The sequence below is a fragment of the Odocoileus virginianus genome, chromosome 13 (genome assembly GCF_023699985.2).
Source record: "Odocoileus virginianus isolate 20LAN1187 ecotype Illinois chromosome 13, Ovbor_1.2, whole genome shotgun sequence".
Lineage (NCBI taxonomy): Eukaryota > Metazoa > Chordata > Mammalia > Artiodactyla > Cervidae > Odocoileus > Odocoileus virginianus.
In genome coordinates, this window is record NC_069686.1 from 7,867,919 (window position 1) to 7,940,007 (window position 72,089).

At 37.1% G+C, this 72,089-nt stretch overlaps 2 protein-coding genes across 5 annotated transcripts; both read right to left on the reverse strand.

Annotated features, from left to right (window-relative positions):
* Positions 1 to 1,009: 1,009 nt before the first annotated feature.
* Positions 1,010 to 39,554, reverse strand: NUP35 (nucleoporin 35). Of its 3 annotated transcripts, none has more exons than XM_020883424.2 (9): positions 39,456 to 39,554; positions 27,239 to 27,409; positions 24,931 to 25,058; positions 21,658 to 21,718; positions 8,788 to 8,929; positions 6,169 to 6,238; positions 5,284 to 5,412; positions 3,090 to 3,254; positions 1,010 to 2,102 (listed from the first exon to the last, which is right to left on the reverse strand). In XM_020883424.2, the coding sequence occupies exons 2-9, from the start codon at positions 27,396 to 27,398 to the stop codon at positions 2,025 to 2,027; spliced, it is 933 nt and encodes a 310-aa protein (XP_020739083.2). In that variant the 5' UTR covers positions 27,399 to 27,409; positions 39,456 to 39,554; the 3' UTR covers positions 1,010 to 2,024. The 3 variants fall into 3 exon arrangements, with proteins under 3 accessions (XP_020739083.2, XP_020739076.2, XP_070332010.1); XM_020883417.2 differs by lacking the exon at positions 39,456 to 39,554 and adding an exon at positions 32,798 to 32,905; XM_070475909.1 differs by lacking the exons at positions 24,931 to 25,058; positions 39,456 to 39,554 and having other exon boundaries at positions 27,239 to 27,301.
* A 7,638-nt stretch (positions 39,555 to 47,192) lies between these two features.
* DUSP19 (dual specificity phosphatase 19) lies at positions 47,193 to 64,385 on the reverse strand. 2 transcript variants are annotated; one of them, XM_070475910.1, is made up of 4 exons: positions 63,966 to 64,385; positions 58,847 to 58,893; positions 55,478 to 55,630; positions 47,193 to 50,158 (listed from the first exon to the last, which is right to left on the reverse strand). In XM_070475910.1, exons 1-4 carry the CDS (start codon positions 64,189 to 64,191, stop codon positions 49,901 to 49,903), a joined length of 684 nt encoding a protein of 227 aa, XP_070332011.1. In that variant the 5' UTR covers positions 64,192 to 64,385; the 3' UTR covers positions 47,193 to 49,900. The 2 variants fall into 2 exon arrangements, with proteins under 2 accessions (XP_070332011.1, XP_070332012.1); XM_070475911.1 differs by lacking the exon at positions 55,478 to 55,630.
* Between the last annotated feature and the right edge of the window lie 7,704 nt (positions 64,386 to 72,089).

Genomic DNA, 72,089 nt, shown 5'->3' on the forward strand with positions numbered 1-72,089 from the left:
TGTAATGAAACAGGATATAAAATACAATCCTATTTTAAAAGTTGGAAAAGATTTTTAAAGTTTCAGATAAAAAGTACTTTATAAATGTAATGATAAATAGATTTTCATCTATCCCAGTACACTCTTTAGTATCACTTCATCTCAGAGAACTAAACAAGTCTTCACAGTAGTTCACTGCAATTTAAAAAGGGTATCAAAACCTTCCACACAATGTGTTATTTTAGTTATTCTTTATATAAAGAAAGATGCAGACTACCTAGAGACATGTTCTGTGGTGAAATATTATGTCAATTAAAACTTCCTTTTCACACAAGTGCCAGCTTGAGGAGGTTTTCACTGGTCAAGGAGGATAATTTGAGTAAGACAATGTCTGCAAGCAATTGAAACAGTGAATTAAAAAAAAAAAACCAAAAAACCTTAAAGCCATAAGTACATATGATACAAAAGGATAAAAAAAGTTTGTTTTTTTAACTCAGAACAGCAGTGGAGGTTGCCAGGGCACCAAAAATTACTCTAAAAATTGATAAAGGAAACAAATTAAATATTTATCCTGGCATCCTGGCATGAATGTATTCCATGATAACCAAACAGCCCTAGTGGATGGCCCAAAGTTCTTCTATATGAAAATAATTACAGCTAATAAATGCAACATGAATGAAAGAAAAGCATCATTTTACAAACCTTAATGAAATAACTGATTCATGCAAACTTTTAAAAATGTTATATAAAAAGTTAATGGGGACCTTTCCAATGATAGTGTCTGGCTTTTGCCCAATGACCAACCTCAGGATTATTAAAAGTGGGACAACCAGAACTAAATGTCCCCTGGTTTAACATAAAGTATCCCATACTACCATGAAGTATTCTTCCTCAAAAAAATGAGATCAGAATCTAATTAACCTTCTCTAGATATAACATCTAGGATATGGGACAAATGACAGAATAAGTAAAACAAAAAAACTACTCATCAAATTCTGTCCGAGGGACACTACAGAGGCAACTCACATGGTACTTTCACAAGTCAAGGCTTACTGAACAGTGGAGAAGAGCAGGGAAACTCTGATTTAAACTTCAAGACACTCCAAAGACAAAACCAAACACACTGTGTAGATGTGGTCTCAACAGTGACTCAAACCAACTGTAAAATTGAAACAAATTTTGGAAACAATTGGAAAACGTGTTTACAGGACTAGATTTTAGAACTTAAGAAATTCTTCTTTCAGGTGAGATACTGACATTGTAATTACATATGGAAATATTCTTTCTTTGATATAACCTCAAGTATTTAAAATCACATCTCAGATATACTTTAAACAAAAGAATGAGATTAAACTAGCATGGCAAAATAGTTACACGGTTATGAAAGCTGGATTATAGGCAGATGAAGGTTCATGACATAGTTTCTCTATTTCGGCAAAGACTTCAAACTTTTTGTACTAATTAAGAAATCACTTTCAAAAACTGCTCAATACATATAATTGACAAGTTTATTATCAAGAAACTTCGGTTTTTTAAAAGACTGCATTGGCTTTACAAGACTGAAAGATGATCATCCAGGACAAATATAAACAAGGATAATTAAAATATTAAATACTATCTAAATTAAAAGACCCTAATTCAAATTGTTAATTATACTCTTTGTGTCTTGTTAGAAGCAGCTGTAGTTACCCTTCATGAATTTCACCTCACCAACTTATGAAGACTACAAAGCTTCACTATAAACTCAATTATATAATTTACAGTAATCAATGAGTTTTTGCAGTTAATCATGCACTATCACAGGAAGCCCAAAATCTTTACAGGGATTTGTTTCTTTAAAATGTATCTCAAGCATCTTTTAAAGTGCGAGCTACAAGTATGCTATATTCTTAAAGAAAAAAGCTTCCAAAGGAAGTATGAGACAGCTATACGACACTGTCAAGAGTGGTTATATAACTAACCGAAGAATCCCAGCAGCACCCTGCTAACTCTGCTTTAGTGTGGCAGTCTTCTCCTTTGTACTTGACGTCTCAGCTCTTCCTACACTACCAGCCGAACACGTATTCCATTGCTTTGGATACAAGACTTTCATCTTTTTTTGGTGTTTGTCTGTCAGAAATCACCTATCAAAAAAACACACATACATAAAATTGTATGGTTATGGTTTTAGTGTCAGAGTACATTCTAGAGTTAACAGCTAATTTTAAAGTACCAAACACTAAAATGGATTTGTAGCACTAAATGGCATATTTAAAGATTAAAACACAGGCTTAGTTAGAAGATCTATATGCTTTTAAGAATGGCAGAATTATACTCCTTCGGCAAAGCAAAGTGCATCTGCTGCCCAACTAGTAAAATGAACAAACACTAAAGCTACAGGAGACGAGGACTTTACAATGATGATTAAAAGAAAAAAAAAAACAACTAAAAGGAAAAATTAAGCCAGTTCTAGAATGATCCCCAAATTTTAAGGGGAAGTCCAACTGCTCTACTAAAGTGTCTTATTTGCTGTCTTAGGACTTGTGTCTGTAGCTGGGCAAGTTTAGAACTCCTGGCTAATTAAGCAAGAGACAATTATATACTGAATGAGAGCCATAATATTTCTAGTATTCTTCAATAAACATAATGAACTTTTCCTTTAAGCTTTTTTGAAATGGTAAGTTTTGAAACGGGAGCTGGGCAATGTTTTCTTTTGATCACCAAAACTGCTTGCTTCCAATCTAAGGTTCTTCATTTGTGATACCATCAGATTTAGTTATCAACTAATATAGTTTTAACATTTTCTCATGCCAGAGATGTCCACAAGAAACTTTTTATATATACAAACATAACTTAGAAAAAACTAAAATAATAACTCTCAAAATGTTTTTTAAAATGACGACGATTTTTTTTTGAAAATTCAAGATAAATTTCCACTGGCCAAAATTGTAATTCGTAACATAGAAAATTTAAAAACACAAAGTGTATTGATTTCATCAAGGTAATCAATTTCAATAGGAAATATTTAACGGCATTTAATGGCATACAAATCAACCCAATGAAAAAGTTAAACAAACACACTATACACTGCAGCCTTTAAAGTATGTTCTTTCATCCAATCCTTAAAATACCTGATAGTCACTAGTAGAAGCTTTGTATGCTGTAGCAAGAGGTCTCATGGTAGAAATCCGAGGAGTACTTCCAGGCTGGGTTGGTGTACCTAAGGTTTTGATCGGTGGTGTGAAGGCAAGAGATGGAGATGATAAAGCACACCTGTCACTGTTTTCCATGACGCTCTGGAGAAATAAAGAACTTCTGTTTATTAACATAAAACATCTTATCCACTATTACATCCAAAGAAAACATCATTAAAAGAAGCATACTTTATTTGATCTAATTCACCTTTCACTAATTTTAGACTTGATAAAACAATACCTGCTTCTTAGCTAGCATATGAGACCTAATGCTCAAACAGAAATCTCACTGGAATGACCTCAAATATCTACTATCAACTCTCAAGAGTAAGATTCTCCTAACAAACACAATGGAAAATCAGTAAGAAAGACAAGAGAATTTTAGGGGAAGTTGAGGTGGGTAGGGGATCAAAGTCCAATGCTATTTTATACCCAGTAACCCCAAATTTTCCTCTAGCCTCTATGATGATCTGTTACAGCACAATGTAATAATTACACAACTACTCAGCAATCTAAGATTATGATAACAGGAGCCATGTCTAATTCATGCAATAATATATATATATAAGTACCAAGCACAATGCCTGGTACGTAAAAGTTCACATATATTAAAGAATGATCATGATTTTACAAGCTACAAAGAAAAGTTTACAGTGTACTCTGTTTATTTAAACGTATATAGATATATGTCTGTATGTGTATATATGAGTCACTAAGTCACGTCCAACTCAGTGCAACTCCATGGACTGTAGCCCACACCAAGCTCCTCTGTCCATGGAATTCTCCAGGCAAGAATACAAGAGTGGGTAGCCTTTCCCTTCTCCAGGGGGATCTTCCTGACCCAGAGATCAAACCCAGATCTCTTGCACTGCAGATTCTTTACTATCTGAGCCACCAGGGAAGCCCCATATAAACATATAGTATTATTTAAATATTTTAAAACAGAAATGACTAACAAAAAGCTTCACCTTACAACAGCCAAGACATGGAAGCAACCTAAATGTCCATCGACAGAGGAATGGATAGAGATGTGGCACATATATACAATGGAGTATTACTCAGCCATTAAAAATAATGAAATAATGCCATTTGCAGCAACACAGACAGCCCTTGAGATTGTCATACTAAGTAAGGCACATAGAGAAAGATAAATATCATATGGTATCATATGGTATCCACCTATAAATGAAATTTTAAAAGATACAAATGGACCTAGATAACAGAAAGATACTCACAGACTTAAGAGAATCAACTTATGGTTGTCGGGATAAGGATAGGCAGAAGGGATAGTTACAGGGACATGAACACACTGATATCTCCAAAATGGACAATCAACATGGACGGACCTACTATATAACATAGGGAACTCTGTTCAGTATTATGTAATAATTTAAATGTGGAAAGAATTTGAAAAAGAACAAACACATGTGTATGTATAACTGAATCACTCTGCTGTATACCTGAAGCTATCACAATGTTATTAATCAACTATATTTCAACATGAAACGAACAGTCAGGAACTTCCCTGGTGGCTCAGTGGCTGCACTCTGCACTGACAGTGCACTAAGACTCAGGTTCAATCTCTGGTCAGGGAACTAGATCCCACATGCTGCAACTAAGATTTGGCACAGCCAAATAAATAAACACATTTTTTAGGAAGTTTTAAAATATATATATAAATAAATCTATTTGATACTACATTAAAAAAAAAGCTTCAGTCTTTCTAAAGAAACCCTCAGTTACCATTCATATGGAATATTTCATTCTGAAATAGCACCACTCCTTTAAAGTACTTAAGGAATCTGATGTTGCTTTGTGCAAAAAAGGGAATGGGTTAAAAGTTAAAAGACCTAGAATGTAAGCCTCACTTTAACAACCCTGGGTAAGTTACCTAAGACCTCTTGACCTCTTGACCTGTACAGTGAAGGGATTAGGATATATTATGTCTAGAGTATTGTGACTATATATCTTTGACTTATCATAAAAGAGTGCTATAACATCATCCATCACATTTTTAAAAACTAAGCAACAGCAGCACAGTGAAGCAAAGTGGCACGCCACCAATGTTAGTACTTAGCTCTGTGTTCTTCATATAAATTAAGCTGTTTTCCATACATCAGCAATAACTTACTTTATCTATACATGGTTTTACACCAATCATGATAGATTCTCCAAAAATTCTTCCATCTTTGCTCAAGGCTTTCCGGGCCTGCAATTTAGATTGATAACGAATATGCATCCAATTTCCTGTGTTAGACATCTGCAAAAAATGAAGTTTTTTTCTTAAATTAAAATATAAAGTATATAAAATTCAAATTTTCTATTAGAAAATAGAAACATACAAAATAAATCTGCTTCTAGTTTTTATCTGATGCCCAGTAAAAGCTGTATAGTAGAATTCAACAAAAATTCTATTTAAACAATTTCAGTATCTCTAATTCTTAAATCTCTTATATAAAGAATATGTGGCAAATATTCTCTAAAAGCAAAGTAATTCTCAAAAGATAACTGTTTCTTACAAAAAGGTCTTAACCACACTTGCTATGAAATTTTTTTAAAACTGTATTCATCGATCTGATTTTTTTGTAGGAGTTAAACAAGTCAATCTCTAGCAATAAAAAAAAGATTTGTTATTTATAATTTATTGTGCAAGGTAATTTAAAGAGAAAAAAAAGCTCTCTGAAAAACTAAAGAAACTCTAAGAACTCTAAGTAAGAAATATCCTTTTCGTTTTCATTTACCCCAATAAAACAAGCTCAAATTGGAAAACTTTCATAATCTTTTTTAAGAGACTGTTAACTATTTTTAAAAGGGGGGAAGCCTGAAACTCTTACTTACTTATGTTCCCTATCTCTTTTTATCAAATACTATGCAACTTCCAGCCTGTCAGACTCCAACAGATATATTCTTTGAAAATTTTTAAAAAGAAAGAAAAACTTTTAAGACATTCAGCAGCAAATTCACAGATTAATCTTTCCTCAGCTTAAATCTTGAACTGAAACGAATTAAGACTTACCACATGTTTTAAGATATTCCCATATTGTGCAAATTGTAATAATATATAGGAAGCAGATGCCTGAGGAAACCTGGGGAAAAAAAACTTGCCCAATCAACTTCAATAATGACGAATGTAAATTAACTTACAAGCATTTCAAGATAAACACCCCCCAATTGTCTAGTACATTAATAAGAGACCCTTGATCATTCTGCTTTCCTCTATTATTAGTTAAATCTATTATTTGCCCATCACCCAAAAGCAAATTATGTTAAAATTAGTTCTGACTCAGTCACTTTTTTCCATCTCCAAATTCCCCCCCCCCTTAAATTTCTAAAATTCAAGTCACAGTTCTGCATATAACTTATTTTATGTGGGTATGTGTATGTGCATACATGCTTGTGAGGGGGGTGGAGAAACACTGAGATATACTACTACAGTTATTAAAGAGCAAAGAACTTTATATTATACAGAATCATATCAATATATACTGAGCACTATCTGAAAATACAAAAATGTGTTCCTTAAACAAAAACTCAGAACCAGAATCAATGGTAAACAATCAATTAAAAGATGGCTACCAAAATTTTAAATGGCCTTATTTCCGTATGGAAAATTCTAAGTGATTTTTACTTTCTTCTTCATAAAGCGCTGAATGTCTTGACTATCACAATGAGATATAAGTTTGATAGTTCAAATAATAAAGCTATTTTCAACTTGAAAATCTGGAGTTTCCTTAACCAATAACTTCAGTTATCTGGAGCTTGAGTTAGAAATTTAAAGGAAAAAATGTGAGTCACAAAAATAAATAAGAAACTCCACATATTAAAATCCATGTGACTAAAATACTGCATTCAAGATTGGAAATTTATTTTATGTTATGCAAGTTTGGATATAAGGTTTCTAACTCCAAAGAAAAGAACAAAAAAGTCGGGGTGACTGCACAGCAGTACTAAAAAATACCAAAACCAGAGAGAGAAGTAATGTTTGCACTTGAGGGAGGCACCTGAGAAATTAAACGTAAGAGTCTAGGACCACTCTGAGGAGAAACCGTCCAATATATCCTGTCAAAGAATCACCCTACTCAAGAGGGAGGGGATGTATGTATACTTACGGCTGAATCACCTTGTACGGCAGAGACAAACATAACACTGTTAAGAAACTGTCCTACAATTAAAGTTTTTTTAAAAATCATTACCCTAAAAAAATAAATGTTATTTCATGATGACCCTGAGTCAGAAGGAAAAAGTCGAATCATCAAAGGAAGAACATAGAATGCACTTTAACTGTACTTTTTAGCTGTATTTCCCTATAAATAATCAAAAGATGATATTTTATCCCTTAGAAGGAAATGTTTCCATTCTTGCAATTAAACTCATAAGCAGGGTTACTAAAATATAAAACCAACAGAAAATATATGGGTGGGAAAGGATAAGTCTTAACAATGAAGGACTAACAGAAGTATAATACTTCAATTAATTTATCCAACTACTGAGGAAGCTTAAAAGTGACACCATTACTACTCAACTTGAAAAACAGCCTTGAGTGGACAGATACATTCAAAAACATACCGACAAGCACTTCATGAGAGAACACAAAAATTTACACACAAACACCAAAAAAAAAAAGCAGCAGCAGTCAGCCCAATGGCTGTGGACACAGGGCTGAGGGTGGGCTTTCTGAAGAGCAAGAAAAAGCAACGACCCTGCTTTTTACCTAAACAGAATCAGCAACGACTCTCTCCGGAAGGTGACACAAAAAGCAGGTGGCAGTAACTACCTTACGAGGAGAGAAACTGTAGCTGCTGGGGAAAAGGTAAGAAGGAAAACTTCACTGCGGTCTTACACATCCCTCTGAGCTTAAATGAACTGAATAAAGTACACTAACACCTACCTGTGCATTGTTCTCTCCTTCAAGCTCACGTTTTTGTATTTTTCACCCCAAAACTAAGTATAGTGAGGTCCAGCAACAGCATGACATCACAGTTTCAAATGCATCTAGGACGGCCATGCAGTTTCTATTAATGTTCAATATTCTACAGCTAGTAGGTACCAATCCTGTGGCATAGTATGCATATATATACAAATACAATTCAACTTGTTAGTTCAAAATCGGTAAAGCCCAATATAAGCATAGACACAGTTCCAACAAAGGAAGGGGCTTCCTAAGTCTACTGGGGCAACCCTCTTCCAATATTCAGCAAATATGCTGAAAAGAAAATAACTTAAGAAAAGGCAAACAGAAAAATGATGGAAAAACTATTAAAAAAAAAAAAAGAAAAACTATTAAAAATCAAAAAGTAATATACATGCTGAAATGTCAAGGGCTTCCCTTGTGGCTCAGCTGGTAAAGAATCTGCCTGCAATGCGGGAGACTTGGGTTCGATCCCTGGGTTGGGAAGACCCCCCGGAGAAGAGAAAGAAATGTCAAGAGAAGAGAAGAAGAAATGTCAAGGTGATATATACTGATGTCTGAAACGTACCCTGAAATGTACCAACAATAACAAAAAAGATGAATTTAGGTGAATCTAGGTGGATAAATGAGTGTCTGCTGTGCAACTATTTTAGTTTTTTTAATATATTTGATAATATTCATTAGAAAACGTTGTTGCTTTAAAGGTAAATTATCTAGAAACCTTACCCGAACACAGTCACCCAAGTGTCATCAAGGTGATCTTCAGATGTCAGAGAATCTCCTTGAGTATAAAAAGGATCCAACTGGGCAGGAGATAATGTTGTCTTTCGGGGTTGACCAATGTTTGCTGGACTAAACATACTTTGCCCTATATTAGTATATTTAGTAAGTTAGTTACCAATATAAACATCTTGGTTTATTTTAAATGAAAGCTTTAGTTTTAAATGGAAAAGTATATTAAAAGTTGGCAATTCCATAAATAATTCAAAATATACACTGTAACCAAATCATAATTATATATTACTATACAATTTGAGAGGAAACCATTAAAATTTGAGTGTAACTTATGACTTTGCAAATTTATTTTTTATTACAAATTTCTAAATGTTTTATTAATTTCCAGTTAAACCTACACCAGAAGGATCTCCAGTCAACCTCAAGGACTTCTGTTGACTCATCTTCCAAACCCACCACTTTCATTATGGCACCTCTGCCTTAAATATACTCAATTACTTCTCATTAGACACTACAAAATCCAACTGCCTTGGTCTCCACAATATCAGTTCAGTTCAGTTGCTCAGTCGTGTCCGACTCTTTGCGACCCCATGAACCGTAGCACGCCAGGGCACCCTGTCCATCACCAACTCCCGGAGTCCACCCAAACCTATGTCCATTGAGTCGGTGATGCCATCCAACCATCTCATCCTCTGTCGTCCCCTTCTCCTCCTGCCCTCAATCTTTCCCAGGATCAGGGTCTTTTCAAATGAGTCAGCTCTTCGCATCAGGTGGCCAAAGGATTGGAGTTTCAGCTTCAACATCAGTCCTTCCAATGAACACCCAGGAATGGTCTCCTTTATGATGGACTGGTTGGATCTCTGTGCAGTCCAAGGGACTCTCAAGAGTCTTCTCCAACACCACAGTTCAAAAGCATCAATATACTTCCAACCTTATTTTTCCAGTGTGCCCCTCAACAGTACTACCCTAGTCCCTAAGATGTGAATGCAGTTTTCTCTTATTCAGGTTATTTCTATCTGAAATGTCTGATTCTATTTTTTCTTTTCTTATCCTTCAACAACTACAATTAATGAGTACTTCAAGTCCAACATGTCAAGCTAAATACTTTACATGGTCATTTTATCTCAGAAGCTCTGTCCTACTAAGACTACATATTTCTGAGAAATAGAGACTTTAAATGTACACTAATGATCATTCCAGGTATTAAAGATACAAAAAGTGACCAAGTCAGACCAAAGGGAGAAAAAAAATCTCTAACAGAGCTTAAATTCTCATGGAAGACAGAGAAGCAAATACCCAGTATGTTAGAAAACAAAATCCTGTAAGAAAAAAAATCATAATGCAGAGAAGAGTGATAAGGAATACATATGCAGATAGGAGTTAATATCCAAAACACATAAGGAACTCATACAACTCAACAGCAAAAAACAAACAAAATAAAACCAATCCAATGTAAAAAAAAAAAAGGAAAGAGGAACTCAATCAACATTTTCCCAAAGACACACAAATGTCCACAGGTACAAAGAAAGGTGCTCAATATCACTAATCATTAGGAAAATGAAAATCAAAACCAGAATGAGATATCTCATGGTTACTCATCAATGGCTATCATTTAAAAAAAAAAAAAACAAACAAGAGATAAGGGTTGGTAAGGATTTGGAGAAAAGGGAATCCTTATACACTGCTGGTGGGAATGTAAGTTAGTACACACGCTATGAAAAACAGTATAGAGGGTACTCAAAAAAATTAAAAATAGAGCTACATATGATCCAGCAATCCCACTTCTGAGCATATAGCCCAAGAAAATGAAAACAGGATCTCAGATATCTACACTCACATGTTCACTGAGGCACTATTCACAACAGCCAAGATATGGATACAGTAAATAGATGGATAAAGAAGATGTGCTACGTAAGTCCAATGAAATGTCATTCAGCCATTTAAAAGAACGAAGTCCTGCCATTTGTGACAATATGGATGGACCTTGAGTGCATGACATTCAAGATGGTAAGTGAAAGAAGTCAGACCAATACTGTATCACCTCATTTATATGTGGAGTGTAAAAAAGCAGAACTCACAGCAGTGATTACCAGGGACTTGGGGATAGGGGACACGGGGAGTTGTTCTGGTCAAAAGGTACAGTTGAATAAGCTCCGGGGATTTAAGTACAGCATGCTGATTATCACTAATAATACCAGATTACATACCTAAAAGCTGCTAAGAGAGTAGAGTTTTATCACCACAAAAAAAAAAAAAAAAAGAAAAGAAATGGTAATTAAGTAATGATGAAAGGTGTCAGCTAACACTAGGATCATTTTGTAATATATCAGTGTAGCAAATCAGCACATAGTATACAATTTAAACTTGACTGTCAATTATAGCTCAATAACTCTGTAATGTTAGTTTCCCTCTATTATATTATATCCATAAATTAACCTGTAACAGTAGACTTATACGTTACTTCAAGAATCAAATGGAACATCAGACAGGTAGGAACTCACACAAGTTAACTATTTTAACAAGATAGAACTTCAATACTATGAATGACGCACTTGGTACAATTATTATTTTGCATCAACAGCACAAATATATTCAGAGTCAAATCTAAATTAAAGACTTCCAAGAATGATCTCCATTCTCTTGCCTCCAAGCAGTATCAAACCAAAACTAGAGCCTCAACAGAATTAAAAGTCAAAGGCATCAATAAAGTAAAAACTGCAATGTAACAATGTGATTCTAACTAAAGAGGAAAAATATGATCACTTACAAATTTCAAAGTTCTTAATTCTTTATGCCACACAACTTGAATTCCCTTACATCATCTGGACTCAAGTTTAGAAATCAGAATTAATCTAATTTAACACATTATATAGCCTTTCCTTAAGAAAATAAATAAATAAATTCAGATCACCTCAGATCTGTTAGGCTAATTAAGAAATCTATTTAATTCAGAACACTATCCTAGCCCCTACTAGAAAATAAGAGAAGATGCTCAAAACTGATTTTTTTATGTTCAGTCATCAAGAAATCGGGCTAAAAACGATTTAGCAACCAGAATCTTGACAAACAAATATTTAAATATTTTTACAACAGTAATCAAGCAAAAGAAAGTATGGAACAGTTATTAACTCTAGAGAAAACAAAAGGATACCCAAGAAGGACATGGAATTCTAGTATATTACATGGTTCAGTCTATAGATGCACCTAATTTTAAAATTAAATTCATGCTCAAGAGCGACAATACAAAGTAAATAACTTAAAGAATGTTAAACTGCACAGGATGCTAGAATACATTTGGCCACTTTTCTTTTCCCTAGCAATTATTCTTCATCATCACAGAGGCATTTAATAGGTATAAAATATTTCTAAAATAAGCCTGATTTAAAATGTAACACCTTACTTTAATAAGTGAGCTAATCAACTTACCAACTTTCCTGCTAGGAAATACAGAGAAGCACACAAAAGATAACCTTAAGTAAGTTTAGTTCTTACTACAAAGACATGCCTTTAACACAATAAAAGAGATGGTAAAAAGGCATTTTAGTATAAAATCTAAAGCCAATTCAAAAATTTTATGTCCTGTATTACCATTAAGAAGGTACAATTTAGCTTTGCTATTTCATGTAATAACCTTCAAGGAAGAAATTAAATGAAGGCTCAAAATAAGACAACCATTATGACCTTTAAAAATAAAAACAAATCAAAATTAAATCTCAAATAAATAAGCAATCTAATTTTTGCCCCATCAACTACTCTGAAAAACATGACTTATACTAATCTAAAACTATTTACATAACTTTAGTGTAATTGCCCCCCCACCTTGTTAATGTTTCATTGGTCCAGTAATTTTACTTCCTTTCAATCAGACTTCTGGTACCTGCAAGCAATGCTTTGTAAAATGAAAAAGTGTGCCTATCAAACCACATCAAATTGTGTCTCCCTTGGTAAACCATTACTCAAACAGTCTTAAGATCAGACTGGAAGTGGAGGGCAAAAGAACTTATTACGTTTTATGAAAATGTCTTCAATTAAAGACCAGATTCAATTATTTCAAAATAGACCACTAACCTAAATGAAAATAAGAGACAGAAGGAGTGGGAAATTTTAAATAGATACATGGCATATGAAACTTGGGAGAAAAAGAGGTTCCTGGCAGTGCTGTTACCTTCTTATCATGAAACAACGTATAAAAAAGAATTTGGTCTCAGTCCAAAGAGATGTTTGGCCTTTTCAGGTTCCTGGGAGATAACCCCTACACCCTAGGAATTTCCCCAGCCAGGAGAGTTTTTGTTATTTGTGGCAGGCCTCTCAACCTCAAGTGAACCTAACAAGGTGACTCCTAGTGAAGTAGGTCATGCCTAATGACCACCCATAAAGACCATTCATGTTATTAAAAAAGGTCACCTCTGGGCAGAAGGGATGGAGACTGAGTTTGGCCACTTGATCAATGATGCAATCATTTTTATGTAATAAAACTCCAATGGGAACTCAAGGCATGGAGGCTCCGTGAGCTTCCCTACTTGCCAATACTCTGAGCACAGTGCCATATGTCGATGCCAAAAGGATAACATGTCACAGTTCTTGTTTGGAACAGTCCCAGACTTCAGCCTACGTATCTCTTTCTTTAGAAGGTTCTAATCTGTATCTTTTCTACAATAAAACTAACTGTAAGCATTGCACTTTCAGTGGATCCTCAATCTGTCTGGTGAATTATCAGACCTGAGAGTGGGCTTGGGAAAGCCTGAATTTGCAGCCAGCAAGTCTGAAATGAAAGTGGCCCTGGGGACCCTTAAACTTACAGTCGGCACCTGAAGATAGAGCAGTCTTGCAGGGACTGTATGCTCAGACTTGCAGTTTGACAAACGCATCATACCCGAATGAATGTAACAATATCCAAAACAGTACAATGAACTGAACACCAGTGTTCATCTCCAGCCCGTGTCAGGTGACTAATGACAATCATTTTGGAAAGTCCAAGGTTTTGGAGACCAAAGAAGGTGTGAGACAAGCCCCTGGTTGAAATCAAGGAAAACCAGTTTGAGAGAGGATATGATAAGGGGTGAAAAGGCAAGCCCCTTCCCATCCTGTGCAGCTACCCCACCCCCGTTTGAGAGAGGATATAGTAAGGGATGGAAAGGCAAGCCCCTCCCCATCCTGTGCAGCTACTCCACCCCCGAAAAACCAAGGTGTCCCCTTGGAAAAGAAACGCCAATAGCTCAGGACTCATCGGGTCCCAGTCACAGAGGAGAATAACTATGTAAGAGTGAAAATCTGCATACTGAAAAGAAGACTTTTCCCGTTCTACATTCAGAACAGCAGCTCAGACATTAATACTGAATATTAAAGAACTTTTCTTTGGGAAATTTAAGAGAAAGGACCTATATATGCTGAAATCAGAGATTTTTCCAACAAAAATTTGTCTAACTGTCTAATGCTCGTACAGCAAAGCCCAAAAAGAATCAGAATAACCTCTCTCCACTAACTTCCCCTTTCCTACCATTGTCAACACACACACACACACACACATAGACTCCAAGTAGCTATTTAGTGCTTCATTATATATATATGCCTTCATTAAGAAAAGACATAAGAGATTAAAGAGACAGAGACAGAGAGAGGGGGGGAAAAAGATCTAGAAGGAAACAGATGGTATGAACAGGAATAAAAGTTCACTGGTAAGTCATTTTAACCATGAAACAAGACAGGATGCTACATTTTAAATACTTTAAGAGAACAGCAGCAAAAAAGATCATTGAATATTAAAATATCAAAATAAATTATTAGATGCACTGGAAATTGATATTATGGACATCTTTCAGAAAGTAGAATACAGATATAAAAGATACTCTAACACAGAAAAAGTAGAAATTTAGAAATCTCTGCAGCACTCACAAACAGAATAAATTCGAGAGAGAAAGAGAACACAGAAAACAGGGGGAAAGCTATTATCAAATACAAGGAAACTTGCCAAAACCGAGGGTAAGTGTCTTGCTTTAAAGGATCCATCAATTCCCCAGAAAAACAAAGTTCCAGAGCAAGGCAGATTTGTGGAAATGAAAACACTAACCCTACAGGGATCTTAAATTTTTTGAAACCAAGCCCCTACAGCAACTTAGGAACCATCACTGCGTATGACTTCTGCAGAACATTGGAAGCCAGAAGACAAAGGAATGATGCCCCCAAATTTCCAATCTAGAACTTTATACGTGGCCAAACAAGCAACCCACTATAAGGAAGATAAAAAGCATTTCAAACTCAAGGTCTTAAATTTTATCTCCCATGTAAGTTTTCCTAGAAAGGTACTCAAATATGACCTTCACCAAAATGAGAAAATAAACTAAGCAAACATGTTAACTAGGAAAAACAGATCAACTCTAGAAACTTGCTAAGGCAAATCCTGAGGTAAGAGCTATACATCGTGCTGATATAGGAAACAGCCAGAAGAGAAGCTGAGAATGAGAAGTTCTCAGTTTAAAACAAAACAAACAAAAATGAAACTATGAGCACTTTTAAAGAGACATAGCAGCAGAACATTTGCTTAAAGGAAGCAAATGGCACATAGAAAATTAGGCAAATGGAAAAAAGAAACAATTATTAACTAAAGAAAAATTAAAATTTTACAGGAAGAATAAATTATAATATACTACTTGATGAAACACTAAACAGAGCTTACATAATCATAGTAATATAAAACATTGACAAAGGAATAAAGTTTGATATATTTCAATTCTATTCAGATAATGCAGGGGACATAAGATAATTTTCTTCAATTACTTTAAGATATAGCAATTTTAAAAATGAAAATCAAGAATTAGCAATATAATTACATAGAGCTGACTAAGAAATGGCCCTCCAAGATGGCTACATCCTAATCCCCCAAACCTGTGAATGTTACTTTACACAGCAAAAGAGATTATGCATTTATGATTAAGGATCCTGAGGGAAAAAAAAAAAATAAGGATCCTGAGATGGGAAGACTAGAGGATTATTCAGGTGGACCCCCCAATAAATCCACTAGTGTCCTCACAAGAGATGTGATGTGATGATGGAAAGAGATTGGGGTGATACAGTACATTTTTAAGTTGAAAGAAGGGACCATAATAGGGCCTCTAGAAGGTAACCAGTCTTACCAACACCTTGACTGATGCTCGATGAAACTGATTTTGGACTTCTGACTTCTAGAACTATAAGAAAATAAATCCCAGCTATTTTAAATCACTGAACTTGTGGTAATATGTCATAGTGACAACAGAATGCTAACACAGCAACTCATTCAGGTAAGGGAAGCTAAATTCCAAAAGGAATAGCTCTAAGGTCTGGACTGGCTAGTTCTGGAGGAATAAAGCTAAAGACTGCAGCATTTCATTATGGTACTGCATTTAAGTATTATGTGCTATTTTTAAACAATTTGGAATTATTATTTTGACTAAAACATTACATATTATCCCACTAAAATTAGAGACCAATCAATGGTACTATGGCTAGTCTGGCATGAAACTAAATAAATTTTGGTGATTAATTTTTAAAAGTTAATGCCACAGGCAGAAAAATGGTCCCCCAAAGATGTCTATGTCCTAATATCCAGGAGTTGTGAATATGTTACATTACATGGTAAAGAGAAATTAAGGATGCTATGGAATTAAGACTGCTCATCATCTCATCTTACACAAGAAGATTATGCTGGACTAATAGTGAACCCAACAGAATCACAAAGGCCCTTAAATGGCGAGGGGAAACAAATGATGTTAAATAAAGGCTCAACTAACCATGGCAGGCTTTGAAGTCGATAAGAATGCATGAGCCAAGAAATATGGGCAGTTCTAAAAGCTGGAAAAGAGGAGAAGAAAACAAGATTCTCCCCTAGAACCTCCACAAAAGAATGGAGTCCTACTAACACTCTGATTTTAGCCCACTGAGACCCATTCCAGACTTCTGACTTCCAGAATTTTAAAATAATAAATGAGTTGTTTGAAACCACTGTAATCTGTGATAATCTGTGTCAGCAGCAATAAGAAACTAATATAATCTAGATTAAGGCTAATGTTTACTCAATATATTAAAGAAAAACTATGCCACACCAAGTTGGACACAAATATTCCAATCATCATTTGGTGTTGGGATGTCATTGCCTCAAAACACTATATACATATAGGAGTTTCCTCTGTCTGCTCTAACAAACTACTACAAACTGAGTGGCTTAAAACAGCAGAAATTTATTCTCCCACAGTTCTGGAAACCAGAAGTCTAAGAACAAGTTTTCAGCAGAGTCTAACACCTGCTGAAGGCCAGCAATCAAAGAATTCCTTGCTTGCTGGCTCCTGTAGCTTCCAGAGACCCTGGTGACTTTTAGTGTTTATTGATCTATGGCTACAACACTTCAATGTTTCCCTCACTTCATATCACCTTCTCCTCTGTATATATTTACTGTCTGTGCCAAATTTCTCTGTGCCTCTAGGAACACTTGTGATTAAATTTAGGGCACACTTGCATCCAGGTAATTACCAGGATTATCTTGCCTTCTTTTCCTCTCTCCTTAACTGTCCACTCTCCTTGAGAGACACCCCTCTCAAGATCCTTCACTTAATATGCTTTGGCCATGAAAAGCCATACTCAGGGTTCCAGGAGTTACAATGTGAACAAGTCATTTTGGGGGCCACCATTCAACTCACTACAACTTACATCCATCAATCCACTCAGTCAAGCAATATTTACTGACATCCCTTTATACCCAGCTCTGTGACAGGTAAACAATGAAGATATATAGAAGGAATCTCTGTCCTAAAGATCATAACCCAGTAGTGGGGAAACATAAAAGCCTAGCAGAGAGAGTTCCATAGGCGCACATACAAGGAACAGCTAACCCAGATCAGAAAAAGAAGTGTCAGGGAAAAGTTACTCACAGAAAAACCAGTCCTTTATCTGCTCTTCTGGGAACACTATTAGAATTATGAGTTCCTGGCATCAACAAAAGCAGCCAGAAATGGCTATAATCTAAACATCAATACTTAACCTGTTAACAATATGCTAACACAAATAAGGATTCTAGCTCAGTACATGCAAATGCTATACTATTTCCGAGAGATGACAAGTAAATGAAAGAACTTCTCAAGAAAAAAAAAAAAAAACCTAATTAAAAATAGGATGAAAAATAGAGGAATACTTAAATAGCAGCAGAAGAAAACTGATCAGTGAGGATGGGGAAAGATAGGGCAAACATTCAGTATTCTTTACCAGAGGCAATAATGGTTAAAAAGTTTCTGAAATTCTTTAATCTCGACTACCTACTTTGTTAAATGACCAACATTTTCCTGTACCAGAAATAAGATTTTAAGAGAGATTTTTAACCTCAGTTACAGAATTAAAAACTAATCAAAATCTCCTTATTGGATACAAGTTCAGTTCAGTTCAGTCGTCGCTCAGTCATGTCTGACTCTTTGCGACCTCTTGGACTACAGCATGCTAAAGCGTCCCTGTCCATCACCAACTCTCAAAGCTTGCTCAAACTCATGGATACAAAGACCTCAGCATAAAACAGCAATTCATACCATTAAGTCCTATGATGTCTCTTTATAAAAGCTGTCAACCTCCGAAAGTTAAAATTTACAGAAGTTTTCGTTTATTTAACATTAAATGTTAAGACTTTAAAAAATGAAAAGTCTACACATTCTCCTTCAATTTTTTTCAACTCTTTTTTCAATTTCCTGTTTAGTATCGACCATGCATCATAGTCCTCATGCCAACAACATGTTTTCAAAAGTATTCTTTTTCACTTATGTCCCATTAAGACTTTCTATACATAAATTCTTTAAACTCAAAGGAGAAGCAGCAGTGGCTCCCAGTGGCCAATTTTATGACAGGGATATTTTCCTATCACAGTTTTTGTATTTTCACATATGGTTTCTAAAGTTGCAAGAACTTCATAGAAGTTACAGTATTAGAAAAAATAGATTAACAAAAGGAAGTTTAATTAGCTTTAACCCTGTACTTTTCTACTTGACAGCAATAAGAATATTATAATGTATGCTTTTTAGACAACTAAGAAATGCTTTAAAACATATAACACATTACTTAAATTACATGCTTTTGCATTTCCAGTATCTCTGGAGTCACTTACTGACTCACCCAAACAGTCACTATTATAGCAGTCAAGTAGCAAGGCATTATCACACAACAAAGCATGTCACCTACCTATTTGTTTGATCAGATTAAGATGGCTAAAACCTGAACTAAATCCCCTAGAACATTTCACCTCAAGTAAGTAACTGAAACAGAAGTGACATCCTAGATTTTTCACCATGATATGTGGTAGACAGAAATCTAAAGACATCACCCCAAAGTTTCTGTCCCTGGGTTTGATTGATTGGTAATTCAACCAAACTCTAATCCAAGTATTGCTGTGAAGGGATTTTACAGATGGAATTAGGTTACTTATCAGTTGATCTTAAAATAAAGAACTACCCTGGACTACTGCAGTGAGCCAAGGAATCAAATGATCCCTTAACAGCAGCGGACGGCAGAAAAGTCAAATCAGAACTATAAGAGAACAGAGAGGTCAGAGAGACTCAAAGCATATGAAAAGACTTGATCTGCCACTGCTGCTTGTGAAGACAGAAAGAAAACCAGAAGCCAAAGAATGAGGGCAGCCTGTAGACACTGAAAACAACCTATGGCGACAGCCAGTAAAGCAACAAGAGACCTCAGTCCTACAACTGAATGCAACTGAATTTGGCCAATGACCTGGATGCAGATTCATGCCGTTTCCAGAAAAGAAGAGAGCCCTGCTAACATCTGAGCTATAAAGTACCAAGCTCTGCCCAAGACATCTGACCACAGAACCTATGAGATAATAAATGTGTGTTGTTTTAAGCCATTAAGTTTGTGATAATTTGTTACAGCAAAAATTTTTTTAAAATACTGATTTTGGTACCAAGTAGAATGCTGCTATAATACCTGTAAGTGTGGGCATACTGTTAGAATAGGGCAGTGGGTAGAGGCTGGAAGAAATTTGAGGAACATGATAGAAACAGCACTGAACAAACCAGTAGCAGAAATCTATACTTTAAAGAACATTGCCAGTGATGGCTCACACACTGCTTGAAGAAATCAAGATCTGGAGGATAAAAAGATCTGTTTGGCATTGGGTATTATTTTTGTCACCCATTTTGCCTTTAAACAGGAGTGTTTAGCACAGTTCGTTTATATAATTGTCTATTCATTTAAATCTACTGTCTTGCTATTGCTTCTCTCATTTCATCTGCTTTTGTTGTCACTTCTCTTTTCCTCCTTTCCTGTCCTGTTTTATGTCTAAGCCACCATCATCTCTCACCTGGGTTAAGGTAGTAGCCAACTATCTGATCTCCTTGCTTCCACCCTGCCCCTTACTCCAAAGTCTATTCACATCACAGGGGCAATCTCATCCTATTTTTTTCTACCTTTTTTGGGTAAAGACCAAGTGCTCTTAATACAATAACCCCCATTCCCTCTCTGGCCTCATCTCCTATTATTCACCCCTTCCCTCACTCCATTTCACACTAACTTTTTTACATGTTAGTCCAACTTCTTCAAACACTCCAGACACAATCCCACCTCAGTGCCTCTGTACTTGCTTCTTCCTCTGTTTAGAAAGCTTTCCCTCAACATTTTTGAGCAAATGTTAGTTTTCCATAACTATCTGTGGTAAGCAGAATAAACGCCCTCCCACCCCAGATATCTGTGTCCTTAACCCTGAAACCTAGGAATCTCACATTATATGGTAAAGGAGAATTAAGACTGCAGATGTTAATATTACTAATCAGATGACAATAAGGAGATTATCCTGACTATCCAGAAGGGCTGGAAGCATTCACCATGGTCCTTAAAAGAGAAAAAGCAAGACTTGACATGAAGCAGAATGATCAGAAAGATACAATGCTGCTGGTTTTAAAGATGGAGGAAGAGGACCAGAAAGAAATGCGGACAGCCTCTAGAAGATGGAAAAGGCAGAAAACGGATTCTTCCCCAGAGCCTCCATAAATTAACATGGACTACCAAGGCCTTGATTTTAGCCCATTGAGACCCATTTCAGATTTCTCACCTCCAGAACTGTAAAAATAACACATTGAATTGTTTAAATCACTTTTAAGTTTATGGTAGTATGTTATGGCAGCAAAAGAAAACTAATACACTTACCTTAGTTATATAAGCCCTTATTTCCTACTTCCCTTTGCTGCTTAATTTTCCTCCACAAAATATATTACCTTCTAACAAATTATTTACTTTACTTATAAATGTAAATTTCATAAGAAAATGTAAGCTCCATAAAGGCAAAGATTATCTATTTTTTCCAGTTTCCCAGGGCCTGGTACATGGTTATGCCAAGTATTTGCTGAATGAACATTTGATAGATTATAAATACACAAATATGTTGGAAAAGCTGTGCTTATGATGATGCTAACAGTGACAGAAATACCATTAATCTTAAAGAAAAACGAGATATAATCAATGGCTGTTTGTAGTCAATGACATTCAGATTTATATCTATGCATTAATATCTCTCAAAACATCTTTATTATTCAGTCTCTGCATTCCTCTTCTTCTCAATTGCAACTTTTTTTAAAAATTACAGTTATAACAATTCAGGAGACACAAATATATAATTTTTTAAATTCTTAATGCTTTTCAGTAGAATATCATAACCTTATCTGTAAGTTCAGAAAAGAACCAATATAAAAATATTTCCTTCCTAAAGAAAGTTACTGACATTCGAGAAAGTCTCCAAGTTTGAAAAATAAAAGACAAAATTTTGGCAATTACCAACAAAGGTCTTACTGACTTCATTCAAAGAGTAAAAACCTGTCACTGGTATTGAAAGGCATTGCTTACCTGTTCCAGGAGTAGTTGTTACAACTCCAGCAAGAGGACTCTGCATTACTGAAATGTTTGCCTATGCAAAAACAGAAGAAAGTGTTCAGGTCAAATGCAAAGTTCTAACCATAAAATAACCACAATATATGTTGAAGAACTTCATTCAACAGACAACTGAATGTCTACCAGGTACTGGAAATGCCCTTTATAAGCTCACAATTGAAGAGTACTTTCTAAGTTTGCTTGTTTTGTTGTGTTTTTTTTTTTTAAGTTGAATACTACTAATCTAAAAAGGCAGACTTGTTAGCATATTATAATGTTTAAAATAAGAAAAGCTGCACTAGGTAAAAAGACACTATTTTTATTAACACTGCTATTTGTTTTTAGTACCTAAACTACAGTATTTGAAACAAAAGATATAATGGTGATTCTTCAAATCTTCAAAGTTCACACTGAAAAACAGGAAGTTGGCAAAATTGTATTTCTATATTGACATTTACAAACCATGAAACAGTACAGATTCAAATCAGTCTACACAGTAAACAACAGCATATCTCTGCCTCTACCAGTAAAAAGTAACAAAAACTAGTTCCTTTAAATCTGAGAAAAAGATTCAAGTAGCTAAAAAATCTTTTTTTTTCCCAATTATTTTTATTAGTTGGAGGCTAATTACTCAAGTAGTTAAAAAATCTTTCTATAAACAAAATAGAAAACAATAATAGCTAATCAAGAATGAGAAAGACTCTTTCTCTAGAAGTAAACAGAGAAATTTTTAACAATTTCTGATTAAATTAAGAAAACCTAAAATCTGGTTATTACCCAGCAACCAGATCAAATGTCAAGAGATTATTAAAGGGGGATACAAATTCACTGTTCAATTCTTAATGAGAACTTATGAGTAGAGAGAGGCTGACCAAAGTCTCAGGCGGTAAAACTAATTTGGACTTTAATAATATTCTTAGCAACTTTCAAGTCAAAAGCTTTCTCTACAAATTATGGCTCACAAGATTTTTAAACATTTGAACATAGCAGTAACTATAAACTCCCTTTCTTTTCAGGTATTATCAGAGGAGTAATGAAAGGTGGCATAAACTTACATGCCAGAGGTCCTCATACCAAATTAAACATCAGATTTACCTATCAACCTTTAAAAAAATACAACAGGATATTCTGGACTTAGTTAAGTTTATCACAATACTGTCCAAACATAACACAAGCCACTCAAAATTGTTTTAGAGTAGGCATGTATATCCGTCAGGGAAATTATAAATAAAATGGAGGGAGTCTTGTTCAGACTTCAGAAGCAGTCAGAAGCAGAAGAGCAGGCCTCTGACTGATTTCTGACCATGCCAAATTATGTGCTTGCCATGCAAACACACCAACTGTTACCAGCAAATCAAGGGGCACTTTAGATAAGAAAGGGAGTGGTTTTTGTAATTTTTGAGCCCCTGGAGGCCTGGCCAGCCTCCCAAGGTCTAAGAAGTCTTATGACTCACAAGGTAAAAGAAACAGCAATGTAAAACTTAAAAACCAGAGCTGCATTTTCGCACACAAACTGATGATGGTATTATTTTGCAGCTTGGAACTATAAGCAGGAGTCCCCCAATCCTCTCCCATGGAGTAGACACACTGCCCAGGACTCTTTTCCCTAAGAGGGACTCCAGACTGCTGTTACTCTGGACTTCCCAGCACTATTCAAGCCTGGATGTAGGTTTCGACCCAATTTGGTGATGTGTATGCAGTTACTTTTCTCTATTGTTTCTATTTCTTTTCTCTTAGTGGCAGTATATTGAAATTAATAAAATAAGCCTTAATATTATTAAGTATCGAAACTCTTTATTGTGTGTGTGATGAGTGGCTTCTTTTGTTAACCAATCCTTCTAACCTAAAATGAAGGATTTAAAACTTTCCACAAAACAACATCTCAGTTAACTATAGGACTAGCCACATTTCAAGTGTCAACAGCCACACTGGGCTAGTAGCTACTAAACTGGACGGGAGGGCAGGTGCACAAGTGTTGGTAAGAGAAGGATTCTGTTTGACACAATGAATTGATTTTGCCTTGCTTGACAAACAAGCCCAGAAGGCCAGGTCTATCAAGCCTACAATCAAAATTTTCTGAAAGATTTTTCTACTTTTCTTAAACTTGCCAATAAATATACTATATTAGATTTAAAGAAAGGCCTTTAATATTCCTCCAAATCAAACAGCAGAAGTATCTTTATACAACAAACTTAGCAGTTTAGCTGAAACACTTTGTTTCTGTATCCTACTAAGCGTAACAGTAATAGTAGAGAAAACTTGTGACTATAAAAGCTCCTAAACTTGCCACTTAAAAAGAAAAATCCATACTACCTTTCAACTGACAATCAAGACTAATCATAGTAGAATTAGCACAACACTGTTCTTATAAACACTGGCTCTAGAGTCAATATTCCCTGGGTTTAAAATCTGGCTCAACTAGACTAGCTGCCTTGGGCTTTTGGTGTCCTAGTTTCCTCAGTGATAAGACAAAGCTCCTAAGAGATTCATTCATCCCAGAGTCACTGTGAGGATTAAATGAAATAATACATGAGATCAGGGCATGGACACTACAGGCACTTCATAAGTATTGGACACTTTTTTGTGCTATCAGTCCCATCAGAACAGAGAATCTCTACCTTGCAATCCATAACCAAAAGTAACACTAGCAGGACACCTACATCCACACCAGCCAAGATTTAGCGTCACCAGCAGAACATCTACACCAGGAACGTACTAAGCCATCACTCATTAAACACGCAGAAGGAAGCATTTTTAGTAAAATAAGTAAACAGTAAACAGCTCTAAAAGGGCATTGGTCTTATGCTAATAAAACCATCCCTAAAAATAATCATCTCAAATCATCACAAGGTACCTGAGATCTGGATAAAACCCTGGATCTTCATTTGTTCTGTCACAAAACTATGTATATTGAACTTTTAAACAATCACTGACTTAAACAATAATCATTTCTACATGTTTATTAAAGAGGCTGAGGGTATGGACAGGTGTAATAAGTACCTCTTTAAAAATCACTGAATTACCTACACAAGGAAATTACCTGAATTCTATTACATTTTTAAGCACATTTCATAATAAGCACAATTTAAGTAGACTCTATGGAAACTGTCCCTAATGCTTATTTCTATGCAACAGAGTTATACTAAAATAGACTTCAGGGAAACATTTCAAATTTCTGACCCTCACTGTATAACCACATGAAAACATGAAATGAGTACGTATGGTCATAAATGAGGATATGTCTATCACCTGTCTTCTTGAAGTTAAAGGTGTTGGTCCAAGTCCTGGGCTGGAAATGTCATCATAAATACTTCTAACTGGCGGAGCTCCACTTTTATCTTTATGAGCTGGTACAACAGGCTGTGGTGGTGATCCACCTAACAGTGTACAAAAGACACAGTCAGGTAAGAAAACAAAGAAATCTTCCACCTATCTGGTAAGATCCTTTAATATTTTTAAAATAATGGCTTAAACTCCTGTCTCCCAATGTTTCTCAAACCTTAATACACAGAGTCACTTGGGCATCTCGTTAAAATTCAGGTTCTGTCTCAGACCGTGTGGAATGGAGCCTGAGATTATGAATTTTTAATAAGTTGCCAGTGATACCAGTGTTGGTGATCCATAGAGTGCCCTTCCAGAACAAAGCTTCCAGAACAAGGACTATATAGAAATTTTAGTTTTTAGTGAATGCATACAAGTTTTGTTTTCTCTACAAAATGCTTAAAAATTCAATATCAAATGTAATCCTATTTCTCACTAGAAATAGAATTTTAAACAGCTCCAGTATGTATATACTTGAAAAAATATAATATTTTAATGTGGAATTTGACAGTCAAATTCCCATGTTTCTCACAGTAAAAATTTATTAAAGTACATAATAAACATACAGGAAAAGGACCAACTTTGGGGTATACAAAGAGGCCTTCTTAAGTCAGAGAATCATCAATGCCAACTAGTAGAGCAGCCCACACCTTCTGTAAGACTAATGTCTGAGTCAAGACAGTACAGCGAAAGCCATTCACACTGGAGCACGGGCTACAGAACAAGCCCGGCCCAGCCTTTAATCACCTGTGGTCGCTGACCGGTGAGCTCCAACAAAGTTCTACACTGCGCCTAGCCTCAGTTCACTCCTCTAAGAGAGAAACATGACCAGCTACTCTTTAAGATCGACAAAAGAATAGGATCACATACGAAATGCTTAGGATACTTCCTGGCTCATAAATACTTAATATGTGGTAGCTACAACAATAAAATAATACACTTGAAATATGTAAAAATAAATAATCTGTCTAAGATAATGTTTCTAACTGAATCACTTCAGTTATAACTTATGATAATTCTCCCTGATAAATCTTTTTTGAAAAAATTATAAACCACTTTAACACAAATAACACCTCACAGGCATGCATACTAAGTTCTTCAGTCATGTCCAACTCGTTGCCACCCCATGGACTGTAGCCCACCAGGCTCCTCTGTCCATGGGATTCTCCAGGCAAGAATACTGCAGTGGGTTGCCATGCCCTCCTCCAGGGGATCTTCCCGACCCAGGGATCAAACCCAAGTCTCTTATATCTCCTGCATTGGCAGGTGGGTTCTTTACCACTAGCGCCAATTGGGAAGCCCAATAATACTTTACGACAATTAAAGAAAGAAGAATTTCCATTTAAACATCTATTAAAACACTTATTAGCTCATATTTGGAATTCAACCATTTCTGTAGCTCTCAATACTCGTGGTCAAAACTTCCAAATTATCTTTTAAAATATTTGTTTGCCAAGAGTCTGTATTAGATGTTTCATTTACATAACAATATTTTGTGCTGGCAACTGCAAGGCACAGTTTGTGGAGTAAGTCCTTTCACTAAACACAGTGAGTGAGAATCTTAACTCATTAAGACTAGAAGTCAAATTCATATCTACAAATTTACAAATAATACTTCTTTTAACTGAATATTTGCTGTTATTATATTAAGACGAATTTTTTAAACTGAAGCCAGCTGAAGTTGAAAGACCGTATTCCCCTCTCCCCACCCAAACACACTTAACATCTCTGAAATAGGAATAATTTACAAAAAATGGCAAATGGTGTATCATATTTAGTGTTTTTCTCTCCTAGTGGTGCTTAATGATGAGTTTTACAATCAACGCTAGATTGAATAAAATGCAGTATGCATATTTTTAGGGAGTGATTGTTAGAATTAAAGTAAATTACATTGCTTACACCTGTTTCAATAATTTTAGTTGATGAAGGTGAAAGCTGCATCACTACTCTTTTTAAAATTCTAGTACATGTACTGATAGTACTTAAAACTACACTAAGCAACTTACCTTTGTTGTTGTCAAGTTACTAAGTCATGTCCCAACTCTTTTGAGACCCCATGGACTGCAGGCTGCCAGACTCCTCTGTCCATGGGATTTCCGAGGCAAGAATACTGGACTGGGTTGCCACTTCCTTCTCCAGGGGATCTTCCCAACCCAGAGATCCAACCCGCATCTCCTACACTGGCAGGGAGTTTCTTCATAGCTGAGCCACCAGGGAAGCCCAAGCATTTACCTACCTGCAAGTAAAGGTGATCTCATTTCCATTACTCCTATGGAAGGGCCACTAATCGATCGAGGCTGTGGAGTCACTGGAGCTGGCAAATCCCCCATTAAAAATCCAGGTAAGAATTGGGCATTAACCCCTGGCTTTGGAGACGTGGGTGAACCCAGCATCATTGGTTCAGATCCTAAATGAATCAGAAAATAAAATACAGAGAAAGGACTTCAATGTAATGATAGGTAACAAAAAGATACAAGGACCAGTATACACAATTTTTAGAATTTAATAAAAATTGTTAAATATTACAGAACCACAGTTAAATTATTTTAAAAACCATAAAATTTTTCCAGAAAAATATGAAAATATTTGGCATTAACAAAATAATATTTGACAGCTGTTTACATTATTTCATAGATTTAAGAACCAACAATTATTTTTAAATTTTAGCTTATTGACTAAAAAAAAAAAATCCCTAATACATACAGAACAACTTCTTTCCATTTTTGGCAGTTTCTACTATGTAACAACCAAAAAGAAGGACAGGATGAACTAGCAACATAAAGTCCAAGCAAATTAGACACAACAGGTTTAGCTGCATGTCCCATTTTTCTTTCCCCATACACAAAAACCGTGTCATTTCTGTAATAAAAGTGTAATTATGCACACATTAAAGCACATATTAAATAACAGTGATGACAGCATACCAACTAAGAAATATGCTTTGGGTAATTTTTAAAACCATTCATTTTAAAGTTAGGAATAATCAATAAGTCTCCCTAACAGAAAACCAATTAAGAGGAGAACTCATACTTCATGATGATCCATTCAAAACTATTTTTCACAAGTTATAGGATAGGTAATATTATTATTCCAACTATGAAAATAAGGAAGCTATTCAGTTCAGTTCAGTTCAGTTCAGTCACTCAGTCGTGTCTGACTCTTTGCGACCCCATGAAGTGCAGCACGCCAGGCCTCCCTGTCCATCACCAACTCCCAGAGTTTACTCAAACTCATGTCCATTGAGTCAGTGATGCCATCCAACCATCTTATCCTCTGTCGTTGCCTTTTCCTCCTGCCCCTAATCCATCCCAGCATCAGGGTCTTTTCCAATGAGTCAACTATTTGCATGAGGTGGCCAAAGTATTGGGGTTTCAGCTTCAGCACCAGTCCTTCCAATGAACACTCAGGACTGATCTCCTTTAGGACGGACTGGTTGGATCTCCTTGCAATCCAAGGGACTCTCAAGAGTCTTCTCCAACACCATAGTTCAAAAGCATCAATTTTTCGGCGCTCAGCTTTCCTCACAGTCCAACTCTCACATCCATACATGACCACTGGAAAAACCATAGCCTTGACCAGATGGACCTTTGTTGGCAAAGTAATGTCTCTACTTTTTAATATGCTGTCTAGGTTGGTCATAACCTTCCTTCCAAGGAGTAAGCGTCTTTTAATTTCATGGCTGCAATCACCATCTGCAGTGATCTGGAGCCCAAAAAAGGAAGCTATAACTTCTCCTAATTTCAAAACAAAATAGCACAGTAAGGAAAACATGAGCTCTGGAGTCAAGAGACCTGGTTTCAAGTCTTTCAGAAAGATGGACATAATCACAGCACTCAGCTTTGATTAGAAAGATAGCTAATAAAGCACTTAACTCAAGTGCCTAATATACAATCAGTACTCACAAGTGTTATTATTATTATTCTAATAGTACCTTACAATAGCCAAAACTCACTACTGTGTACATGTAGAATTTGCAATTTCTGCTTATGAAAATTTAATTTTTCAATTATCTAACAAGGCTGATTTGTGATTTATAGCACTCAGAAAGTTCAAACACTTGATACTTTATACGACCTTTATTAACTACACTGGTTGGTGATGGACAGGGAGGCCTGGAGTGCTGCAATTCATGGGGTCACAAAGAGTCAGACACGACTGAGCGACTGAACTGAACTTTTAACAGCCTCAAAATTGTGTTCAGTGCTATCCAAATGCTGTCAGTATTTATTCTTCCTCTTATTTCTCATTATGGCAGACCTTGATAGTAACAATGCAAGCACATGAAAAAGGAAAAGAAAGCAAATACTGAAACAGGTGTGAAGAGCTACATTACATTGTAGTCACTTCAAAGTGCTAGTTACCATGTTACCACAGTACTACTACATATTTCCAAAGAACAGAACACTAAAATCAAATCAAAAGTCTAAACAAAAGCATATTATGAACATATATTTATAAACCCAAAGTACAAAGTTTTAGGTACCATCTGCCAGCCCCAAAAGGAAAAAAAAAAAAACATATATGGGCTTCCTAGGTGGCAAAGTGGTAAAGAATCACCTGCCAATGCAGGAGACACAGGAAATGGTGACCCACTCCAGGATTCTTGCCTGGGAAATCCCATGGATAGAAGAACCTTCCATGGGGTCAAAAAAGAGTCAGGCATGACTTAGCAACTAAACAACAATAACAGCAAGTATAGTAAAAATTAAGTCAAAAAAATTTTGGTTCATCTAAATACATATTCTGATACAAGAGAAATAACCAGAGTGAGGAGGGCCAAAGGACTCTTAACTAAACTGTCACTAACCACCAGGCCCTCAGACTAATGTTCCTTAGAGTTATACTGGTGGATCCTCAAGCCTTAAATTTCCATTTCCGAGTCTCTACTCCTAAAATGTTAAGTGGTGTGTCTTACTCAGCTAGCATTGTTCGCTGAAGTAACCATTAGCTTTAGTGTTCCATTAAGTGCTAGGAATGCTCAACTACTGCACAACTGCACTCATCTCACACGCTAGCAAAGTAATGCTCAAAAGTCTCCAAGCCAGGCTTCAACAGTACATGAACCGTGAACTTCCAGATCTTCAAGCTGGATTTAGAAAAGGCAGAGGAACCAGAGATCAAATTGCCAACATCCGTTTGATTATCGAAAAAGCAAGAGAGTTCCAGAAAAACATCTACTTCTGCTTTACTGGCTACGCCAAAGTCTTTGTGTGAATCACAACTGTGGAAAATTCTTAGAGACGGGACTACCAGACCACCTGACCTGCCTCCTGAGAAATCTGTATGCAGGTCAGGAAACAGTTAGACCTGGACATGGAAAAACAGACTGTACCAAATTGGGAAAGGAGTATGTCAAGGCTGTATATTGTCACCCTGATTATTTAACTTATATGCAGAGTACATCATGCAAAATGCTGGGCTGGATGAAGCACAAGCTGGAATCAAGATTGCTGGGAGAAATATCAATAACCTCAGATATGCAGATGACACCACGCTTATGGTAGAAAGTGAAGAACAACTAAACAGCCTCTTGATGAAAGTGAAAAAGGAGAGTGAAAAAGTTGGCTTAAAGCTCAACATTCAGAAAACTAAAATCATGGCATCTGGCCCCATCACTTCATGGCAAATAGATGGGGAGACAGTGGAAACAGTGACAGACTTTATTTTTGGAGGGTCCAAAATCACTGCAGATGGTGACTGCAGCCATGAAATTAAGACACTTGCTTCTTGGAAGAAAAGTTATGACCAACCTAGACAGCATATTAAAAAGCAGAGACATTCCTTTGCCTACAAAGGGCCATCTAGTTAAGGCTATGGTTTTTCCAGTGGTCATGTATGGATGTGAGAGTTGGACCATAAACAAAGCTGAGCGCCAAAGAATTGATGCTTTTGAACTGTGATGTTGGAGAAGACTCTTGAGAGTCCCATGGACAGCAAGATCCAACCAGTCAATCCTAAAGGAAATCAATCCTGAATATTCATTGGAAGGACTGATGTTGAAGCTGAAACTCCAATACTTTGGCCACCTGATGCAAGGAATTGACTCATTTGAAAAGACCCTGATGCTGGGAAAGATTGAAGGCAGGAGAAGGGGACAACAGAGGATGAGATGGTTGGACAGTATCACGGACTCAATGGACATGAGTTTGAGTAAACTCCGGGAGTTGGTGATGGACAGGGAGGCCTGACATGCTGCAGTCCATGGGGTCACAAAGAGTCTGACATGACTGAGCGACTGAACTGAACTAAGGTGCTGGGAAAATGTTTATAGCTCGTCTGGAATAAGGATTTAAACAATATCAACTAATGTCAGATTTCGGACCAGGGGTTTATTCATAACTGTAACCCCAAGAAATATATACTCGACAATGCTTCTGTTAAGCAGAACACTTTCATACTGGAAATGAAAAGTTTTCTGACCTCTAAAATAATACAAGACATAAATACCTAGCCATTAGCTGAGTATCTCCCCTGATATTACACATTTAGATTTTTATAACTAATAGTAAAACAGTTCAAGTTACTCTATTGTCAAAAGAAACTGATTTTGTACAAAACATAGCCAACATCATATATCCATCAATTCTAATAAAACTCATTCTACACAGGAATACCGTGCTTGCTCTCCTTTCCAAAGTCACAAAGTTATAATCGAATTTTCAAATACGTCTCTATGATAATAGATGGTTTATTTTCTGGGGGTTTTTTGTTTGTTTTTCTGTTTTAAGCTATTCCACGGTTCTCACAAAACCCACAACTCAACCGACACACACACACAATAATCGACATCCAAGACTGACATGCAATATTTTTGTCAACAACATATATCAGCAATGCCCCCATTATATAACGGAAATGATTTTTTAAAATCATTCTGCTGCTGCTGCTAAGTCGCTTCAGTCGTGTCCAACTCTGTGCGACCCCATAGACGGCAGCCCACCAGGCTCCCCCGTCCCTGGGATTCTCCAGGCAAGAACACTGGAGTGGGTTGCCATTTCCTGCTCCAATGCATGGAAGTGAAAACTGAAAGTGAAGTCGCTCAGTCGTGTCCGACTCTTCACGACCCCATGGACTGCAGCCTACCAGGCTCCTCCGTCCATGGGATTTTCCAGGCAAGAGTACTGGAGTGGGTACCGTAAATGAAGAGGAATGCAATGTAGAGAAAAAGATCCTCTACAATAGAGTCATTTTCCCAAGATAAAGAAAATGAAGCGAACTCATGGCTTCCTATTAAGGGAATATCTCAATGGCTGCCATCACCTGGTTAATTAAAGAGCGAACAACTCAAGTTTCCATTCAAAACACATTCCTTTTGCGAATCCCGGGAGGAGTTGGAATCAAGCAGTAACGAGAAGCCTAGGAGACCGAACAGCGGTGAAAGGTGACCACACTCCAGGGCACCGCCCACCCCCGTGTTCACAGGTGAGGATCTTCCCACCAACGCTTCACAGGAACCTGGAATCTTGAAGAGCGTCTGCCGCCCCGGCGGAGTCTCAGGTATGGACAGGTCTGGCTCTGGCTTGCGGGGAGGATACAAAGCGGCTTAGTCACCACAAGACCGCCGTTTCTTCGACTTCCTCGGAGCCCGCAGCGTCCCGGAGCCCTGTTAGTAGCTACAGGGTGGCGACGCCTAGAGAAAGCGATGGACTTGGAACCTGGGGGCGTGCCAAAGGGCTAGCTCTTTGCGGCTTAATTAGCAGAGGAGACCCTACGATTACTGTCTCTCAGCGTACCCGCTTCCAAGCTTACAGTGTGCATCGCAGTGCTAGCGGAGGGAAAGCAGTTTTTTACTCACCCAACGTGGGCGCCTGAGGTTCCACGGCAAAGGCTGCCATCACAGCAGCAGCAGCACTCACCTCCGGACCTTCCTGATTTTCAAAAATGGCGGAAACTCTCCCCACGGGTGTGGGCGCGCTACCTTATGGGGTTGCGCAACTTCCGGACATGCGCTGTACCTGTTGTGGCGCCGGCGCTGTCATTTTGGCATAGGGCAACAGTCTGCTCAGAACTTGTGCGGAAAGAATTTCTCTGGTAAAGTGATGAAACAACGTGCAAGTTGTGATTTCGGGACTTCATTGCTCACCTGTGAGCCTCCTGATTTGTTGGTGCTTGAGTCGTATAGGAATACAAGTTACTGTAACGCTTCTATAGTTAGCGAGTGTTTACCCAACGCTCTTTCTCAAGTACCGCCTGTAAAAGTTGCCTTTGAGAAACAGATGGTGCCGCTTTCCAGTGTCAATTTCCGGGCCTAGCTGCATGAAACCATTCTGAAAGCATATTTTCTACAATCTCGATGCCTTTTTTTTTTTTTTTATAATTTTAGGTTATAGAGGCACAGTTTTACTTAAGTGAAAGTGAAAATCGCTCAGTCGTGTCCTACTCTTCGCGACCCGATGGACTATACAAATTCTCCAGGCCAGAATACTGGAGTGGGTAGCCTTTCCCTTCTCCAGCGGAATTTCCCAGCCCAGGAACCGAACCGGGGTCTCCTGCATTGCAGGCTGATTCTTTACCAGCTGAGCTATCAGGGAAGCCCATTTTACCTAAAGCATAACTTATACTTGCTGTTTTATTATATATTAATATAAACAAAAGATTAAATAATGAAGGCTAATGATACCCGTGAACTCACCACATTGCAGAATCTTGTGTGTTCCTCCCTATGCCATCCCTGCTGTCTGCCTTTCCCTACCGTGCTGCTTTTCTTTAGATATTATTTGAAGAGCGCGCACACACACACACATTGTATTTACAATACATGTGTGTGAAAATAAGTTGTCTAGCCATTTGCAGCAACATGAATGGACCTGGAGATTATCATAGTGAGTGAAGTAAATCAGACCAAGAAAGACAAATATAATATCACTTATATGCAGAATCAAAAAAATGATACAAATGAACTCATTTACAAAACAGAAATAGAGAAAGAATTTAGGATTAACAAGGGGAGAGGATACGGAGGACAGATAAATTCGGAATTTAGGACTGATACGTCACACTGCTATTTTTAAAACAGATAACCAACAAGGACCTACTGTTTAACACAGGGACTTCTGCTCAACACTGTAATAACCGAAATGGGAAAAGAATTTGAAAAAGAATTCATATATGTACCTGTATAACTGAATCACTTGGCTGTACATCTGAAATTAAACACATTATTAATCAACTGTAGTATAAAATAAAAATTTAAAAATAAAAGGAAAAAATATGTTGTTTAGTTTTGCTCACTTTGTTTTATTAAAGTGATGTGCTACATGTGTGTATTCTGACATGCTCTGTGATCCATACCAAACTCACTATCCTCCAAATACTCACCACCCTCCCTCTTTCCTCTGGGGTTTTCCTGAAATCCCAAATCCAGCCAGGAATTTTCTAATCTGGGTGATGTAATAACAATTCCAGCATTAAATGACAAGTTTCCAGAAATCAAAGCTTAAAATCACTTACAGGTGAAGTGACATTTTCTTAACAGATGTTATGTATGTGTTAAACTCTCTCCCCCAAGATAAATGTTAAGATCCTAACCTCCAATACATATGAATGTGACCTTATTTGGAAATACGGTCTTTGCAGATGTAATCATGTTCAGATGCAGTCATACTGAATTACTACAAACTTCGTGGCTTAAACCAACAAAATTTATATTTTATAGCTCTAGTGGCCAGAGATCCAAAATGTTTGTTATAGGATTAAAACCAAAGTGTCAACAAAACTGGTTTCTTCAAGAGGCTCCAAGGGAGAATCTGTTTCCTTGCTTTTCTAACTTCTGAAGGCTAACCATATATTATGTACTTAGCTTTTGGCCCTGTCTTCCTGCTTCAAAGCCAGTGGCGTAGCATCTTCTATCTCTGACGCTGTTTCTCTCTGCTTCTGTCGCCACATGGTCTTTTTCTTATATAGTAAAATCCCCCTCTGAGTCCATTTTGTAAGGACCTTTGTAATCACATTTAGGGCCTACTCAGACAATCCAGGATAATCTTCCCACGGTGGCAATCAGTTGTGGTGATTAAGTTAATAATCATGTCTATAAAGTAACATTCATAGATTCCAGAGATTAACATGTGAATATCTTTGGAGGCTCCATTCAGTCCCCCACACCCAGCGATTCCCTTTCTAGAAACAAGGTACCAAGAAAAGTTCATCAATGAAGGGATTTCAATATAAATTATGATCTAGCCAAATAAGAGAACATCACGCACCTGTTAAAAAGAATTAAATGGATGGGATGTGTGACTGTATGTATTGATCTAGAAAAATCTCCATGATTGGTGTGAAAGAAGCAATTTGAAAACATTATATAGCATCATTTCATTTTAACTTAACAAAAAGTATAGATTTGAAAACAGAGGCAAAGAGACAGAAAGAGACAGAGATGCTTATTTAAATAAAGGAAAAATCTAGAAAACATTCCTCCCAAACTATTAACAGGGAAGGTAGAATGGGAGAGGGGTTTGTAAATCGGGGGGCTTAAGAAGGGCCCTTATTTTACCTTATATAACTTTTAGTAGTTGATTATAGGCATTATTTACTATTTTTAGTATTCTTCGAATTAAAACACTCTCTCTCCTTTAAGAAAGCCGTTTTCCTTCGGTTGCTTTTCAGTCTGCTACCCTTTAATTGTCTCTTTCCTTACCAAGTTATAAAGATGCCTAGTTGTCGCTCTCATAGAAACTTTGCTATATCTTGTTCTTTCTCCTAGCTACCATGCACGAATTTCTCTCACATTTTCTCTCCTTTTCCCAAGATCTCAAAGTAAGAGCCTACAGATTTTCATAGATGATCTATTTCCATAACTTCACCATTTTATTGTTCAATTCATTACATACTGGCTACTATGTTAATCTTATGAAATTATTGATCCCTAACTATTTTTCTCCTTGTGGCCAGATTAAGCCTGTCTTCTTGATATCTGCAGTAGTCAACAGCTTTGACCATCTTTTCGTCTAGACCATGTTTTACATGTTTTTGGTAAGGCTACACTTCCTATTTTATCCCATAACTTTCTAATCTTTTTCTGGTTTTTCTATACCTGATCCTACTTTATTCTATTGAAACCAATTGAATTCGCTCAGTTGTGTCCAACTCTTTGTAACCTTGTGGACTGTAGCCTACCAGGCTCCTCCATCCATGGGATTCTCCAGGCAAGAATACTGGAGTGGGTTACCATTTCCTTCTCTAGGGGATCTTCCCAACCCAGGGATCGAACCTGGGTCTCCCACATTGGAGGAAGACGCTTTAACCTCTGAGCCATAACCTGGACATATTATTAATAGTCAAGACTTTGTCCTCTCTCTTCTTAAATTCTTTATGTTCTTTCTGGGAGTCCTTGTGAATTGTCATGTCTATGCCAAAAAAAAAAAAAAAAAATTCCAATATTGTAAGCCCCAGCTCTTTCTAAAGCCAACTGATTCTTTCCCAGATGCTTGATGAGCACATCAAGCCTCAGGAATAAACTCATGTTACCCCTAAAACCAGCCCCATTCCAGTTGTCCCTTTTTCTATTGACCTCTTAGAAATTCAAAATCACAGTATGTTAGAGTAGACTCTAAAATGATAAACATTTATTCAAAGTTCAACTCATACACTTAAACCCTGTATTACTTCGATTTGCATTAAATCTCTTTAGATTGTAAAACAGAAACAATACCTACTTTGAAAGGTGGTTATGCTTAGTGAGCTGAACTGAATGCTTAGTACAGGCTTCCCTGTTGGCTCAATCGTAAAGAATCTGCCTGCCAAGGGTTAGGCATAAGACATAAGAGAGGTGGGTTTAATCCGTGGGTCAGGAAGATCTCCTGGAGAAGGAAATGGCAACCCGCTCCAGTATTCTTGCCTGGGAAATCCCATGGACAGAGGAGCCTGGCAGGCTACAGTCCATGGGAGTGCAAAAAATTCGAACACGACTTAGTGACTTAACAATAATATGCTCAGTACAGTGCCTGGTCCGTTTCACTTTTTCTGGCTTCCATTTTCCCTTCCATCAAACACTCAGATACCAAGTCCTATTCTTTCTCTCTCCTCAGTGCCTAGACAATTGCAGTCAACTCTTAACAACGCCATGCCTTCATTCTCTCCCACCAAACACCACTATCCAATGCTCCCTTCCTTGAACACACGAGTCAGTCCAAAACTCGCACTGACTTCCTACTCCCTACAGTAGCCTCATTTTCTCCAACTTTACAAGCTTCACATGTGCAGCACATGCCAACCACTAGTGTCTCGCATTACACTGTATACATTCTCACCCAGGCAATGAGAGGAGAGGAAAATCAGAATCCTTTGGGGCTGGAAGTTGCTATAGACTGAATATTTGTGTTCCCACAATTCATTTGTTGGAAATCCTAACACCCAGTATGATGGTATTTGGGAGTTGGGAACTTTGGGAAGTGGTTAGGTCATGAGAGTTAAGTCCTCATGAATGAGATCAGTGCTCTTATAAAGGAAACCATCCAGAGAGCTCCCCAATCCCTTTGGTCATGTGCGTGTAGAGCAACAAGATGATGTCTGTAAGCCAGGAAGCAGGCTCTCACTTGACACCAAATCTGCCATATCTTGATCTTGGACTTCCCAGCCTCCAGAACTTTGAAGAAATAAATTTCTGTTGTTAACACGTCCCCCGAGTCTATGATATGCTGTTGTGTGTGTGGTCAGTCACTTCAGTCATGTCTGACTCTTCACAGCCCCATGGACTGTAGCCTGCCAGGCTCCTCTGTCCTTGGAATTTTTCAGACAAGAATACTGGAGTGGGTAGCCATTCCCTTCTCCAGGGGAACTTCCCAGCCCAAGGATCAAACCCATGCCTCCTGCACTGCAGGCAGATTCTTTACCATTGGGCCACCAGGGGAGCAAACAGCCCACACAAACTGAGACAGGTCAGCAGGAGCATCTCTTTTGCTGATTCAGCAGGCACCCTAAAAGGAATATATATTGTCACCCTGCCTTCACCAGGGGTGGTTGAGAACCTCAGTTTCAAAACAGTCTCTTCACTCTCTCACCCTAGCTTTCTGCTCCAATCAATTCTCCCATTATTCCCCTTTGCAACTGTTTCAACATTTTGTGAAAGATCTTCACATTATACTCCTTGCTCACAGCAGTACCCCTGTTTAGCATCTCTTTGCTTTCCACCCCAATTTACAACTTCCTGTTATTGCAAGTGGCAGCCCTCTTCCACCATGAAACTTGCTTCAGCCCTGCCAGCCTTCAATAATCATTTCATCTCAAAATGTACAACACATCATGTCTGCAACTCATTTGCTACAAGATACTTGTTAGTTTTTTTTTTAAGTTTTCTTTTCAGCCCTACTAGATGATTTTCTTGAGGACAGGATCATAATATTTTCTATTCTGCTTTTCTATCACTTCCCAAGAAAACTACGTTGAAAAAGTAAATGAATGAACAAATTTTAATGACAAACTCTATATAAACAATGAATAAGTGTAATTATCTGATATAACTTATTTGATGCAATTTTCATGTTTTAAAATGTTTAAAATAATAATTTACACATTAATTCTATTAGAAGTGCTTATTATACATATTATAAATTGAAGACCTATTTGGAGTTCTGTTTATCCTTTTTTGGTAAAATGAAATTTGTATAAAATTATATAAAATGGGTTATCTTGAATGAGTAACATTGTATAGCACAATTTTACTTTTATGTTTCCTGTTAAACTACAACCTTTAGAAATACTGCATGTTCATCATAGTCTTCTGTGCATGGATATTATTATCTTAATTGCAATACTTGCTTTCCTACTTTCTTTTCTGAACATGATAAATAAAATGTCAAAGTAGAACACCTGTTCCTTATTTCTATTCTGGATTTGTGGTTCTCTGAATGCTGCCTTCCAGTGACATACGATTCCATCAGTGTTATTTTTGTAGATCATTGATTCTCAGACTTATATGGAATACTCTTTCATTTAACAAGGTATTGTGCAGATATTTAATACATGTAACAGAGCCACTCTGGTTGAGGGGGAAAAAAAGACAGGAAAAGTGCAAGCCCCACTAACTCAGGATTCTTGCCCCCTCAGCTATCAATTATCACCTTCAAATGACCCCTGAAGCACTTTGGTGTAATCCCTAGGGCTACAGAGAGTCCAAGCCGAAGATTAGTTTCTGGCTGATATATACATTTCAACTTTCTTCTAAACACAAATTTTTAAAAAGTCAGAAATGTATTTGAGACGTGAAGTCTCAAAATGTATTAATTTTCAATATATTTGATGTATTTGCAGCCAAACTACTGTGTGTCTATCATAGACACTGAATACTCATCAACCTATTTATAAATGTCTATTAATATACAATGTATATAAACCTAAATTATTAAATCCCACTCCTAGTCTATTTTAAAAATAAAAACAAAGAATTTTTTAACTGACGCAAAGAAAAATGATATCCACCTTTGGTAAGAATTTAGGGAAAGAATAGAGTTTGTCACCTTTGAAAAGAGAGCTGAGAGAGGCAACATTGTCGCACTCAAGTTCCCATCATCTGAGCTTTTGGCTGCTGGTGTAGCATGGGCAGGCCATGGTGTAGATTGTGATGTCACATAAAGCATATGGAGAGACCATGATTTCATAGGGCCCAGGGACAAGTGATCTCCAAAAGAGCTTTGTGGTATTTAAGATGTAGGGATTTTGTCCAGAAAAAATGCAAATCAATTAGTTGTTATTTGCATTGTCTGATCACTATAAACATTAATGGCCAAAGCTACATCTTTAAAAATTAAAATCAATATTATATTTGGAAACTTACCAGTGTTTTTCTGATTTCAGTAAACAACTGGCAGAAAGACGGTAGCCAAACATCAAAAGATATATCAGTGTAGCTGACTCACTTGTCTTTTAACCGATTAGATGGTTCTTAACACCTGTTGGGGCTTCCCTCGTGGCTCAGCTGGTAAAGAATCCACCTGCAATGTGGGAAACCTAGGTTCGATCCCTGGGTTGGGAAGATGCCCTGGAGAAGGGAAAAGCTACCCACTCCAGTATTCTGGCCTGGAGAATTCCATGGATTGTATAGTCCATTCAGTCACAAAGAGTTGGACACCACTAAGAGACTTTCACTCACTCACTCACTAACCCCCTGTTGGAAGTAAAAAGATAACATCAAAACATACACATAACTATAGGAGAGAGTGGTGAATAAGCAGAACACAGGATTTTTAGTGCAATGAGACTATTTTGTATGATATTATCATGGTGGATACAAGTTATTATAAATTTGTCAAACCCAAAGAATGTAGAACGCCAAACGTGAATCCAAAGTAATGTAAACTATGGATTTGGGGGTGATAATGATGTTTCAATGTAGTTTCACCACTTACAACAAATGTACCACTCTTGTGGGAGATGTTGATAAAAGAGGAGGCTAAACATGTGTGAGGGCAGAAGGCACGTGGGACATCTCCATATCTATTGTTCAGTTTTGCTATGCATATAAAACTGTTCTAAAAAATGTAACTTTCAGGTGTTATAAATTATTTTTTATAAATATAAACATATTATAAATAAGATTTCATTTCCTGCTTTTATATTTGAACTATTAGATAGGTTTAATCAGATACTTGAAAGCCCCATGGAAGTTTTAGCAGGAAAAATGGACAATACTGAAAAAAATAGGATTTACTTTAGAAAAAGCTTTGTCTGGGATTTTCCTTGAAATAATCCTCTGTAATAAGTGAGGGCAGAAGCAGTGGAAGAAAAGGATAGTTGAGCATATCCTTTAAACAAGAAAAGCCATGAGTTGATCATTGTTGATGGCTAATTGATTATAGTATTCTCTAAATTTTTGTATTTTGACATTTTTCCAAGTTAAATTCTTTTTTTAAAGCAATATTGAGAAGGGATAGGCTACCCACTCCAGTATTCTTGGGCTTCCCTGGTAGCTCAGACAGTAAAGAATTCGCCTGTAATGCAGGAGACCCCAGTTCGATTCCTGGGTTGGGAAGATCCACTGGAGAAGGGAAAAGCTACCCACTCCAGTATCCTGGTCTGGAGAATTCCATGGACAGAGAAGCCTGGTGGGCTACAGTCCATGGGGTTGCAAAGAGCTGGACACAACTGAGCGACTAAGCACAAGCACAGTACTAGGGTGTTCAAAGATCACACATTCTCGCCCAGTTTGTGTGAACAAATGAGAGTGAAAAATCAGTGAAAAAGTCACTCTTTTCCTACTTGATAATGTCTTCACTTAGAGAAGTGGCGTTTTGTTGAGGAGAGGTACAAATATTGACTTAATAAAAATACTTAATAGTTATATGACATTAACAACTGTAGGACTTAATTTTTTAATCTGAATAGTGGAAATTACAGTAGCTACAAATGTATTGACTTATTCATTCAGTGATATATAATATTCAATATTCAATTCAATATTCAATATATAATATACGTTCAATAACTGAAATTTATCCTAATGCTCTTGTATGTCACTCAGCCAACTACATAGCTTTTAATAAGCTTATTTGGCTTCTTCCCCCATTAATTCACCAAACAATTCTTGCCAACATCACCAAAGACCTACATAAGGCTAAATCCAAGATATTGTCATTTTATATCTCATATAACTCTCAGCAGCATTAGTTCACAGTAAACATTCTTTGAAATTCTCCCTAATTTCTTTGACTCTCTTGCTTTCTCTCCTACCTCTCTGACCATGTGGATGAGTCTCTTTTCTTAGCTTATCCTTCCCTATCTACCCCAGAAATGCTCCCAAGGCTCAATCTTATGGTCTGGACTTACTCTAAACTCTTTCTCTGTATAATAGTATTCACATCAATTGTCCTAATGACTCTCAATTCATATCACCAACCAAAATCATTCTCTGACATCCAAAATTACATATACAATTGCCTATAGGACATCTACACTTCAATATCTCAAAGGCACTTCAAAATCAAATATAAAAAGCCAAACTTACTATCTTTTCTGTAAAATTTAATTATTTATCTCAGAGAATGACCCCACCAACTATCTAGTTGCTAAAGAATGAAATCTTGACATGGTCTTTAAACACCAATCCTTTCAACACCAATCCAATCCTGTGAATAATACCTTCTAAATATCTTTCAAGTGCATCCACTTCTTTGCATTTTTACTGCCTTCACCAAATCCCAGCTTTACCATCTGATTTAGCTTCCTGGTTAGTCTTACCCTCCCTAATCCACACTCCACAGCACAGCTGAAGTGAGCTTTTAAAAACAACATTCTGAGCAAGTTGCTCTCCTGCTCAAAATCTCTCCATTTGGTCTAAAAAACCAAAATTCTTCTTCCCATCATTCCAATGTGTCATGCTGTTTCTCACCCCTGGGTCTTTACATGCCTTCTTCTCTCAGTTCTGGAAGGTCTTCAACATCCTACTTAACCTTTCAGCACTTATCTCAAACAGCACTCATCTCAAACATTGCTCAGGAGAGCATTCCCTTATAACTTGACAAATCATTATTTGAAATATATACTTCTATAATTCTAAAATTATCTATTCCTCCCCACCCCCACCCCCCAGCTAAGTTGTAAGCTTCACGAATTTGGGTACTTGGGAGGTTTTTGTTAACAGTTTTATTAAATTAAACTTTGTTATATGGAGATGTTTGTGGGTTCACAGGAAGTAAAAAATAATGTAGAAAGATGCTATGTACCCTTTACCTGGTTTCCCCCAGTGGTTAACATTTTGCCAAACTACAGTACAATGTCACAACCAGGATACTCAACATTGATACATTTACATCTTTACCAGGATCTTTGCTGTTGCCTTTTTATAACCACAACTACTTCCCTAGGCTGCAACCACCTTCTTAACCCCTGGAAAACACTTTTCTGTTTTTCCTTTCTATAATTTTGTAGATACACATGTAATACTGACACGCCCTGAACTATGAACTAGGAGAGGGCTAGTATTCTCTTTGCTACAGAATCAGGGAAAGCTGTGTTATAGAGATCAAAACCCTGTACTGCCAACAAATATTTTACAGAAAAAGCACAGCCGCGTCTGAAGAATGTCCAGAATGACTAAAAAATTTTCCCTAATTCAAAATGACAAAGCAGTAATACTAGTAGTATAGCACTTTACAGTTTTAGAAAACATATTTTCACACAACTAAATTGTAAAGCCATTGATTAGGGGAGATGATATCAGGTTAACAGGTCATAAAAGGGAATATCTTGCCTCTCAGTTTGCTCCAGGCTCGTTTGATCACAGTTTGCAAGGGAAGATCAACTGTAAACTGACCTGAGTGGGGTTAAGCCTCAACAGCACCAGGAATGTGAAATGTCAAGGAGCCGCCGCAGCATTTGGTTAGCTTGTTATATCACTTGTGAACAAGGTTCACAGCTGTTCATTCTCGCCGAATAGGAAAAGACCGCAGAATTGAATTCTATTGATTTCCCAATTTCTTAACTCTACTGAAAAGAAAATGTACTTCTTAAACAAAGTTTTAATAAATGCTTCTTTTGCCTGGAATTAATGAGAATTGTAGAAAATATTAGTACTTACTGAAAAAGAAAATCTTCTTGAGATACAAATAAGTGCTTAATCTATCCTAAGGATATGGACTATATAGTGAGAAAATTTCATTTCTAGGCTACTTATCATTTGGAAATCTACTTCAATTTTTTATTTAAATTGAATACTTACTATTAAGCTAGGTGCTATTATCGCAACTTCTTTAGTATCTGCAACTTAATCCTATTGTAATAATAACTGCAATATCTTCCAAAGAAACAAAAAAAGTTTATAAACATTAAATTGCTAATTCTTTAAACTTTCTTGTGAGGACGATTAACAGTTTACTCATACAGATACAGTCATCCAAGGACTCCATACCTTGACAGAAGAGTATCAACTCTTATTTCCATAATTATCAGCTTGATTAATATTTTAAAAGATTATAGGTGTTTTGAAAGTCAGTTATACAACACATTCACTGCCTATAAAGGAATATGTGTAAATGTGTCTGTAACTTGATCAAAACTGCACACTGGGGAAGGAAGTTTTTAAAATATTTTAGGGCTCTTTTCTGTAATAGAAAGAATATATAATTGATATCTGTAGACAATTTTTTTCTGGTGATTACTAGGAAATTGTCTCTTTAAATTTGGTAATTATTATTAATTAAAATTATTATTGTAGGTAGATGTTGGTGAGGAGTCTGTGTTTCTTCTTAAGGCTACTATTTATTTCAGCAGAACGAGGAATGGTTGTGTTGGGAGATCCTTAGAAAATTCTGCCCTTGGTCATTTGCCCACTTCTCCTTAGTAAAGAAAGACCTCCATGGTTCAGAAATGTCAAAACAGAGGAAACTCTAACCAGCAGAAGGTTGAATGATCAGTGTAGATGTGTCTGGTTATTATACAGTGGTGTTACTTTGAATGCAAGCTCCATGGGGGCAAGGATTTTTGACTGTTTTGTTTATCATTATATCCCTAGCACCTAGCACAGTATTTGACATGGGGAGTATTTGACAGTATTTGACTCAGAGGAGTCCCTGAATGTGAAAAAAAAAATCATTTTTTATATTGAAGAAATACTAGGAAAATCTGCTAGTGATATTCCCAAAGCAAGATCGGTTATATTTAAGACATGTAGTGACAGTGTCATAAAATTGAAGATACACAATTATTATACCAGATTTTTTTTAAGAGAAAAGGGAGAATGCTATAACTTATACACAGTAATGTTATAACTTATACATAGTAAGCTGTATGCCAATTCTAGAGAAAATGTAGGGAACTTTTTGTTTGTGAGCACTTATAAAAGCATTTGCTATTACAAAAAATAAATATACATATGTGTGTGTGTATAGACATCACACACACACACATCACTAGTAGTGAGACATTAGCTATCTTCATTTACCCCCTGAGTTCATGAAGTTGCATTAGCAGTAATTACAGCTATTAGGAAGTGGATTCATAAATTTAGTAGCACAACTGGACTGTGCAAAGAGGGCAGTGAGAATTCAGTTCAAGCACTGAAAGCAATTTCCTCTCTTCCTGGTATTATATACAAATGGGAAGAGTGGGTGAAAACATAAGAGCAATAGCAAATTACACTATATGTGCTTTCATTTTCCTTTTCAACTTTGAAGAATTCACCACTCTGTAGACAAGAAGCACTAGCAAAATCAGGTCTTGTGTTTATACCCTTAAACAGAACACTGTTACTATTCATAGAATTATTCTCTCAAAAAATAGTCCTACAACATTAATTGCCATTTGAGCCTCCATTATCATAAGGTGCATGGTTATAACATAGCTTGACCTGCTACCAGAAACACTCCACAAAGACAATTATTAAAATAATTGACTGTAAATTATAGGCTAGACAGCCTAGGTCCATCTGGAGATAAACCACACAACAAGAGTGGGAAAGTTTAACATAAAAGTTTATTAACTATAATAGGATTTGAGTAATGAGGGATTGGTTAGAAAGGAAGAAGGAAAGTGCTCTAAACAATAGCATAGGAAGAGCGGATATAAAGAACAGTCACCACCACTGGGGAAGTGTTTAAGGAAAAAGTCTCCCAGGGTTGAAACCTGGATCTTGTTGCAGAGTGAAGCCATGGCTCACAGAATGGCAGAAATATGGAAGAACTTTCTGGAAATGCACCCTCTAGGATGCCAGGCAAAGCTGTCGAAAGGGAGGTATTCCACGTCACTCAGTCGTGTCCGACCCTTTGCAACCCCATGGACTACATAGTCCATGGAACTCTCCAGGCCAGAATACTGGAGTGGGTAGCCTTTCCCTTCTCCGGGGATCTTCCCAACCCAGGGATCGAACCCAGGTCTCCCACATTGCAGGCGCACTCTTTACCAGCTGAGCCACAAGGGAAGCCCTGCTATAAAACCACCCCAGGGAATTCCCCGGGAAAGCTGCAGCCGCAGGGTGCGGAAGCAGCCTGGCTCCCAGGACTAACTAGGTGGTGGAGAAGCTGTGGGCACTGTTGGAGTCTATCTGAACTGCAGCAGCCTGCCTTGAAAGCACACCAAGCCCAGTAGAAATGACCCTTCCTCCTGAAAGGGTTCTCCCACACACAGCACCTTCTACTGACAAAGCTCAACAGCACAGCTGCTGTCAAGAGAAAGGTATGTAAATTGCCCATCTTCCTTTTTATAGACACAATTATGAGTGGATTTGGAGCTGAGACAATAAATGGATAATTGGCACATAAGCCATTATTCTTGCATATCTTGTGTGAAAGCAAAATACCATATCCTGGATACTCTTGCTGGATGTTTGATCAACTGTTTAATTTCTAAATAACTTTGGTAGAAAATTATTGAGGGAATTTCCTGGTGGTCCAGTGGTCAGGACTCCAGTCTTCTACTGCAGGGGGCGCGGGTTCAATCCCTGATCAGGGAGCTAAGATCCTGTAAGCTGTGGGCATGGCCAAAAAGGAGAAAGTAAATTGTTCAGAAATTAAAAAGGACACTCATGCTTTCTGTTGTGTAGGGTGCTATGCGGTCCTGTTTCAGACCTGTTACTTGCGTTCCCCGCTGTCGCTCTCAAGCGCTGTCTGACACGACTGCAGATGTAACTTGCAGCTCACCTGCCATGAATGATGACCTGCAGTGGGTACTGTGAAGCTGGCACAACAACATGCATCAATCCTTTTCCTTCCTTCCCCCCTCCCTCTCTTCTTTCTAACAAGAAATGTCTGAGTGCCTGTTATGGGGTACACAATGGTACAGATAAACAAACAGTAAAAATCTCTGCCCTCACGGGGAGCCCAAGTTTTGATGGGAAAAGCAACAAAATAAATAAAAATATATACAATTTTGGTGACAATTAGGGATATGCACTAAATAAAACAGGGAAAGGTAGATATAAGTGTTAAGGATGGAAGCAGCTTGAAATAAGGTGGTCAGAGAAGGTTTTACTAAGAATGTAAATCTCAGCTTAATCTAAGAGTAATTTAGCATCGTCTCTTGACTTAAAGTACTAGGATATGCTATTGAATTTTCACTGCCAATTTATCCACAGTAATGCCAATTACAAGAACTGACTTTAGCTTTTCACTTCTTGAGGTGGCTGGAGCATCAAATTTCCACAGACCTTTAAACTAATTTATATTCTAAAACATATAACTCAGTGTTTTGCCAACGAGATTTTTTAAATCCAGAATTTGATGGCAAATAAGTCTTTTAAAACAAATAACCTCAAAGAAGTAAAGATACTAGAAGAAATAGTAAATTTATTATTTTTACTAAAGTATATCAATACCCAGAAATAAAGGGCACATTATAACTATGGATACAAAACAGTAAGCCAAAGTTTCACTTAAAGTAGAAAAGTTTAAACTGTTTTAACTATGTCAATGAAGACAAACTAAAAATGTGTTCACTGTAAATACCATTGCATGTAACGTATGAATATAAAACCTTAAAATCTTCTGCTTTAAAGTGTTAAATAACTACAGGTAACTAAATATGTTCAGGAGGCTTTGGGCAGAAAAGTCAACTACTTAGGGTCAGCTGGAAAAATCAAATAATTCATTGTGCTACATTTCTGTTTTTTGTGTTTTTTTTTAATGTATTGTGGGTTTGCTTGTAAAGGTGTTAACTCACCCAGTTTACTGTGTAAGGTAAAAGGACAATATTATGATTTATACTTGCTACATTCCAGAATCTTTGGAGAATTTACCTTTGAAGGAGACTTTCTAAAATAGGGAAATCCGTTTTAAAATAGAGGCACAAAGTCCTCGAAATAGTTTTGTCACTCCCTCAAAACAGATGCATATCTGAGATCTGTTCATAATATGTGAGGGCTTTCCTGGCGGCTCAGATGGTAAAGGATCTGCCTGCAGCGCAGGAGACCCGAGTCTGATCCCTGTGTTGGGAAGATCCCCCGGAAAGGACATGGCTACCCACCCCAGTATTCTTGCCTGGAGAATTCCATGGGCAGAGGGCCTAGTGGGCTACAGTCCATGTGGTCACAAAGAGTCGGACACGACTGAGCAACTAACACTTTCACTTTTTCTACAATATGTGAAAAAGAGGATCATAGTAATAAAGCTCCTTTTTGTAAATAACTAGGTATGACAGAGTGACATACTCATGGGAAGCCAAATAAACATGTTACATGTATAATCTATCATTGCCTTACATAATACCCCTCATTTAAAAGACTGAATTCCCTTCACTGATTTATTTTGGATACAGCAAACTAGTACCATTTAAGAGAAAACAAAATTGATGCTCAATGCCCTTCTGTAGATGTGCCAGAATATACATGTTTGCACTGTAACCATATCACTACAGGCAACAACATATAACTACAGACAAAAATAAACTATCCATAAGGAATAAGTTCTATTTAAGGTTTCATGTTCACAGCATTTAATGGCTGAAAACTAAATAACAATAACAAAGGAAAATGTATTTAAATAAATACTTACACGTGACCAGACAAGGTTTACCCAGCAAATCCTCAGCAATATTAACTATAAAGACAATATGATACACCAGTCTCATATTTAAGAGGATTCTGTCTGCCTTGTTAGGCTTCAGACAGCTTACTGTAGGTTGATTATACTTATGCTACTTCTTAACAGATGGAAAGTTCATAGCTTTGCACATGATGACATCTTGTCAGGCTATAAGCAATCTTAAAACATAATTTGCATTTATCGCTTCTAATTTTTGCTCCTGCCAGCATAAGAAAGCCTGCTTTTTCAAATGCACAGATGTGCTCAATGTGCACTTTCCAACTTACTTATAGAAAAATGCTTCTCTCTATAATGTGTATCTAAGAAGAGCTCAGGATTTTCTTACTAAAATCTACAGGGCAATGATATTTTCAAAGTCATGCAAGTCTACTTGAAAGTCTTTAATTCTATCTTAATTATTAAAATTAATTTTAAGTGCATTTTATTCTTAATAATTCAAAGCATATCTTTAAGCAAATTCATAACAAACAGAGTTTAGCCTTGCCAACATGGAGACTTAATAAAAAAAAAAAAAAAAAGAAACCATTCAAAGCCTCTGGCCAGAAATAAAATTGTAAATGATTTTGGGCTTTCTAAAAAATGTATTCAAAATTTCTTACAAAACCATAAGTGTTCTTTCCTTAAAAATATGTTCCCTAGTAGAATACCAAACTAGAAAACAGACCACATTTTTAAAATGACTCTTCAGTTTGAAACACTTTCCTACAGATTCAAGGAGATCAGAAAATTATGACATGGAATCCAAAAACAGAATGCTAGGAACCCAGAATAAAAAGTACACAATGTAAGAGACTAGCACCTAATTAAAGAACCATACGCTCACAATAATGTAAGAGAGCACAGCTATACAAAAATGTTTAAAAATAAACACGGAATACAATTTAAAAAGCAAAATGAAAAGTGGCTGCATTTTCATAAAAGGACATAAAAATTTTGTGAATAATGTAACTACTACGTAAGTATTGTGTAAACCTTCAGATTTTGGTTACCTTTTTGGGGAGGTTTAAGGTATTGTTTTTAACCTTAAATTCCTTACAAAGAAATTTGCCTTCTTCATAGTACTTCATGTTTTTTCCTTCATGGAAATAGTTGTTGGCATAGAAAACTACCAGAAGTTTTAATCAACTAATTTAATCTTTCATGCTTTAATGAAGATTTGAAATGTGTAAACCTTTGCTTTCCACAGAAATCAATTATTGGTAATACATTGTTATTTTCCTTTAGCAAATCAAAGAAGCATTTAATCCCACATTATAATACTAAAGAAAACATGATATAATTTAAAAATTTATTTATACCCTAGTTTAGGACGATCAATTGACCTCTATTTCCACTTGAAAAAAAAAAGCATGAGAAAAGGAGGTTTCTACTAGTTTACTCTCCAAAAGAGGAGGGAAAGTGGCTCTAGAGACCAACTCAGAAATTACAGTTGTCCATCATTGGCTGGAATGTAATTCAGGAACTGTTGCTTCTTCTAATTCCTGTGGTTTGTCACATTTATTGCTTTCTTTGCCCCCTTGATATGTACGAAGCTGCTCCAGAAAGCCAGCATTGGGACATATGGAAGGCCTTGCATTTTTCACCAAAGAAAAAGCACTGGTAAATGAGATCTCTTCAGAATTCATTAGGAAGCCTATTACAATTGCAGCAGCCCTGGAAACTCCTGCATTACAATGAACAAGAACCACTCCATCCTATAATAAAACCAAACAAAAATCTTCATTATTTATTTAAGAAAAGTTGTACTGAAATCTTATACTATTTAAAAACTATAAGATAAAAATATTCACTTCATCAATTTATTTGACTCAATTTATTCAATCATCAGAAACCAATGCACTGTAGGGAATAAATGGAAAAAAAAATCAATTAATCAACACCTTTTCCCACTTCCCAGGTTTGAAATGCTTTGATGATATATTTGGAATTCTGAAATTATCTTTTATTACCCTGAAGTAATCTAGTAAAGTACACATAAAAGCCTAGTAACTCAGTAGCCACAGGCCTATAAATAAGAGAAAAATCAGAGGAAATATATGTGGAAATATAAATAAAACCACAATCATAAATTACACAGAAAGTTTATATACTAGGTACAGGTACTGTTCCCATAAAGAAACTAGTACCACTGGCTTAGAAATCTATCTATAAAATGATCAGTAAGGAAAACAATGTTCTTCTTTTGGATCTATTTTATTCTGGAGGGAAATAACCTAAAAAAATAGTTAAACTTATGAGGTAGTAAAATGTTGACTCAAATAGCTCACGACAACATGAAGTGGAAAAGGTAATTAGACACCAGCATGAGGTCAATAAATGCAAAACGTTTCAGGTAACTTGCAAATGATACTTTACAAGTGAAAAGAGACACAGTGCAGGACCGACGCTGATGGGGGTAATATTGCATTAATAATGAATGGGATATATCTGATGGATCAGCACTGATACAGGTTGGCTTATCTCAGGCCTGTTAAAAGTTAATGATCTTGATGAAATGTAATGAATGGTGAGCACACCCTACAGAACCAGACATTGCAGTTACTTCATTTCTTGATTTTTCTTTTTGTACAAACAACATGGGAACAGGGAAGGGGAGAAAAAACCTTAAAACTGAAAACTCTGCCCAAAGCATACATTAACAATGCTATGTTCATGGTTTATTAGATTATTTTACAAGGTAGTTCTTAGATGCATAAATCTGTTGCAAAATTCCTTTCCTTGGTCTACTATAACAAGTGTAGCAAGTGTATCTCACTTCAAGAAAGAAAGATGATTCACAAGATTAGTTAATATTTTAAAAATTCTCATATCAAAAAGACAATTTCAATTGTTTATATTTTCAGAGTCATTTCCAGATATTAATTGTTTCTGCATAGGAAAACCAAAACAAAAATATTCACTCTGCATATACAGAACTTTTCTCACTTTGTACAATGGCCCTTTTTAATAATACTTAAGACATTTTAAAATCATATTACGGTAACCAATGGACACTGCTAAGGAATTCTTTTTAAAAAATAATTATTTATTTGGCTGGACCATGTCTTATTTGCAGCTGGCAGTATCTTTAATCATTTCTTGTGGCACGTGGGCTCCAGTTCCCTGACCAGAGATCAAACCAGGGACCCCTGCAGTGGGAGCTCAGAGTCTGAGCCACTGGATCACCAGGGAAGTCCCACTATTAATGAACTTCTCTTAACGCAAAACAAATTAGATTTTCCAAAGAAACCTGGGCTCATAACATTAGTAAGAGATACCCTCCAGTGTAATTTTCAATGTTTCCTGACTATGTATCAGTTATCGCTATCTTATGATCTACACATATGCTTTTGAAAATGAAACTAGCTTTATTTTTAGTCTTACAGTGTAATCAGTTTTAGCTATTATTTAATAATGTTAGTATTTTCTTCTCTCTTACATTCTTTATGTAACAGATACTTTTCTGTTAGTTTCTACAGCCTTTGAATTTATTTACCTCTTATTCCTTGGGTATCATACTGCCCTTGAAAGTATTTCCAAAGAAACTACTAGCTTCATATCCCCTTTCAAGAATTCAAAGTAATTACAATTAAATAATTTATAAAGCAATTTTTCTTTTGCATTTGCTATTGTCCTATGCTTAAAAGGCTTTTTCCTCTCCTTGGTTCAGTTAACCATGGCTTCTAAGAAGCCTGTCTCTCTGTATGAGAGGAGGGCAGGAGGAATATGCAAGATATCTTTTTATGCCTAGTACTTAGTGCAATTTTTGGCACATAGTAGGTATTCCATAAATGTCTGCTAAGCAAAAAAATTTTGCTATGCATTTTGAGAAAACATTCCCTTAAAAACTCATATCACCATTTTGCTATGGGCAGATAAGAATTATAGTATTTCCGTTTTATGTAGCCTGCTTTGTTCTCATGTTGTTATTAATAGCTTTTCAATTAGATGGCCAGCTCCTTAAAGGCAGCATCCTTTAGATACATGTATCCTAAAGATACATCCCTTCTATCTTCTCAGAATAAGTAACTCATATTTTTTGACAGATCAAGTTCAGATCTTTTTTAAAAAATGAGTCTTTTGATATATCGAAAAATACATTAAAATACTACAAGTGGTTATATGTATTGGTGAAAATGGGTGATCTTAATTTTTACTTATTTATACTTTTCCAATGTTATAAACTACTTACATGTTTTAAAAATCACATCTTAAAATTAATAAAGTAAATGTGGACTATCAAATACACATTTCATACTAACAAACAAAATCTTTTGCACATAAAAAAGGGGATCAAGTAAATACTCAAGTAAAAGAACTCTTGAACCTACGTCGGTTATCTTACTACTACCAGGTCATGTGTATTTCTGTCCCTTTGGACATAAGCCTGGCAGGTAACATATTAGGTGGAGATATAAGAAGGACAGAGAAACCAAACAAACAGGGTTTTATAACCACAGAGGAAAATGAGGAAAGACATGGGGAAATGAAAGACATTCTATTTGGCAGGTATATGTGAAAAGACGAAAACAACAAACTGGAGCCGAGGAAGGTAGTTTTGAAATAGGCAATTCACCGAGTAATCACATTTAATAATACCTGAATATACAACAGGCAAAATCATGAAGAGATTTCTTCTAGGGGAAAAAAAAAAAACAGAATGAAGAAAATTCAAGAATTCTATTGCTAAAGTTAAACGTGCATTATCTAAACAATAAAGAGTTTCCAGGGTAAGGAAATAATGGCTGAGGCTAAGGTTCCAGTAAAACACATAAGGCTTGAGAAATTAGAACATATTGCAGAATTCAAATGCATCTTACAGCAGAAACACTTCAGGCATCTCCTCAGATTCCCGTGATGCCATCATCACACGGACCCTCAGCTGGTTCCGCCTCGGCTGCGTCCTCTGTGGCTGACTGTTTCCCACAGGCCTGCTGAGGTCTGCTTGCCTAAGGACGCCTGGCCCTTCGCCCATGTCCGTCTCTGCACGGGCCGGGACACCCTGAGCTCTGGGTTCCCTTGCTGCTTCCGGACTTGGATGGCAAGTCACACCACAGGGCTTCAGGGTGGCTGCTGAGAAAGCGGGGTGCTGAAACCTGGAACTGTGGGGTTAGTTACCTCCCCACGTGTAAACTCTGACCAATGGGACACAGGAGCTGAAGAGAGCCAGGCAAGTAAATTCTCTCTCTTCTCTATCTCCCAAATCTGTATTGAGGTGCAGTGTCTTTGGATTCCCTGCCTGGGGATGTCTTGGGTACCATCTTGCCAAGGAACCAGCTATTTCGCTATCAGCTCATTGTGAAGCTGTCACTCAGCAGGGTAAAAACATCATTTTACATTGCTTCTCATCCTTTTCAGAATCACTTCCCTTTCTTCTCACTCTCACTGCCTAGGGACTGCACCTCTCAAATGGAGCATCAGCTCTAAATCCTTGCCTCAGGTTTTGTTTTCTGAGAAACCCAAACTAAGGACCACTTTAATTAACTCTTATCCCTTTCACTTTTTACTTGAAACATGTATATGTTTAATGTCTAATATGACATGTCTAAATGTCTAATATGAATATAAATATGAATAATGTTTACATTTTTCCATTACCATCTAAGGCATATTATATATCTCCTTAGAAAAGCAGCTAACACAGAAACATTATCACTTTTATTTCTAACACTATTACCTGATACACTGGCATGTGACAGTCTAGAATCTATATAATTTTTCACAAGCTAAAAGAGTGGCCAATATCAGGCTTTGAATTAGATAACCTCTTCCCTTTTTTTTAATCCAAATATCTACTATTAAATAAGGTTGAATAGTTTAATATTTTTCCAGCAATCTAGAGAAAGGGATCTAGAACAGTGTTGGGCATACAAGGCACTCAATAAATATTACTAAATGAAAGGAAGGAGACAGGCAAGGAGATAAGGTAGAAGGAAAATCATTAGAATTTAATTAAGCTATAATGTTAACTATCGTTTATTGCCAAGTGCTCCATGACAGTTAACTTTTCTCTATAAGTGCTTCTACATTCCCATCTATTTATCTCACATAAATTTTATGAGAATTATATATTGACTAAAAATGATATAATTTCAAGGCATAATAATTGGTAAAGCCAACCTAGAAGCCCTGCCTGTCAAGAATGTCTCCTTGGATCTAGTACCAAGATTAAAGTATTGTATTTTCTGTGGGTCTTCTAAAGTCAGAGAGCCAATGGACAGCTTTTGATCAGCATTTTCAAACAATCTTAGTAATATTCATCTTCATAAATACACTAAGGACCAGAGCAGTCTCTGTTCCATAGTTCACCTGATTACCTCGCAAAGTGGTTAGAGACGATCAAAAGGAACCTTAGCATCGGGTTGGCCAAAAACGTCATTCGGATTTTTCTGTAAGATGTTACGGAAAAACCCAAACAAACTTTTTGGCCAACCCAGTTGAGCAGAAAATTTTAAATCCTAACATTTCTTAGGAAGGCATAGGAAGATGAGAAATTAAAGTTAAAAAATAGGGACTTCCCTGGTGGTCCAGTGGTTAAGAATCTGCCTTTTAATGCAGGGGATGTGGGTTCGATCCCTGGTTACAACACAGATCCCACATGCTATGGGGCCACTGAGCCCAGATGCCACAACCATTGAGCCTGTGCTCCTCAACTAGAGAGTCTGAGTGCCTCAAAACACAGAGCATGCGCGCTCTGGAGTCTGCGCACAACTGCAGAGCCTATCCACTCTGGAGCCCGAGTGCCCCAGCGACAGGGACGCCCACGGGCTGCAAGATGAGCCCGATGCCACAGTCATGGCCCAACACAGTCAGAGCAGGAACAGTGAGTAAATGCAAGAGAATAAAGTTCAAAGTAAGGACCTCATGGGAAGACACACAACTGGAGGACTGAACAATTATAGGAGTTAACGAAATATTGTTGAAGGGGAAATTTCATAATAGTTCTTTCTTATTCATTACACAAAGAAGTGGATGATGGACCAATATTTTAAAATTTCTGTTCTTGAGGAACTGTGAATCAACACCAAACTTACCTTCATTTTTGCCTGTTCTATAAATTCAAAACATTCTGGAAAATAAGATAGGATATCGGTCTCAGGCAGATCCAATATAGAAATATTCTTATATATAAAGTCATTGAGGAAAGCATTTTCAACTCCATATGCAACATTGAGAATATGAGTCACCTTAAAGAGAAAAAAAAGATAATTTTTTTAAAAATTCACATGAATTAGGTTAATTAAACCTAAAAATTAGGTTTAAATAAAATTAAACTTAATTAGGTCACTTAGGTTAATTAATTAGGTTAATTAAACTGAGATGTTGAGATCTGTAACAATAATACATAATTTAAGCATGACTCACTTGGGCTTCCCCGGTGGCTCAGTGGTAAAGAAACTGCCTGCAATGAAGGACAAGCCAGAGACGGAGGTTCGATCCCTGGGTCGGGAGGATCCCCTGGAGGAGGAAATGGCAACCCACTCCAGTATTTCTGCTTGGAAAATTCCATGGACAAAGGAGTCTGCTGGGCAACGGTCCAAGGACTCACACAAAAGTGAGACACGACTGAACACATCCCCACTTGAGTAACACTTCCTTCAGGGAGCCTTCTCTGCCTGCCTCATCCCTCACCAGAAGTGCTGGTTCTACACACTCATATTGGTTGTTACTGTTATTTGATCGCCATGTCATGTCGACTCTTTTGTGACCCCCAGGGACTGTAGCCCACCAGGCTCCTCTGTTCATGGGATGTACCAGACAAGAATACTGGAGTGGGTTGCCATTTCCTTCTCTAGGGGATCTTCCCAACCCAGGGGTCAAACCCACATCTGCTTGGCAGGTAGGTTCTTTAACACTGAGCCTCCAGTGAAGCCCGTATACTCCTATAGTACCCTCTATGTGCCCTACGATAGCCCTCATCACCGAGTTTGTCTCCCACATTGTGCTGGAAACTCCACCAGGGTAGAGACCATATTTACCCTACTCACTTCTATAAGTAAGCACTGTGAGTGAGCAGGAAACTTCGCATAGAAAGTACTTAAAATGTCTGTTGAATAAATTAATTAATGTCCATAAAAAAATTAAAGTAAGGGACGTGCATTAGTAGCAATAACTTCCCCTTCAATACTTATTTCCCTACTTTCCTTTTGTATTCTGTTTAAGTACAGTCATTCTCAAGTGTGGCTACCCACTAGAACTACCCAGTGAGCTTTTTAAAAGTTCAATAGGTCCACCCTGAGCTCTGGATTCTCTTGCTGCTTCTGAACTTGGACGGCAAGTCACACCACAGGGCACTGGGTTTGGTTTCAAGGTGACTGCTCACCCAAGGAGGTTTTCAAAAGCACCAACGCCACAGGGTCTCAAACCCAGAAATTCTGAATGATTAGTCTGGTTGAAAGGGGGGATGGTCATGAAGATTTGCTTTCAAAATGTGAGCAACCTCCTCCTCCATCTAAGCATTCAAGCTCCTTTCCTGGAGTCCACCAAGCAAACGGAAGAAGCCCTGTGGGAAGTTAGTTAAGACAATCCAAAGGCTAAATGGATCGGATTCCGCCTTTCCTGCCCCCACTAGCCTCACAGGTGTGGCTCTGGCAGCGCCTCGATCCTTCCCCCAACACAGCTAATTGGCTTCTGGTGGACACCTGACTTAAGCTAGACTGATTTAAGAAATTTAGAAAGAGGTGTATGAGACAGTTAGAATAATCCACACACTCAAGAGCTTTAGGACAGCCATTCTGTATTAAGTGTTCTGAGAAGCTGAAGGATCCCTGCTTCCAAATGAGAAGAAGAGCAGATGTGCAGAGAGGGGCCGTGTGCCAGCGGGTGCCCTTCTATTCTCTGGCACAGCCGCTCTCCTCCCAGGTTCCAAAGCGCTCCCCCGCCCTCGTCCCCCCGCCCTGAGATCATCGTATGCATTCTCTTTCCTTGCTCAGGTTTCTGTGGTCCACAGCCACAAGAGTATTGATTAAGATATTCAGGGAACTAGACCTCATGAAGAGAGGGCCGTAAGCTATTTACAAACCTAACTGCCTCGTGGAGGAAAACAACAGAAAAAACCCTCTAATCTACTCGAGAGGGGGAGATGGGAGAATTCTAGACAGAAGGGAAGAACATTTTTAGAAGATACTGTCTGATATGTCCTTCTGCCTTCCCTGGTGACGTTTTCTCAGGCTATGTCAAGTTACCCTCCCACTCCAAGAGCACTTCTGGCCAGGGCTGGATGACTCTGCCTTTAATTACATGATAGATATTCCAATGTTGAATAATACTGATGTGTTTGCCCTGTCTTTAGAACTATATTCTACATCCCCCAAAGACCAAAAATGAGGTCTGACCACTGACAGAATATATCTGCATCTATCACAGGATTATGACGATGACAAAATGAGAATCTTGGAGAAACCTGCTGAAAGGTAAAAGTGCTTTGCAAATATTGTGGGCTATTAAACTACCCAATGTCTAGGTAGTTTAGCTGCTTGGAAATGCAGTTTATATGTGTATTGATTCAATGATCCTGCTTGAAAAGAACTGTACTAAGTCACAGGTCATGGTGGTGGTGCTGGAAGTGTTAGTCACTCACTCATGTCCCAGTCTTTGTGACCCCAAGGACCGTAGGCTGCCAGACTCCACTCTCATAGAATTCTACAGGCAAGAATACTGGAGTGGGTTGCCATGCCCTCCACCACAGGATCTTCCAACCCAGGGATCAAACCCAGGTCTCCTGCAGTGCAGCAGATTCTTTACCATCTGAGCCACCAGGGAAGCCCAAAATGATGGTAGTGGGGACCTAACCTAAAACCTTTCTAGTAATTCAAGCATACTTCCAAAATGCAGTTTCAGAGGTCCTTTCAATGGTTGACCTTGGGATGCCCTTTAAAATAAGGATAATACGAACAGCCCCTTCATTTAGTACTTAGTATGTGCTAAGCACACAGGTTAACTCACTTAAACCTCACATTTAGGCAATATCAAAATTTTATTTTTTGAAGTCGTTCAAAAATCAAAACATTTAAAAAATTAAGAGGTCTTGCTCTTCAACCTGCCCTTCTCCACTCCATTATCGCCCACCTATATGGTAACTACCTTTATCCGTTTCTCATATATTCTTTTAGGGTATCTTTAAAAGATATTTATATCTTATAAGAGATATTTATATCAAACATTTTATTTACTCTCTTACACAAAGGCAACACTGTGGGGATTTTTGGCCCCATTTAAAAATAGCCTTTCATATCAGTATTTAAAGACTTTTGTGTGTGTTTTTTAAAAACTATATAGCATTCTGTCATTGTTCATTTAACCAATTCCCTACTGATGGAAATGTGGGTTGCTTCCAATAATTTGCTATTATAAACAGTGCTGCAGTAAATAACTTGGAACACTCCTGAAGCATTTCTTTTTACCTTGAGTCTTTTCAATGTATCCAGATCATGAGCAGCATCTTGTGACCCTATAAGAAATAAATCACATCACCTTGAACATATAAATAATTATCCTGACTTTTAATCTGAATTTTGTAACAATTTTGTTAGTTATTCATTTATTTTAAGAAATACATCTTGGGAGAACCTGAATCCAACTCTTTGAAAGATAATTCAGAAATATTCATCAAAAAACATTCATCCTGTAAATACTTTTGGACTCTGAAATCCCACTTCTAGGAATTTTTCCTAGAAGCCATGGGCCTAGGGCCATGGATGGGGCATTGGGTTTGGGTGGATTTTTGTTTGTTTTGTTTTTGTGGGGTTTATTTTGTATTACCAACAATACTGTGAAGAACATCCTAATAGCTAATCTTTGCAATATCCAGAACTTTTAGGAAAAATCCCTAGAAGTGGGATTTCAGAGTCCAAAAGTATTTACAGGATGAATATTTTTGATGAATATCCCATGAAAATATATACAGCCCTTTGAAATGAGAAATGCAGAAGAATATTTATTGCATGGAAATATATTTTCAATATATTAGGTGATAAAAGCAGGTTACAAAACATCAATCATTTTTATAAAAACAAAAACGATGTATATGCTTAAAAATGGGCAGGAAGTATATAGAACAAAACGTTACAGTAAGATTATAGGTGACTTTTTTCTTCATGCTCACATGAACTTTTTATAGTAAGTATCTATTTCTTTTGTAACTGAAGAAAAGAATATTAAAAAGACACACACAGAATGATTTAGTGCCAGCTCGTCTGGGAACACTCACAGCTTAAAGCAAACACTGCTGGTCTACAGAGTTCCACCCACGTTCCATGCACAGCTAGGGCTGTACCCTTTTCCAGTCTCTCCCTGTGAAAGTTGGCTTTCCAGATCTCCTACATCTGAAAAATGACTCTAGCCAATAAGCAAGTTTATACAGGAGAATAACTACTTAATATAACATGAGTTAGGAACTGAAAAAATAGAGCATTTATTATTTAAAGATTTCAGGTATTTTACTTTCCTGAATTAGGTTCCATTTCTATAGAAAACATTTTTTTCACCTTAACTGTCTGGGAAATCTGCCAGCTTCTACCATGTGATTTTAGGTAGCTGGAAGGTCAGCAATATGCTGGTTGGCCAATATTCTCTTGGTAATACAAAGCTCACAGTCTCCTTACTAAATCTACATTCAACTTTATTCTACTTAGAACTTAGCCTATCAAAATATTAACATTTGTTAATGGTAGATATGTAATTGCTATAGTCTGTAATTTTTTGCACATTTGAAATACCTCATAATTTAAAAATAAAAATTCTCAGTTTTCTGTAGGAAGTCCTATTCATCTCCAGGAGGAGAAATGGGTTCAAGTAAGTTAACTGAAATTTGATGGTTTTATATGCATGGTATCTTTTAAATGATAATTTCACTCTATTTCTTACAATAGAAAAAAGACAAAAAAGAAAGAAACATGCATGAATGAAATTCTTTTTTTTTTTTCTACCCTCAACTGTCATTATTGTATTTCTCGAAGCTGGATATTTTCATTATTTCCATTAAATACATATACACCCCAAACAGAATGAGTTAGTCATTTTTCAGAGTTGGTTGCTACATTTTGAAAATGATTTCCAGGCTATGAATATATTGATTCAAATTTAGTGTTCTTGAGACCAAAGCAACTGACTCTCCAAACACAAGGAGAGTGTTAATAGTGTGGCCGGATAATTTTAGTCAGTACAAATGGACTTTATGTAATTGTCCTATGTGTGCCAACTAATACTTGGTAGTATTCAGTTCATGTTACTTCTCTCTAAATTCTAGATATAAACATTAGCTTTTCTCCAATTTTAAATGGTTGCTTTGCGTCGCAGTCTTCTATTAAGCTTTTGTTGGAAAAACACTTATTATTAAAAGAAATACTCTAAATCATTAACAATGTGTTATTTAAACCTTTGTTTTGAAGAAGTAGAATGTATCCTTTTATAAACTACCTGAATTAACATTTTAAAACAAATATCAATTTTAAGAATTTTATGATTTTAACAGTGGCAACATGAATCTATGACTGTGTTAAATTTAATAGAACTGAATAGCAAATCAATTTTAACTGTATGGTAATTTTAAATAACAAAAAAAGAAGTTGATGAATAGGACTACAACTAAAGAAATAAGTTTAATAATAATAATGTACAGTTATATTTTACATTGACATAACCCAATAATATTCATGACCCTGGCCAAAAATTATTATGGAAATATTATAGATGAAGTAACTGATTTAGAAAGCATATTACATGCTATTGGAGTTGGGACTTCTAACACGTTCAGTGTTTTGAAATCATATGTATCATAAAAAATAGGCTATGTAAGATCTCTAGAACTCTGTTTCTGTTTTTAATGAAAATACCAAATATTGCATAAATTCTGATGTAGCATGTCTTAATTTACAAATCTCTTTTTATCATCACAGAAATAGACCAAAAAATTATTAATGAAGCAAACCAAAAAGATATTATTACATTACTGAAAAGGGAAATAAATAATATTCTAAAGAGAAATGTTTTGGGGAAATTTGTAGGAGTGAATGTTCATCAATGGATAGAAATAGGAGCAAAAATTTCTAAAATGATAAGGTAAAATAATATTCATGAAAGAATTTTACAAAATAAAGAGCTTTACAAATTTAATGTATTATCTGCTTTCTAAAAATACTGAGTTTCCTAGATATCAGAAATCCTCTATAACCTTATGTGTTAGTCGCTCAGTTGTGTCCGACTCTTTGCAACCCCAAGGACTGCAGCCAAGAAAGCTGGAGTGGATTGCTATTTCCTTCTCCATGGGATCTTCCCGAACCGGGATCAAACCAGGTCTCTCTCAGGGCAGGTAGATTCTTTACCATCTGAGCCACCAGGGAAACCCTTATAACCTTATAAAGGATTCCCAAATTTTCATCTAGAATTGAAGCAAAGATCTCAAAATGTCACCGATTGGGACTTTGTAACAAGATGGACATAACAAGAAGTAAGTGTACCTTTTAAAAACCACCGAAGATAAATGGAATTTTCCACTTTTACAAATCAAGTTGGATTTAAGAAAAGTCCTAGTGAGATTTGTTGTAAAAATATAATTTGCAACAGCAAGGACAAAAACACTAACTATACGTAAGATTTTTGAAATGCAGGAGCCTGGGTGAATTTATGAGCAAACTGAAAAAGACAGAGCATATTTGTACAGCTTTCCACCTTCTTTATCCACCACCCAATGTAATATTTAATTTCATGTAGTACTAGGTGAGAGCTGTGTTGCTTTGAAGAGATAAGAAAGCTTTTTGAAGCAACCTAGAAACACCCCTGTATCATTCACCTGGAAAAACTTTAAATATAACCATCCATAGGTCCCTCAGAGAATAAGTTATTTGTAACCATCTCCCTCTCTTGTAACCATCTCCTTCTCCCAAGAAAGGAGGTTGTACCTGATGAAAATATCTCATGTCCCGATCCAAAGAGACCATGTAAGGACTAGCTTCAGAACTCCCTCCCACCCCTCATTCAAGATCCTGATAAGGTTCCAATGCCAGTCTTAGAAGACTACCTTGATCAGCCCACTTTGGATAAGTCTAGATTTAAAAAATAAGCAAAGTTCATGAAGACTCTGAAAGAGTGAATGACTATTTTTAAATTCTACCATAATTATTTTAAACCATTATTACTACAATAGAAGCCAAATAACCAAAAAATGTGCCTGGATATATTTCCTTCCCTAGAAACGGTGTGCAAATCCTGGGTGAAATTTTCAGACTAACTAAATGACCACTAAATTTTTCACTGGGCTGCAGAAACTAACTGGACATATTTATTTGGTGAATTTAAAGACAGGTCATGTAACAATGCACACAATACCTACTACAATAAATAACTCAAATGTATACTGCAACTGATATGTTTCAAAAAACTTTTGCAACAACTTTAGGACAACCCTATAAGATAAGCAGATAGCCTTACTTCAGTTTTACAGATGGTTTCTTGGAGGCCCAGAAAGAATTAATGACTTGCACTAGCTCATCTACTATAAGTAGAGTAGGAAGAGTGAGGCTCAAAGCCTGGACTCTGAAGCAGTATATGTTAATGATGGAGAGCAGGAGTGTTATCAGACTTGAGCTGTGCAAGTTATTTAACCAATTGTTAAGTTCAATTACAATGTGAAAAATGGAGCTGATGATCTCTGTTTCACAGAGCTTTTAAGAGGAGTGTGCACATCACACAGCCATCTCATTGGCTATTTCTGACTCCCAATTCAGTGTTCTTTTTACACAAGAGGGGCTTGGCTATATAAATACTGAAAAATCATTGATTTTTCCAAGTCTTAATTTCTCTATTCATAAATGAAAAATTATTCAAACCTACTTAAAACACTGTTGACTATTTTTTAAGAACACTGCATCACATTTGTGCCGAATTAACAGGTCTGCACATACATATCTGTGCTTCATTTGCTATTTGTGAGTTACGCGTTGTACAGGGAATCTGTATTTATCATAATACAAGAAATCATAAACCATCAGACTCATAGCTATAAAATAACAATCCACCTTCTTAACAGTCCAAAAACAGACACCAAGAACAGATGTGGCCACAGGAGGCATGCACTCCATAGAGTTGCAACCCCAGGGCAGGCAAACAAGCACTTGTCTTTTCAAGCATTAACTTTTCTACAACTTAAACCCTCATCACTAGTAATCTTGCTTAATAAAAGCATTATTTTTAATTTGATAATCTTTTAAGGCTATATCGTTGCATAATCCAATAAAATACACTACCAATGTGTTGTCCTCCAGACAAGTTAGAAAAACAGGAAAAACGCTTTTCTAAAATTCAAATACCAGGTGCTACGTGCTACTAGAATCTATGCCTCTTAGGTTCATAGTGTGGCAGAAACAGTCCTAGGCAGCTAGTGAAGTTCCATATCCAGAAAAGGAAACATTTCAATTTCCTGGCCCTTTTAGCTGATAGCACAGACTACTATATACTAGGGAGAAAAATGAGAAGTAATATGGTTAAAAGAACTCAACGATTCAGCGGCAAATCAAATATACTCACCCAGGAGCAACCATGGCTTAATAACACCAACTTTCAGGTCCAAGCTGAGGTCCTGCACATAACCACAACCTCCCCCGCCGCTTGGCTCTATTTCTTCCACAACATGAATTCTGGCATCTTTCCATGTTTCTATAATTTGCTTTCCAGTGAGCGTTGTCACCCTGGTGCACTGCTTCCTGAGATTATTCCGGGAGAATGCCTTAATTTCCTGGTTAAGGGAGTGCATTACCTGAGCAGTGGCTAGGAACAAATACAAGCAAATCCAGCCAGCACAGTGAGGGAGCGAACTGAGCGTCCCTTAGTGTTCAGGTAACAAAAACAACCTCATGGGCACACGGGCCGGCAGGTAACTCTAGCTGACACTCACCGGGAGACGAGACAGCCCGGCTCCGTTTTTGCCAGCGCCGCAATGTAAGCTGAAGTTTGATTGGCCGTTGAGAAAGGGACGCCGATTGGATGCTGTTTCTCCTTCCTGTTAGCGGGAAAGAACGCTATCCCGGCAGAGGTCTTTCCTATTGTTGCCGCTTAAAGCTATCTTTTTTATTCACGCCGATTGGTAAAATATAAGAGATAATTGCCGAGCTGGTATTTCCTCGCACCTTAAAAACAGTGGTTATCCGGACAGATTCGATCGGTGGCACTTGTGGTTGTGGCCCTGGGTATCCCTCCTGTTCTAGTTAGGCTGCCGCGCCTGCTCGCCTGCTTTTAGGCTAATCCGGGGGGCTGCAGCAGACGTTAAAAGTTAGACTCCGCTTTCTGTGTTCACGCCTTTTATTTCTGCTGTTACTGCCAAGAGGAACATTTACTCGATTCAAAAAAATAAAACAGCACTGTTAGGTAGGCTAGTAACAATTTAAATAAAATTTGCAAAAGTAATTTTTTTCTTTTTAATTTTCTAATTGTATAGAAACAAGATAAACAAGAGTTTAAAATATTTCCCCCCTGACTTCTCGCCTGCATTTTCATTATCAGTAAAACTGCTGAAAAAGACTTCATGCAATAAATATACACTCTTTATAAGAAGCATTGCAACAGTCATTTCATACATAGTTTCAGAAATTGGTGATGCAAACATCCACGTTTACTAAACGTCAATTATAGAATGATTCTTTAATTAGAATCTTTATTCTAATAATATAGAATATTCTAATAATTGAATTAAATGTAGAACTAGAATTCTATATATTACATATAGAATTAGAATATATTATACTCTAATAATATAGAATATTACAAAAGAATGATTTGTTTTTCTCAAGAAATCGCAATTCCTTTAAATAGAAACTTTTCTTAGCCCACCTAAAAGACAATGCAACTTTGAATGGACTTAGACATAGCATATAAATCATGTATAAAGTGACAAAGTTGCTCTTAAAGAACACTTATTCACAACACCACATATTGAAATTTTTGTTGTTGTTGAGATTGATTTAAACCAAATTTCTCCCTATTAACAAGAGTGAGCTGTTAGCCCAAGCTAGCTACCCCTGGCACTCTAAAATGAAAAACTCAATAACTTTTTTGCATCACTTAAACAAGTATGTCTTCATCAAAAACTACTCTGACCACATATTATTCCATGTATATATCATGAAGTGATTTTAAAAAACCAACTATTGAGCACACTAGATGCTAGATCCTGTGTTTATAGGCAATTTTTAAATTCTAAGTGTTTTATGTCAGGTACTTTACACACATTATCCCATTTGCCTCACCCCAAATTTATTATGAGGCCATTGTATTATAATTACCTACATTTTACAGCTGAGGGAGCTCAAATGCAGAGATTGCAAATAACATATCCTACATTTCACAGATCATAAGTTTAGACCCACAAGTAAGATTTAGGTTTGTTTCAGTCCAAAGCCTTAGTTCTTGTTTACTATGGAATACTGCACTGCCCCTTAAGTAACTGTGTTAACAAATATTTATTGAGCAGTTACAATGTGCCAGGCACTGTTGTAGTCCCTGGGGATATAGCAAATAAATAAAAACAAAGTCCCCTCTTTTATGGAACTCATTTCCAAATGGAGGGAGCAGATGGACAGATAATAAATGAATAAACTGTAACTATGTTAGGTCATGAAATAAGAGCTAAAAAGAGAATCTAAGTGAAATAAGGTAACAGAGGGAAAGGGCAGTGTGCTATTTGCTACAGGTTGGTGAAAGAATTCTCTGATCAAGTGACATTTGAGTCGATCCTTGAATGAAGTGCAGGAGCTAGCTCTGTAGATACCTAATTGAAGAGCTCTGCAGGTAGAAGGAACAACAGCTAAGACAGGAGTGTGCTGAGAGGTAGGAGCTGGGGAGTTTTAAGGAATTGCCAGGTGGCAAGTGTGGCTTTAGAGAGGGATTGAAGAGAAGCGTTGAAGGAGGAAAGGAGGGCAGAAAGAAATGGCAGAGACACTGGATCTGATTCTGAATGAGATGGAGAGCCACAAGAGAGAACAGAGTGGCGGAACCTGTGTTGTGCTGCCCAAATCCCCCCGCAGTGAGCGCCTGCTGTCTGGAAGTGCTGCTGGCTGACTGGCAGTGACCCCCTCAGGGCTGCCTCAGCTACAGAGGGCTGCCTTGCCTCAGCTTGCAGCCTTCAGGGAACGGACCACAACCAAGGCTGACTGACGAGGGAACAGAAAGACCTGGCTCTCTTAGCCCAACTTGAGACAACCTTGAAGAGCCATTCCAGCTTGAAAGACCAACATGTGGTTGGCCAAGACTATCACTGGGCCTGCATAACCTCTTGACTTCTGCTGAAGCCTGATCCTTCCACTCCCTTCTACAAATGTTGATCCCAAAAGCACTCCTTTAAAAAGTCCTGCATGCTAAACACTACCTCAGTCTGCTTCCAGGGATCCAGTCTGTGATAAGTGACATGCTAGCTTATGCTGTAAAAGGGTGATCTTTCTGGCGGCTGTGAGGAGGAGTAGAGGCAACATGGAAGCAGGGAGATTTGTTAGGAGGCTATTACAATGACTCCGATGGAAGACAACAGTTACTAGGGCTAGAATGGCTGTAGATGAGGAGGGAAGACACAGTCAGATGCTAGATATATATGAGAGCTGAGCCAAGAGACTTTATTAGTAGACTGATGTGGGAAAGATTAGGATAATTTGAAAGTTTTTTGCCCTAAGCAACTGAAAAGTAGATCTGCCATTTACCAAGAAAGGAATGGTGTGGCGATGAAAAGCTCAATTTGGGACATGTTAAGTTTAATATGCCCATTAATCTACCGAATGGAAATGTCAAGCAGGAAGCCGCACATGTGAATCTGGACTTCATAGAAGAGATCTCTGCTGGAGATGGAAATTTTGGAGTAATCAGCTTTAAGACGCCATTAAAACCATAGCACTGAACGAGATGATCTAGTTATGAAGGTTGATAGAGAAGCCAGACTTGTGCCCTCATTTAAGGGTCAGGAAGATGAGAAGGAGTCAGCAAAGGAGACTAAGATGAAGAGATCTTGGAGGTAGGAGGAAAGGAAAGAGAGACAGTTTTGAGAGTACAAATAAAGCGTTTCAAGGAGAACAGTGTGATCAGCTGTGTCACATGCTGCTGACAGTGTTGAGGGACATGCAGACCAAGCTCTTACACTAGATTAAAGGCCTCCTCAACGAGAACACATGCCATTTCCCAGCACTATACAAACATTGCTTCCTGACAGCTCTGTGAGGGAAGTAATATAGACCACAATTTTTTTTTTTTTGGCCTTTTTTTTTCATTTATTTTTATTAGTTAGAGGCTAATTACTTTACAATATTGTAGTGGGTTTTGTCATACATTGACATGAATCAGCCATGGATTTACGTGTATTCCCCATCCCGATCCCCTCTCCCACCTCCCTCTCTACCCAATCCCTCTGGGTCTTCCCAGTGCACCAGGCCCGAGCACTTGTATAGACCACATTTTTACAGAGAAGGGCATTTAATGTGCAAGATAGAGACTAGCCTTTGGGCACAGTTTGGGTTTGTTTGTTACTAACAAGAATGGTTGAACACAGTTCCATCTTACTCAGAAACCCATATTCTTTGTACCACATCATTCTGTAATAAATGAGTAGAACTGTCAACTACATGCTGATAGCTGCAGTCCCTGCTGATAATACTGTAATACTCACATGTTAGTATCACTGGATACTTAGACACTGTGCCACTCAGCTGTTCATTTTACAGAAGAGTAGCCCAAGAAGTAAACTTATTTGCCCAATGTCACTACTCGTGGTCCCTGGTCCCTTAACATAGTATCTAATGCTTGTTCTACTGTATTATATGGTTATCTAAAAAGTCCTTTAAGGGAAAGATTCCTTTTCATTAAGCTAGCCTGTGGGCAGAGGAGTTGGAGCTCTGGCAGGAGAGAAAGAAGAGATAAAAGGTTAGAAAACCCAGGCAAGAGGAAGAGGGCAGCGTTCCACCCACAGGAGAGGCATTGCTTATGCTGAGATTTGAAAAGGATTGTTCTGGAAGAGGGAGCATGTTCTTATAAGAATTAAGGGGTATGGGGAAAGGGGGAAAGTGTGAATTGAATATATTCTGGAATTTGTTGCTATGTCCACCATATAATTTCTCTCCTAACAGAATCAAAATGTCTATGCCAAATGTTATACATTTTTCTAGTATTATCTCTGGACATCACTAGAATCTCACTTTTGGATAAAGCACAATTGACTGCTAAACAATACAGGGTTGAACTACATGAGCTCCGTTGTACACAGATCTTTGTTAATGATTACTGAACCACAGTACTACACAACTCTAGGTTGGCTGAATTCCCAGATATGGAACTTATGAATATGGAGGGCTGACTGTAAAGTTACACTCAGATTCTTAGTGGTTCGTGGCTTAGTGCCCCAAACCACACATTGAATCAAGGGACAACTATAATTGAAATGCAAAGAGCTAGTAAGCAATAGCTCTTGTACTCAATCTCAGGTCTATTGGATCTCAATAGACCTTCATCCCACTACATATACACCTTGTGACATATTTCATAATAAAATTGCTATGGAAATATCTACTTTTCATTAACTCATATATGATTTATATGGGTAAAAATATTTATAAATAGTTGAAAGTCCAGTTGGCATACAATTTTTGGCTTGAGTTAATAGTCTTAGTTCTGCATTTCACCGAGAACAGAGACAGCCTGAAATGAATACAGAAAAAAATCAGATTCCTCTTATAACACTGCTCACTTTGCAATCTTTTTTAAATTATTTATTTATTTCTGGCTTTGCTGGGTCTTCATTGCTGCAAGTGGACTTTCTCTAGTTGTGGAGAGTGGGGGCTACTCTCTAGTTATGGTGCGCAGACTTTTCATTGCAATGGCTTCTCTTGTTGCAAAGAAAAGGCTCTAGGGGCACAAGCTTCCGTAGTTGCAGCACATAGGCTCAATTAGTTGCTCCTAGGCATGTGAAGGGAGAAGGCAATGGTACCCCACTCCAGTACACTTGCCCGGAAAACCCCATGGACTGAGGGGCCTGGTAGGCTTCAGTACATGGGGTAGCTAAGAGTCGGACAAATGACTGAGGGACTTCACTTTCATGCACTGGAGAAGGAAATGGCAACCCACTCCAGTGTTCTTGCCTGGAGAATCCCAGGGACGGCGGAGCCTGGTGGGCTGCTGTCTCTGGGGTCGCACAGAGTCGGACACGACTGAAGCGACTTAGCAGCAGCAGCAGCTAGCAGCAGCAGGCATGTGAAATCTTCCGGGACCAGGGATCTAACCCGCATTGGCAAGTGGATTCTTACCCACTCTACCACCAGGGAAGTCTCTGCAATCTTTATAAAGACATTTTTTTTTAATCAGTTCAATTAAAACAGGTTTGAATGCAAATTTTCTTTATGAATACAATATCTCACATGAATTTGTTATTGAAACTTTTGATTATAAAACATTGTTTGCTTATATATGCATGGTTATAGTAGTAAAACAAAAGAGGCAGCAAAACAGAAGCAGGAATTTTCTATATTTCCTTTCAGATATTAATTATTTGCATGTCTGTGGTAATATTTAAAGATCTCATGTAGCCCAAAACAAAGTGAGGTTTTATTTTCAAAGCCTGAAACAAAAGGGCTTAGGGTATAAGTCAGAAATTTAAAGTTCAATCTTTTGTGATATCCATTTTTTTTTAAGTAGGTGCCACACAGTTTCTCAATCTTTTTTATATGTTCTACCTACCTTCACTCCAAAAAACTTTTTTGTTGTTATTTTTGAAACTACTAACAAGCTGGACATGTAAATTATCTTTAGTGCAGCCACTTCTGTGGTTCAGAACTTTACAACCAGGAAATAAATTAACCAACAACCATTTATGGAGTATCTGCAATGAGCTTAATATTTCACCAAGGACTGTGAGGTCACCCCAAAATGGTATTTCATTAAATTTAAGATATCACTGATTATAAGACACACCATTATTTCATGTACCACCAGGAAAGAAGCACTGCCACACATTTTTACAAGATTTATGACATTGTTGATGTTAATTAAGATGTATCTTTATTTCAGAGAAGTTAATAATATGAAAGCATGTGTATTTCAGAATAGATAAAATTCAACAACAACTAAAAATAGGTCTTGATTTCTAAGAGCTTACAATTCCATTTTGGAGGGAAAAAACATCAGCAGAGAAAAATGAAATTACAGAATAAGAGAACTGGTATTAGCAAAAACATAGAAGTGATAAGGATACATGTTTCAGGGGGAACTTTCTAGCTGTTTAAGAAAGGGACTTCTTAGGAATAAAATTTACACAGTATGGTAGTTTTAGATTATGGAAGCCTCACAAACCAGCTGGAAATTTTGGGGCTTGTAGTGTTTATGAAGAGTAAGAGTGATATGATAAGAAATTACTATATAGGCTGAAGAAAATTGTCAAATGACCAATTAAGAAGCAAAGATAATAACCCATTAGGGATGTGGTAACATGGATTATGTTGAAGTACATACAAAAAATGGATCACTCAAACGGTACTTTTTAAAAATAAATGAAAGTTACTGAAAGAATAAATATAGAGATTGAAGTAAGAGGCTCATCAAAGATGACCTGACAGTTTCTAGCTAGTCTTGTGAGATTTGTGAATTGTATTTTTATAGAGTGTTGAGGAACATAATTTATTCACTTAGTGCCTTCCATAATGTAGAATTTAATGACTATTTCATAGACTAATGAGTGAGTAAAGCTAGAATATTTTCGTTGTGATGAGATCATTCATGTAGGAGTGATGGTTGAAAGACAAGAAATAAATTTACTAAAGGAGTCAGTATAAAGAAAGCCCAGCCAAGGACAAAATTCTGGGGGACAAATCTTGGGGACCTGAAAAGCAAGTGAAACATGAAAAGGAAGCAAAGTTACAGAGGCCTGTAGAAAACCTGAGCCATATTATCAAAGGTTAAACACAGTTTTTAAAGAAATGTTGTTCAATGATATAAAAAATTACAGAGAAGCTAGGACACAGAGAACCAAGAAGAGAAAACTTGACACTATAAAATGAAATCAAGTAATGATTTTATATAGAAAAGCTTCAATAACGTGGTGGGGACAACTGTCAAATTAGATTAAAGGAATTTAATAGACTGGAGGTGGAGGCAGACAGAGGTTGCATTTAGAAAATTGCTAGGTTGGCAATGACAGAAAATTCCGTTCCATAGTGGAACCTCAAGAAATGTTGACCTCTTCACTTTCTGCCAAGAATTTATTCTCCTTTAAACATCTTTAATTACATTAATTACAAAAATGCATGCATGCATGCTAAGTCACTTCAGTTGTGTCCCACTCTTTGCGACCCTATGGCCTGTAGCCCACCAGGCTCCCCTGTCCATGGGATATCCCAGGCAAGAATCCTGGAGGTTGTTGAGAATTTCCTCTCCAAGGGATCTTCCCTGCGGGTTCGATCCCTGGGTTGGGAAGATCCTCTGGAGAAGGAAAAGTCTACCCACTCCAGTATTCTTGCCTGGAGAATTCCATGGCGGAAAATATTCGGACATGACTGAGCGGCTGAACAACAAATCCCTAGAGATATTCTATGATGATGAATAGTAGAAACTAAAATCACCACAGCGTGAAAATAGTAGAAAGTACTGATTTTTTGTAAACAATGGGTATTCAAAACTATATTACTTTGGGAC

What these genes read in the sequence shown, in the direction of transcription:
- NUP35 (XM_020883417.2), bottom strand. Translation starts at nt 32,837, where the DNA reads ATGGCAGCCTTTGCCGTGGAACCTCAGGCGCCCACGTTGG. An exon ending in AACAACTACTCCTGGAACAG is followed by an intron (nt 8,930 to 21,657) that starts GTAAGCAATGCC and finishes ATACTAATATAG; the next exon opens with GGCAAAGTATGTTTAGTCCA. An exon ending in TAAAACCATGTATAGATAAA is followed by an intron (nt 3,255 to 5,283) that starts GTAAGTTATTGC and finishes TTATTTCTCCAG; the next exon opens with AGCGTCATGGAAAACAGTGA.
- DUSP19 (XM_070475910.1), bottom strand. Translation starts at nt 64,191, where the DNA reads ATGCACTCCCTTAACCAGGAAATTAAGGCATTCTCCCGGAATAATCTC. An exon ending in TAAGCCATGGTTGCTCCTGG is followed by an intron (nt 58,894 to 63,965) that starts GTGAGTATATTT and finishes TATTTCTTATAG; the next exon opens with GGTCACAAGATGCTGCTCAT. An exon ending in TAGAACAGGCAAAAATGAAG is followed by an intron (nt 50,159 to 55,477) that starts GTAAGTTTGGTG and finishes GTTTTATTATAG; the next exon opens with GATGGAGTGGTTCTTGTTCA.